A 72,089-nucleotide genomic window follows, 5' to 3' on the forward strand; every position below is an offset into this window, starting at 1 on the left:
TTTGTTGTTTCTGTTAAAACAATGTTACTGTAAGAAATGTGTTATAACTCTGTTTGGTCAAGTAATACAACTACAGTAACAATATTACTCTATTACCTTCAGCAGATCGTTCTTCAACTGCCTCACTAGTTGGGCTTTAATCACCATATTCCGATGCATCATCATCATCAACATCCTTGTTATCTGCATCACAAGTAATTGACTATTACTAAATTTTTATTAATGGAAAAAAAAGACAAAATTGTTTTAATGTGATGTTTTTGTTAAAAATTAGGTTATAGTAACACTAGTTTTGTAACAGTGTTATTCTATTACCTTCACCAGATGCATCTTCATCCCCCTTACTAGTCGTTTTCGCACCATGGCCTAATTCATTCTCTTCATCTGTATCATCCTATTCGTCTGCATCAGAAATTAAAAAGTTACTCATTATTTAAAAAAAAAATAAAGAACTTCTTAATAGTTTCATTCTGATATCTGTTTAAAATATGTTACCGTAACATCGGTCTCGTTAAACTGTTACTATAAGAAATAATTAGTTACAGTAACAGTGTTACTATATCACCTTCACCAGATTGCTCTTCATCATCTTCGTCAATTTCCTCTTTGTTCTGGTCTTCATCATCCTTAATATCCTCCTATTCATCCTCTTCACTGACCTCCTCTTCATCTGAATTTTCTTTATCGTCATCTTTTTCAATGGCACCCTCCTGATACCTCTCTTTTCCACTGCCACCCTCATCATCGTTGTCATCATCATCCCCGTCCTTATCATCGGTCTCCTTGTCATCACCCTCCTCATCACCGGTCTCCTTGTCACTCTCCTCCTCATCATGTTCATCATCCTCTTGATCATATTCCTCACTTAATTCCTTCAAAACATCTTTTACAACGTATTCTGATTTCTCCAGATCAGTTGTCCTCTGAGTTTTCTCTGTTGGGCATGGTTTCATTTTTTTACTCAGTTTTGAGCTCTTAAATGATGGGAAGTCATTTGCCCTTCTCTTCAGCGATTCAGCCTTTCGCACCACGTCTTCCGTATATCTACGGTAATTAGCTTTTAGGGGTGATTTTCCTTTCTGCTTCGATTTGAAAACTTTCAATCGGTGAAGAATTGAATGGTAAACTAGGTCTGAATCCCTCTTAAGCTGTAACAACATCAGGTGTGTTCCCTAAGTAAATAAACAACACAAAAAGAAATAAATTAGATATCAGATTCAACAGCTGTAACAATTGCAGAGAATTAAATTTATAAAAAAAACAACTCAGATCAACAGCTTTTTCCGTCAACTTGGCATCTGTTTTAATGCCAGTAAGCTTCTCCATCAATATGTACTCCCTCCCCTGACCTTCCTTATGACAAACAACCTCCTCATCCTCAGACCGATCAACTTCTGCATATATCATTTTACAAAAACATATAAAACGAAGTTAAAAACGTCACAGTAAAGCTGGTACAGTAACATTGTTACTCTAATATAGTTGAGTAACATTGTTACAGTAATATAGACTGTTTGACAGATGGAAAAAAAAAAGCTATTTTACCTTCAAAGGGCACTCGAATGCTTTGAAAAATAGGGTAGTCTGTTTCTGTCATCTCACCACCCCTAGATAACTTAGCTTTGCCTCATCCTTAACTCTCTTGGAAAGTTTATTATCTGATCAATATTTGATCAGAGGTAACTCAGAAGGTTGTACCTCCTTGTTGAATTCAAATCGGTGAATCTATGCCAAAATGAGCACTGCAATACACCCACAAAGACACCTCATGGCTCCCGTCTTCAACCTCTTGATACCTTTAACCATCTTTTCAAAGACATACTTTGACCAATTATAATGTTTGATTTTCTTCACATCGTCCACCGCCTTCAACATCTTGAAATCAACTGAATATTTTGCCATTGGTGCTAAAAACTTGGACAATGCATAGAGAACAAACACTTGCTTGAACCCATCTCCACATGCACCCTTATTATTCTTAAACCAATCTGACACCAGATTCAGCTTTATGTCCTGACTACCCAAGATGTTGAACTTCCTTCTCCATTTCTGTTTTAACATGGTATCTTCAGCCTGTGATGCACGACCAGTCGCGGTCGGTTCTACATCCTTACCATCCATTGGCAGTAAAAACATGTCATGCACATCAAAGTTTGACAACACAAACTCGTCTGTATCAGAAACTTTGACCTTGAAACTGTTATGATCAAATGGCTCGACAAGCAGGTCTGTTAGCCCAGAAGGAACTACTGTTATCTTCATGTTCAGTAGTTCTCCAAAGCCAATTTCTCTAATGGCACTCCTTTGTTGTGCAGAAAACTTACTCATAACATCGACCAATGACTGGGCCATGCATTTATTTGTGCATTTATCCGGCCTGTCATGAACAAGTCAGCATTAGCACCACTGCTTAAAGAGAGTGACAATGTTTATGTAAACAAACAGCAGTAAGAAATTTAAAGTAATAAAGTTACAGTAACAATGATACAGTAAACGAGTTACTGTAATACTGTTACATTAAATATTATTGTTTGCCAAATAGAAAAATAAATACTTTTTGTACATATCTTCTTCTTCAGACTTCACGACCATCTTTGCTTGTCTCTTCTCTGTTTTAGCCCGCTTAATTGACGTTTTGGATTTGTCGCTTGACTCATCCGACACCTCATAATCTCCATCACTTTTTTCGTCAGATGTTATTGGCTTATTTCTAGGTCTCTTTTTTGTTGCTGTCATTGGTTTATTTGTTTAAGCCACCTTCGTTTTTAAGACTGCCTTTTTGGGTAGCATTTTTCCAGGAACCTTCTTGTTCTCTTTCTTGTTAACTACCTTTTTTTATTTTTCCATCACTGGCTCTTTTGCCGCTGAAATCTCCTTCACTAGAACTTTCTTGGTTGGTAAAACCTTTTTAACAGGTGTGGTTTTTCCCTTCTTCTCTGCTGTCTTTTCACTTCCTTTGTCTGATGTCTTTTATGTTGCCACCTCTTTTGGCAACTTCGCAGATTTTGCCATTGCTGCCTTTAGGGGTTGCACATTTGTTACAGCAACATGTTTGGGCAACTTTTTTGTTGCCTCCTTTCCCACCGCCTTTGATGCCTGCATTGCTACCTTCACTGTTGGTACCTTCACTGCCTTTTCAGTTGGTGCAGTTGATGCCTTCTCCGTTGGTGCAGTTGCTGCCTTCTCCGTTGGCACCGTTGGCTTTTTTGTTGCCTTTTCTGTCGGCTTCTTCAGTGCCTTCTGCATTGTCACCTTCAATTCCTTTTTTGTTGCCGTTTGTGGTTCATTTTTAGTTTGCTGGATTAGCGGCTTTGTTGCCTGCTCTGTTGAAACTGTTGCTGGTTTAGATACCTTTTTTGTAGGCAGGGGCGGACTCATATACAGCCATGGTGTAGCAATTGCTACACCAAAGCTCAAGAAATTAATGAGAAAATGGGGATTTGCTACACCATAGTTATATCAATTACTCATTAAATGACATTGTTTATGGCGTAATCATTCTTGCTCTGTATAATCACATTTACTCGTAAATCTCAATTCACCATTAATGACGCTGTATTAATGTTTCATTTACTCATTTATTATCTTTGTTGTCTTATTTAGTTGGTTTGTTTTCCAAATTCTCAAGGAAATAATGTGTACAGATTATAATTGATTAAAGGGAAGATTGTCAATTAGACCGTCATTTTGCTCATTTAATTTATCGATTTGAGATTTGTAAGTGATTTTTAGGCTCTGTTTGGCAAAACTATCTGAAAAGTTAGCTGAAAACTGAAAAGTTAACTGAAACCTGAAAAGTTAACTGATAAGGTAACTGCAAATTATGAGCTGATAAGGTAACTGATTATATAAAAATGTGTTTGACAAACTAGCTGAAAAGATAGTTGATTTTGCTAAAATGACGTAAAAGGATATGAAAATTATTTAATATCATAGAATAAAAGGGTAAAAAATGGGAAATAAGTTACCTGATTTCTCAAATGCTACCTGAGGTAACATTTCATTTCAGGTACCTTATTTGACCAAATAAGCTATTTGCCAAACACTTGCAAAAAAATCAGGTAGCTGAAATATTGGTCAAATAAGCTACTTTGGTCAAATAAGCTAACTGAAGTGTCGTGCCAAACGGAGCCTTACTAGTTATTGTTTGTTTGTTTTTTTTTCATAAACTTAATTGTTGTGTATCTACAGGTTGAATTAGTTTTAATAAAAAGTACGGAGTATTATTTTATCAAGATATCATAAATCTACAAGTAAAATAATAATTACTCCGTACAAAGTTTCTACGTGAAGGAATAATAAAGAACCAAAATTTAAAAGGATAGTATATATAAAGCATACATAAAAGAGGAAAATTTTTTGTGTCCTCCGGAAGGACGGTACTCCTTACACTCAAAGGCAATCTACCAAATAGAATATTGTAATAGCTTAGGCGGTGTAAGGAGCACCGTCATCCGGAGGACACAAGAATTTTTCACACAAAAGTGTGTCGTATTAACTATTTTCGAGCATTATATTTTTTTTGCTACACCAAAGATTAACTCCTGTGTCCGCCCCTGTTTGTAGGAGTATTTGTTGCCTTACGTGCCTTTTTAGTCGGCGCCTTCTTTTCAACAGTCTTTTTTACCTGACCCACATTCTCATCAGTATCTTCCCCCGCCTTCTCTTTTGTTGGAATTGACAGCTTCTCTGTCTGCACCTTCTTGGTTGGTGCAATTTTACTCTTCTTTGTCACATTTGATTCCTTGGGCACCTCTTCTTTCCTGATATCGTTTTTTCAAAATTCAAAGATCAGAATAACAATAACAATACAAACTATTATAGTGAAAAGGAAATTATGCCGCTAAAGCCTGAGAAGGGATGACAAATGGAAAAAGAAGATAGCTCAAAAAAGAATGCAACTATGTTATAGTAACATATAATATTTTTTTAGATTTCAAATAATTATATTTAAACATAAAAACTACATTTATACTGTTACTGTAACAATGTGACAATAATATTAAGTACTAATTTTTCATAAACTATAAATCCTAGTAAGTTGTTGTCGAGCAAAGATATATTAACATCCCTCCGAGATTTACTCATGCTCATGAGAAGCTTTGACTTCCTTCTGTGGTGTCGGTTTTGACAGCTTCTATGTCTCAACCTTCTTGATTGGTGTCTTCTGTGATGCTGTCACTTTAGTCCTCTTTGTAATAGCTGGTTTCTCCGGCAACTCTGCTTTCCTGAGATTGTTTGTTCAAAAATCAAATTTAGAATAACAGTAACAATATAACAATTACAACTATTATACTAAAAAGAAATGATGGTGGTCAAGTCCGAGATGGAATGTCAAATAGAAAAAGATGAGTAGTTTTTCAGAAAAAAAAAAACATTGGAACATCGGTACAGTAACAATGTGACATTAATATTAAGTCCTAAGTTTCCATAAATCATAAACCCGAGTAACAAGTTATCGAGCAAAGACTTATAGGGACATCCCTCCGGGACTTACTTATCTTCATGAGAAGCTTTAACTTCTTTCTGTGCAATCGGCTTTGACAGCTTCTCTGTCTCCACCTTCTTTGTTGGTGTCTTCTCTGATACTGTTACCTTCTTCTTCTTTGTAATAGTTAATTTCTCAGGCAATTCAGCTTTCCTGACAATGTTTTTTTCAAAAATTAAAATCAGAATAACATTAACAATATAAGAATAACAACCATTACTGAAAATGATCATAGTAACAATGGAAAAAGAAGCATTGCTGTAAAAATGTTACACTAACGTCAAATATTTATTTAGAGTTAAAATAAAACTGTTTAAATATCATAAGACAGTGACACTGTTACTGTAACAGTGTCATAGTCACACAGGATTTGAATCGTTGCAGCTCTTTAATCATTGTTACAATAACATTGTTACTGTTTTTTTTTAAGCGATATTGTTACTCTATTGAAACAAACAATGTTCGTGTTTTAAAACTATAGTGTTAACACAGTTGCATAAAACAAAGAGTACTAACACAGTTGCAAAAAAAAAAAAAAAAAAAAAAAAGGAGGACAATACAAAAGTTTTGGGGAAAATTAGAACACGAAGAACAGGAAAAACACAGAAATCAATATCATGTATAATAAGAAGAAACATTAATTACTCATTTTCTACAAATCATAATCCCTAATTTTGAGGCAAAAAAAAACATGAATTTCCAAAGAGTTTAACTGCTGGGACAAACAAAACGAGAATTAATTTCTCGATTTCTAAGTTCGAAAACAACCGAACATACAAGCAATTGACGGGTTAATTATATAATTCATGATCAACAACAGCAAGATGAAAATTAAACCTATTTTTTGGCAAAAAAATCAATTAAGCAATTCCTGTAACACATTAACCAGATTTATTCACATAATCTAATATAATCAACAACAACATCAACGACAACAACAATAACAACAAGAACAAGTAAGATAAAATCACGAAAAACTTTAATTATATATTCATGATCAACAACTACTACATGAAAGAAAAACCTAATTTTTTAAAAAAAAAATCAATTACGCAGTTCCAACAACACATTAACCCTAGTTTCTTCATATATTCCAATATAATCAACAACAACATCAACGACAACAACAACATCAACAACATCAACAAAAACAACATGAAGTAACATAAAATCGCGAAAAACTTTAATTAAACAAAAACGATAATAGACAACGATTGATACCTCTTCATTATGTAGATTTTTTGAAGTTCTTCGCTTAATTTTTTGAAGTTCTTTGATTAATTTTAGTGAAAATTTGGTATGATTTGGAAGATTTTAGAGGAATTTGGAAAGAGAAGTGGTTATGGAAAGTTTTAAGTTTGTACAGAATATTATATGTTGCCTGAACAGCAGTTACCCTATATCAGTTATTAGGGAGAGAAAAAAGAGGCAGTTGGTAGAGAGAGAAAATTTAATGCAATTATGAGCTTTGCTGACAGACATCCCTTCTTTTTATATTCCCGCCTATTTTTTTTGGGACACGTGGGTCAATTTCTGCCGCTGATTCTTTTGATCCAATGGTTCTTATTCGCGGGACGGACTCACCTAAGATGTTGAACTCATGATACTCACTCATATATATATATATATATATATATATATATATATATATATATATATATATATATATATATATATATATATATATATATATATATATATATATATATATATATATATATATATATATATATATAGAGAGAGAGAGAGAGAGAGAGAGAGAGAGGAGTTCTAATGAGTCCACCATATGCCATTGAGTCCCTAAGTCCCTCTAAGGGCCATTGGATGGACTCAATGGATGGTTGAGATGAAATTGATTAAGGGCTATTAAAAAGAAAAGGAAAAAAATGTGGATGGTTGAGATTGAAAATAACCAAAAAAAATTATCACTAATCAAATTTCTATACACTAATTAATTTTTCTTTCTCTCTCTAGCCCCTAATTAATCAGTTTTGAGTTTCAGATTTCAGGAGTGTAAATGTAATGTTGTATGAGTTTTACAAGTGTAACTCTAACATTTACGAGTGTAAATGTAATATTTTAAGAGTGTAAATTTGATTTTTTGTGACGGAAATTTTGAATTTATATAATTTTAGCATTTTACAATTGTAAACTTGATGTTTTACGAGTGTAAATGTAATATTTTAAAAGTTTAAATTTTATTTTTTGTGACTTAAATTTTGAATTTATATAATTTTAACATTTTACAAGTGTAAATTTGATGTTTTACGAGTGTAAATGTAATATTTTAAGAGTGTAATTTTAAATTTTTTTGTGACGGAAATTTTGAATTTATATAATTTTAACATTTTACGAGTGTAAATTTGATGTTTTACGAGTGTAAATGTCATATTTTAAAAGTGTATATTTGATATTTTGTGACGGAAATTTTGAATTTTTATAATTTTAACATTTAACGAGTGTAAATTTGATGTTTTACGAGTGTAAATTTGATTTTTTTTGACGGAAATTTTGAATTTTTATAATTTTAACATTTAACGAGTGTGAATTTGATGCTTTACGAGTGTAAATGTAATACTTTTAGAGTGTAAATTTGATTTTTTTGGTGACGGAAATTTTGAATTTATATAATTTAACATTTTACGAGTGTAACTTTGATGTTTTACGAGTGTAAATGTAATATTTTAAGAGTGTAATTTTGATTTTTTTTTATGACGGAAATTTTGAATTTCTATAATTTGACATTTTACGAGTGTAACTTTGATGATTTACGAGTGTAAATGTAATACTTTAAGGGCGTAAATTTGATTTTTTAGGCAATTTTCTATATAAAAATTTGAATTTTTAAAGTCTTAACATGTTACAGAGTGTAAATGTGAAGTTTTACGAGTGTAAATGTAGTATTTTAAGTGTAAATTTAAAGGTCTACGCGTGTAAATTTGAAGGTTTAAGAGTGTAACTTTGGTCCTTTGAGTGTAACTTTGGTCCTTTGAGTGTAACTTTGGTCCTTACAAATGTAATTTTGGTCCTTTACGAGTAAAACTTTAGTCCGACTACCAACAAACACCACCGCCATCGTCCTCAACCACCAACTCATTTCCACAAAAAATATGAGTGCAAATTCATATAATTTTTACGAGTGTAAATGTAAAGAGATACGAGTGTAAAGGTAAAGAAATATGTAAAGAAATATGAGTGTAAATGTAAACAAATATGAGTGTAAATGTAAAGAAATATGAGTGTAAATCTGAAAAATGCGTGTAAATGTAAAGAAATATGAGTGTAAATGTAAAGAAGTACGATTGTAAATGTAAAAAAAATATGAGTATAATAAAAATATTTTTATTAGATTTGGGTTTGAATATGAATAAAACCGGCTAAATATAAATAAACACCCACAATCAACCAAACTTGGTTTAAAAAAAATAATAAAAAGAAAATACTACAATGACTCAAAAACAAACCAAACTTGGATCTGAAAAAACAAACCAACGAAACCAAACTTGAACACAAAAACAAACCAAAGAAAAAACAAAAACAATAAAGAAAAAACAAAACACAGTCAACGACAACCCAATAAACAAAAACAATAAAGAAAAAACAAAAACAACAACACAAACACCATCAACGACAACCGTGTTATTAACAGTAGATCTGAGTTTTTTTTTTTTAAAAAAAAAAATTAACGAGTTGATGTGGAGGGTGTGTCGGGTCGTGTGTCGTGGTAGTAGTGGAGGGCGGCAGCAGCACCGTCGATGACACCAACAAAACCATCGACAATGACCAGACCTAGCGTGCGTCGTTCTGGTGGTGTGCGTCGTGGTGGTGTGCGTCGTTCTGAGTTTTCCTTTTTTTGTGGTTGTAGATCTGGTGTTGGGGAGGGTGGTTGTGGTGGTTGGTTATTTTCGTGGTGGTTGTGGGAGACGGACATCGGAGAGGAAGAGAGGAAGTGTCGTTGGTGTATGGTGGTGAGCAAGGTGGCGGAAAGACGAGGGTTTGTGGCTGGTAGTGGTGGCCGGTTGTGGTGTGGTAGGTGGTGGTGATTTCGGGTGGTATTTTTGGTAGTGATTTATTTTTCTAGAAATTTTGAGTTTTTTGGATTTTAGAGAGATGAAGGGATGTGAATTGTGTGAGATGAGTGAGAAGTGAATGAAAAAATAAATTATATATAGTGGATTAATGTTTGATTAATTTGGATTAGTAAGGTAGTGAGAGAGTTGGTGTAATTAACCACTAATCCCTTGTTTTTTGTCTTCAATCTCAGCCCCTCATCTCATCTTTTCAATGGCCATAAAGAGAACTTAGGAACTCAAGTAATTTCGGTGGACCCATTTGATCTCTTCTATATATATATATATATATATATATATATATATATATATATATATGTATTTGAAATCCGATGAGAACCATGAGAACTCCACCTTGTTGATTTTTATATTTAAAATAATGACATATTTGGATTCGGTATAGAATTTTATGACTAGATAACATATTTCTTGGTCCAAAAAGTATAAATTATTGACAGAAATTGAGACGAGAAACATTTTATTAATTTTCATGCACCTACTACTAATTTTTTGTGTATCTAATGATCTTCATGCACCTAGAACTCGTTTTCGTGCACCTAGAGCCTGATATTCTCATGCACCTAGTAATCTGTTTCATGTATGTAACAATTTTAACGCACCTAGTATTCGTTTTCTTGCATCTATAGCCATTTTAGTATACCTAATTGTATTTTTGTACATTAAGTTTATATTTTGATAATAAAATCAATAAATTTTGTTTAGCTATACCAAAAATGTGTTTGAATAAACTAAACAAAGGGTAAATGATCCGTCAAAACTTTCGGAAAAATATTTGATGATGATTTAATAAAGGTTCTCAAGATTCTCATTATGTTAGTGGTTCTCACCGGATCCCGACCCTATATATATATATATATATATATATATATATATATATATATATATATATATATATATATATATATATATATATATATATGAGAGAGAGAGAGAGAGAGAGAGTTGGGATCCGGTGAGGACTCCTAAATATTTGAAGATTTAGGATTGCAATACAAAATCACGGGTTCTTCAATACAATATCACGAAAAAATCAGACTTTCCAAAAAAAAAAAAAAATGTGCGGCTGTTGTTTTTCGAGTGATATTGTTTCGACTAACCTGTAATATTGTATTGAACAACCTGTGATATTGTAATGAAATCCTCAATCCTAAAAAAGATAGTGTATCCTCACATGAACTCATTCCTATAATATATATACTAAACAATATCACTTCCAAAATAAGGTAACAAAAACAAACACGCACGCCAGTTCAAATTCATAAACGCGCAAAAGTTTTTTCGACTATTCACTTTCTCTCTCTAAAAACTGAAAAAAAAAACACAAAAACTCTCGATTATTAAAGCGAATCAACAACAATTTACGTAGAAATACTAATCATTGTTCAATTCAATTGCATTTTGACTAGAAAGCAGGTACAATTTCTGTCTTAATTCTCTCGAGTACTTGAATTTTAGTGAAAGCATTGTTAAAATCGAGTGTTTGTTAGTTTAAGTATCAAAATTATTGATAAAATTTGTTAATTTTCATAAAATTGTACAACTTCGTAGTTGTTAATTGCATGTTTTTCTGTTACTGTTGAAATTACATATTTTCCTCTTTAAATCTTCTAAATTAGGGTTGAATATTGTGCGATTGCGAAGATTAGGGTTCGACATTGTTCGAAGTGGCAAATTATTATTTCGTATTGTTTTAATCAATTAAAAATAGGTTTTAACCTATTCAATGACGAAATTTATATTTACACACTGTTCGATTTTGATATTCAAAGTTCAACATTGTTTATTTGTGAAGAATTAGGGTTAAAACTTGTTAAAAATTGTATCATATAGTAAACTGTTTAATTGTTCGTTTCAACACTATTCGATTGTGAAAATGAAAGCTCAAAATTGTGTATTTGTCAAAATTACTGTTTCAAATTGTTTGAATCGCGAAAATTAGGGTTAAACGTTTGGTTAAATGTGAACAATTACAGTTTCATATTACTGAATTGAATTTGTTTGACAGTGAGGTCCATGAATTGATAGTTTCATGGATCGTAAAATGAGTAATGTTGATATATGTGTTGGCTATGAGAAAGAAAAACTTGTAATACTTTTATTTGTATAGTCTGATATTGAATCTGAATATTAGTGGCACTCAATCTTCATGAATTTTGTGTAGTTGTATTATTGATGTGTTTGCAGAAATACAAAACTGTATACTCCTTTAAAAATACTTCTTACCAGTGACATACAATAGTGATGTTGTTTTGAATAAGGTGTGAAATTATTTCTAATGGAGTTTGATATTGATTCAGCAGAATGGACTTGACAGCTTCCAAACAACCTGAGAAAACATACAGGAGAAAGAGGCCATCAACAAATGATGAGGTTGAACAACAACCAACCAAGAGGTCAAAGGCTGATAATAAAAATAAAAGTAAAGCTCACGAAATGGTGTTACATGATGAAGTTGAAGAGCACCCTGCCGTCAACAAAAAAAGGGGCAACCATCAACAAAAAAATCAAAGACTGATAAAAACAAAGATGACGAATTGGTGATATAGGATGCAGTGGTAGAGCAGCCTGAGATCAAAAAGAAGAAGGCGCAACCATTTCAGACTAAATGTAGGCCACTAAAATTGGTTGAGTTGATTTCCAACTTAAATGAAGAACAAAAGAAGGCCGTTTCTGATATTGGGTTTGGTGGATTGTTAGAGTTGAAACTAACAAAAATTCCACATGGAATTCTAAAGTTGCTGCTGAAGGCATTTGATCACACATGCAACATGTTCAAAACAAAAAAGTTTGATTTTTTGTTGACGAAAGACGATGTGCATGACATATTTCAACTTCCTCGACAAGGTCGTAAAGTGGACGTTGCTCACATGGGAAACACCACTGCTGTGACAGACACAAAGCTGAAAAATGCATGGAGGGCGAAGTTTGGATTGGAGAGTACTTCGGCTCCAATTATGGTCAAGGATGTTTATGAAAGACTGATGGAATGTAATGATGCTGGAGATGAATTTAAAAGAATGTTTGTAATTTACAGCATTTCTATTTTCCTAGCACCGTCTTCAAATAAATCTCAGGACTTAAAACTGGTAAAGGCTGTTGAGCATATGACAAGGATAAGCCAATTTGATTGGTGTGAATACGTATTTGAGGAAATGATTAGAAGTGTTAGGGTGTTCAAAGAAGGGGCAAAGTCAACTGTCAGTGGATGCATAATAGTTCTTATGCTAGCATATATGCATAGGTTCGATTTCAAGGGCGATGTTTTGGAACACACTTTACCACTCATCCAACATTGGGACGATAAAAAATTGTCAAAAAGAGTGGATGATGAGAAAAAAACAGGATCTTTGGGGAATGCTCCAATATCAAAGATTCAGTACCCCATCTGCCAGCAACAAGAAGTCCCTAAAAAAACACCATATTCTTCAGCATCTTCAGAGATATTACTGACTCAGGCATCTAATCATGAAGCTGACACTGAAGCTGAAGTGGAAACAAAAGAGGGGTATATGATGGTGAAGTTGCCTAGTGGTGTTGAAACTGATGAACAAATCAGAGCAAGGGCAATGGATGTAAGCACTAATAAAATCATTTGCTATCTGATAATTATTTTAGCTATGATATTATTTAATATATTGTGTGATATTTTTAATTGGTAAATGTTATATAGTTTCTAAAAACAAATGATATTGAATAAAAGATTGTTGTGATATTGATTAAAAGATTGTTGTGATATTGTTTTTGAGGTAGTGTGATATTGTTTTGAGTATGCTGTGATATTATTATGATATTGATATTGAATAAAATCATTTGCTAACTGATAATTATTTTAGATATGATATTGTTTGATATATTGTATGATATTGTGATATTGTTAATTGATAATTGTGATATAGTTTATAAAAGCAAATGATATTGAATAACAGATTGTTGTGATATTGATTTAAAAATTGTTATGATATTATCTTTGAACTATTGTGATATTATTTTTAGTATGCTGTGATATTGTTATGATATTGATATTGAATAACCTTATTATTGTTTCATATCTTCTTATTTTCAAATATCAAATAGTCTATCTTAGTGTTTAATATATTTATTTTGTAATTTGGCAGCGTACTCATGAAATTTATCTACGTATGAAGAGGTACAATGAATTGTTCATAGGTAGGTATGTACATAACATGAGAAAACTCATCACCATGAAAGCAAAAAGTTCAATGGGTGAAGCAACTACATCTACACAATCTGGTGCGAAGGTAGATGGTGCTGAAGATGTTGATCCTAAAGAACATGATGTTGCTGAAGAAAAGGTTGAGAATCCTGAAAACAGTAGAACAGAGACTCAAACGCTGCCTTTCATAAAAGATGTTGGATATCATAACTTGATGGACATGTTGATAGCGAGGTCATATGAATTGAAGAAAGCAAAACAAGGGCTACCATCATTTGATGTTTGGACTGAAATGTTGAAAGTGCAATACAAGGAATTGAACAAAAAATATGGTGGATGTACAGATAAAGATCTTCATAACAGTGATGATGACTCGGCATGCGATGACAAACAACAAGATGATGATATTAATGATGTTACTAACTTGGACAGTGGTGATGATAAAGACCAAGATGATGGGCTGGATAATGACATGAATTCAAAATTGAATGATGTAATATCCAATATTGGTGTAGGAGTAGGAAGTGCCGTTGCAGAGGAATTAAATGAAGAGTTGAATCGTGATACACTTAATGAAGAAGCCGTTGAAAAAGAGTGTGAAAAAATAAATGAGGAGACAGATGTGTTGACACAACCTGATGAAGGTGTAATCAATGTTGGTTTAGGAGGGACCATCAATGTTGAGGAGGTTAACACAGATAAACCAAATGAGGGCATTGAAAAAGAGGTTCAGGAAATAAATGAGGAGGCTGGAGAAAGGGATGAGGATACAGCAAATGTTGAGAACGTAACACATGTTGAGGAGGGAATTGGAAAAGATGTTGAGAAAACTGTTAACAATGTACCAAATGTTGAGGACCTGAATACTAAGATCCCATGCAAAGAAGGCAGTGGAAAAGAGGCTGGGGAGAAGAATGATGATAAAAGTGTGGGGACTCATATGAAGGAGGTTGTTCCAAATGTTCAGTTGGAAACAGCGGGAACGAGGAGCATTAATGACTATTTGTTGCACGCAGACAACATGAACAAAATACCTGAATCAGCAGATATGGTACCTCATAATTTGGGGTGTACTATGGACTGTGGTTTGCCAGACAAGGATGCTCAACTTGTCTCAGATTCCATGTTCAGACAAGACCATTTATTTGAGACTGTCTTGAAGCGTCGGAAGGAAGTCATGGATTATTGCTTCCTTACAGATCATGCGATTAAGAAAACGTAAGTTTATTTTTTCAATGTAAGACATTAATTAATCTACTCCATAATAATAATTAAAAACTAATATGCTAATTTTTTTGGAAAATGGTACAGAGAGATTGTCTGTGACTTTGGTATTTACCATTCAATACCAAAGAGCGATATTGAGTGTTTGTTGCCTGACACTAAAATAGAAGCAGTGGTTATTGAGTCATGGGCAATATTGCTCAATCGATTCCAAATGGCGCGAAAAAACAAAGAATGACCGACAAGGATTTTCTACGGCATTGCCCACTCGGTATGGAAAACATAAAGTTCATGTGTTCCTTGTGTTTTAAATTACGTTTTGTAAAAATGTGTCAATACGACTAATCAATTCTCTTATAAACAAACAGGGTGCTATAGAGAAAACATTACTTGTAGATGAAGAAGATGTTGATGAACTGACAAGACTTAAGGAAGACGTATGGAAGACACGGGATACGTGGTCAAATCAGTATAAACAACCACTGAATTTGAATTCAGATATGGTAAGAATTTAAAAGTACTTTTAGTTCTGGTACTGTTAAGTAAATTATGTGATATTGTCAGAAGTAAGTATTGATATTGTTTCTTAAATTAGGTAACTATTTTAGTTGTGGTAATGTATTATATATTCTGTGATATTGTTACTCATTACTTGTGATATTGTATGTTATATTCTGTTAATGACAGTTATTAATTTCTATATAATATTTCTATAGGTGTTCATGTAATACTACGGTTTTATGAGTCTCTGGGTACTCTATCGAGTAGGCCTTACTCTGTCGAGTAAGGGTGTGTTGCGTTTTAAATTAGTTTCTGACCTGTTGGGTACTCGATCTAGTAACCTTGATACTCGATCGAGTAAGGGGGCACTCGATCGAGTAGCTCGGTTAGCGGGTGATAATTCGACGGGTTTTGTTAATAACACGGATTAATATATAAATCTTTCCGTCACTTTCATAATACACCTTTACAAACCCAATAACATTAAAAGGGAGATTCAAGTTACGTTCTTCGCATTCATCCGTGTTGTTGACAAATCCCGGAGCGCGAGAGGTCGGATTCCATCGTTCTTTATACCTTTGTAATCCTTGCGTCGAGGGTAAGATCTACATACCAATTTTATAGTATTTCGTTAAGTTTCGTTAAACTCTAATTTTGGGATTGGGGGTTTTTGTTATGTTTCTTGATTGGTAGCAATTGCATGATTATATGTTAGGAGGAGGATTCGTAGGAGAAGAATTTTGATACAGCTGTTGAGACCGTCTGATTGTGTTCTTTGTTCCGGTAGGGTTTCCCTACTCGAGATTACTTACATAATGTGTGGTGATTGTCTTTGTGATTAGTGAATTGGTTGATTCAGACGGTTGTTGATGTTGTGATTGTGATTGTTTGTCTGTGGTTCTCGAGATGCGTTCTCGGCTGAGTGGAGTCACTTGCGGGAGTGGCTTCACGCCCTAGTTTTGCCCTTCATGGAACCCGCCACGGAAGGGGATGTGCACATTAATGGGATAGGGTTATCGCTCGGTATGATGAGCGGGGCTTAGGTGGGAACGACTGCGGTCCCCCACGGCAGGGCTGGTCCAGTGGACAGTCGGTGACGGAGATGGAGTGGAGTGCCTGATTGTGTATGATTGCTTGAGCTGTGTTGGTTCTTTATCTTTGTTGATATATAACTTGTGTAAATAGTACACGACCCCGTTTAAATGTTTTAAAAACGTGGTGATCCATTCGGGGTGGTGAGCGATTATTGAGCGGTATGATATGACGCGTATGGGATAGCTGGGATGAGTCATCACGTTGCAGTTAGAAGTCTTCCGCTGTGTCAGACGATGTCTAGTAGCTTGATAGTTTTATCAGTAGACGGATTGAGTACTTTGTAATTCCTTTGACAGTTTTGGTTTGAGATATATAATCACTTAAATTATAGTTACTATTTAAATATGTTTCTTTATTGTCTTATGATTAACATTGCCTCGGGTAACCGAGATGGTAACATCCTTATACCTGGGTGGTCCTGGTAAGGCACTTGGAGTATGGGGGTGTTACAAATGGTATCAGAGCGATGATCCTGAAACTTGTAACCAATGAACCCAATAAAGATAGGGAGTCAAATAAAATGAACCCGGAGTAAAAGTTGTAGGAGCTAATGCAAAGACTTGGGAGACGTCCTAAAGTCGCGAACTCGCCCTACAATTTTGAACCGGTCACTATGGGATATGAGTCGGGATCGCTACGTGTTTACCTTGTGTAGTGTGTACCTGTGTAGTGAAGTGTGACATGAATCAGTGGATGTATGTATGTTGAGAATGGGGAATGTGTAGAAAAGATGGTGATGATGTGATTTCGTAAGTTATTGATTGAAAGCATGATAGTTGTTTTACGATATGGCATTATAGAAATACGGAAAGAAAATTTGTTTGATTGGAGTTATACATAGAGTTATGTATACATATATGTTGTTGGTAGTGTTGTACGAGTTTATATAGCTGAAAGTTTGAGTAAGAGCATGAATAATTGGTGGAAAAAGACGATAATTGTTGCATGATAATATGATTTTTTTTTATAACGCATGTTGTATGATGGAAGAGATTTTATAAGGTTGTTATGCTAGTAACATGTGAATATGATACTTGATGTCATATAATTGTGATTTTGTTTACGTAAAGTTATATAATAAAAACATGTGGGTAATATGTGATTGGTAAGTTGAATGATATATGTGCATCGAGTTATTTGTTGCTTGGCTTTTGAAGTTAGTAACATGTGGTTAGGGATACTGGTTTTATGAGCATCGAGTTGTTTTTGTTTACCATGATGTCGTTTAAGTTGTTGGGAAGTAAAATCAAGTAGTTGTGTTTTCGATTATAGGGAGGTTGTCTTTAAACTGTTATAACTTGAGATGCATAAATGATTTTAATGTGATTCCAATTGGAGGTGATAGCTTGTCCTTTTACGATTCTAACGATAGGTCACACGCCCAAAACGACCAAGAAATGAGTGAGTTATGACTGTTTTACTGGCTGGACAGTCTTTGAGAAATGCATAGGTACTCGATCGAGTAGCCTTCGTACTCGATCGAGTAGGGGGGGACTCGATCGAGTACTTTAGTTACTCGATCGAGTAGCCCTGGTAATTTGTTTTACGTGCTTCTGATCTTCACCTACTCGATCGAGTAAGTCACTTACTCGATCGAGTGTCCTGTACTCGATCTAGTGACCTCTGTTTTGGGTCATATGCTTATCTTTTGAATTCGTTGCATATTATGTTTAATTCAAAGTTTTTATTTTACTTCTTTATGCATTGTTTTACATGTATGTTGGTCTTGACGCGTAAGCTACCCAATCTTGTGGTGTAGTGAGTGGCACCTGTGGTGAGTATGAGTTCGGTGGGAGGACATGAGTTATACGTGGTTGTAATAGATAGTGGAAAAAAGAAAAGGAAGATTGTTATGGCTTAATTGAGACATAGAGCATGTTTTCTGAGATGAAATGAGATGAGTGATATGAGTGTGTGTTAAGTAACGTAAAAGTAAGTGAATGTGGGCAATGGATGATGTGAGTCTAAGGAACGTGAGAATGAAAGGATTGAGAGTAAGGATATGGATAGTGACAACTTGAGATGTGTAGAGAATTATGGAGGGAGATAGTTAAGAGCCGTGTGGGTTAAGAATATACATAATGAAAGTTCGTTTTAAAGGGGTTGAGAAGAGTGGTATATAGTGAACTTTGTGGAGACATGTCGCGGGGTGGAGATTTGGCTTATTAAGAGATGAAACTATTGTGGGTTTTCCTTGGGCAATTAGCGGTATGAAAGGAATTTTGATTTCTAGAGATGTAAGAAGGGAGATGCAATTATTGAACAGTAAACGTTGATTCTATGGATGGATTAGTGGCAAGGGTGATTGATGACATAATAAGAGAATATTTGTGGTAAGAAAGAGTGAGATGATATCGATATAAAATAATTAGATGTGAGTTTTGGAGCAGTGAGAAAGTAACCGGAACACTAAAGAGTTAGGTAGAAGTGATGAGGAGTTGAATGGTTAATTGATTTTGTAGAGTGTAAAAGAAAAGAATGAGGGGAATAAAATTAGGAAAATTTTGACCGGAGTTATGTGACATAAAAGTAAGGAATCGTCGAGATGTATGATTCTATCAAGAGTAAGTAAGTTAATGATTATACAGAAATTTCAGGACAACATGATTAATCATGAGTTTCGAGGAATTAAGGGAGTAAGAAGTTGGTGGAGAATTTGCACGATAATAGATAATTGGTGGAGAGTTAGATGAAAATACGAGTAAGATAGTATTGGGAATGATGTTGATGTAATTTTGTTGGTGAATTTGATGATAGTTATCTGGAATGTTAACCGAAGATAGGAAATAAATCGTGATGTTTAGAGATGAGTGAAAGAGGTTTGATGTCCGAACAGTGGTGGTGTTATGGTTTGTGACTAATGGTTAAGAGTGATGGTATATTACAAAGGTAGCAATTCAAAAGAGGTTGATTTGGTAGGGACCTGATTGTTGCGTATGATTGTGAGAAGGTATAAGATGTGGTTAGATGAGGCGGATGCTAATAGTCGAATAGTAATGGTATGGTTATACTTGGCAGGAAGTGATGGTTTTGCGAATAGGGGAAAATGTGGTGAGGGGCATATGAGTTAAGCTCGGGCGGTAGGTAACCTATGTTGAGTGGTAACTTACGTGATCAAGACTGACCAGTTGGATGTGATTACGGGTCTATGATGTGTATAAATGTTTGTGTGAGGTTTTGACCTCACAAGAAGTGGTATAGTGTGATTATTATAAAGTCATATTTAAATGTTCTGTAATGCATGTTGAGTACGCTAATCTAATTGAATGGTATTCAAAAGGGTAATAATTTGAGTGATCTGGCGTGACTGGTTATGCTTGTATGTATTCATGATACATGTTAATCTGTGATATGGTAAGGGGATGATATTCATGAGGTCATCTGTTTAATTCATACAATATGTTGTGATGTGATTTAGTAAAGTGGATTTGAATAAGGTTTTCTTGTCTGAGAAGTTATTTTGAGTCAGTGTTTGTGGGAATTGTATGTAGCTGTGATGTCTATCGATGTGGTTGTGGTGCCTCGGGTGGTGAGCCGGGCACGGTATTTAATATTGTGATGCGGGTATTTTCGCACTGTGGTGTGGCTGTTGGTGGCGGTGTTGCGATGCCGTCACCGGTTGTGGTGGAGTAGGCGGGATGATTATGATTCGAGTTTCGAAAGTACATACCAGTTATACATAGATTGTTGTTTTGTTTGATGTTGCTCCCTGCGAGTTTCAGTTTGTGCAGATAGACAGTTGTTTTGTTTATTGATGTTTCTTACCGATTAAGTCTTGGTATGAGGTAGAGTATGATATGAAAGAGAGTTGTACATGTTTTCGTTGTTGTCATGGTATAGTGACATTCTTGATGGGACACATTGTCGAAGTCGTTCTGATTTTTGATCTTGTTTTAAGATGAGGCTTTAGGCTTTGTTTATTGGTCCGACACCGCAGGTGGTTCATAATCGTTTTTGGGACAGTGAGTGTCGGATGTTGGGAATTAGTGTCATGTTAAGTTTTGTATGAGTTTTGCGGTAATAAAGAAAAGAACTTGAGGATCTAGTGTGAATGTACGTAACGAGTGTAGATCGTGAGTTATCCTTTTGGGAGATAGGTGCCTTACATAGAGAGGTATGTTGTTTTGCAGTAAGAATGGAGAGTTAGTATGGTGATTTTGCCACGAGTTTTATGGTATAGATTAGGTGGTGTGCCGTATGAGTTGAGGTATGAAAAATGTTTAAGTAAGAAAGCCTTGGATATGTGCATGGCGAGTGTTTAGGTTATAGGTGATTATCTTTGACATGCGGTGGTGATGAGAAAATGAAAAGATATATCTAGGATTTAGTATTAGTGAGTTACGAGGACGTAACATTTATCTTAAGAGGTGTAGGATGCGATAAAAGAGATTTTGATGGTTGTACATATGGTAGTATATTTGGAAGTAGAGTGTTGGTGTAGCATAAGGTATGGATTTGTATATGTTGTGATTAATAGTGTTAAAAGGTCATGGACGTGCTTATAGTAGTTCGATGTTAGGAATGCGAGAATACTTCGATAGTGTTGACAGTTGGATGATGAGGTTATGAGTGTGAGTAAACTTCGAGGACGAAGTTCCTTTTAAGGGTGGTAGAATGTAACATTCCGTCTGATGTTTATGTAGTTGGTTATGTATGGAGTTAGTGTCGGGAGAGTTTATGATGTAGTTGATACGACATCGTGAGCGAGGTTTGGAGGTAGGAATAGTTGGTAGAGTTGGTGTTAAGAGATCATGGTTTCATATTTTGTAAGTTGGGGTTTTGTTTTGAAGTTCTTAGTAGCTTTGTTGCGTCTTGACCGAGTTAGTATGTTTGTTTTTATGTATGGGTTGAACTTCGGGGACGAAGTTCTTTTTAAGGAGGGAAGACTGTAATACTACGGTTTTATGAGTCTCTGGGTACTCTATCGAGTAGGCCTTACTCTGTCGAGTAAGGGTGTGTTGCGTTTTAAATTAGTTTCTGACCTGTTGGGTACTCGATCGAGTAACCTTGATACTCGATCGAGTAAGGGGGAACTCGATCGAGTACCTCAGCTACTCGATCGAGTAGCTCGGTTAGCGGGTAATAATTCGACGGGTTTTGTTAATAACACGGATTAATATATAAATCTTTCCGTCACTTTCATAATACACCTTTACAAACCCAATAACATTAAAAGGGAGATTCAAGTTACGTTCTTCGCATTCATCCGTGTTGTTGACAAATCCCGGAGCGCGAGAGGTCGGATTCCATCGTTCTTTATACCTTTGTAATCCTTGCGTCGAGGGTAAGATCTACATACCAATTTTATAGTATTTCGTTAAGTTTCGTTAAACCCTAATTTTGGGATTGGGGGTTTTTGTTATGTTTCTTGATTGGTAGCAATTGCATGATTATATGTTAGGAGGAGGATTCGTAGGAGAGGAATTTTGATACAAATTGTTGAGACCGTCCCGATTGTGTTCTTTGTTCCGGTAGGGTTTCCCTACTCAAAGATTACTTACATAATGTGTGGTGATTGTGCTGTGATTAGTGTAATTGGTTGATTCAGACGGTTGTTGATGTTGTGATTGTGATTGTTTGTCTGTGGTTCTCGAGATGCGTTCTCGGCTGAGTGGAGTCACTTGCGGGAGTGGCTTCACGCCCTGGTTTCGCCCTTCGTGGAACCCGCCACGGAAGGGGATGTGCACATTAATGAGACAGGGTTATCGCTCGGTATGATGAGCGGGGCTTAGGTGGGAACGGCTGCGGTCCCCCACTGGCGGGGCTGTCCAAAGGACGTCGGTGACGGAGATGGAGTGGAGTGCCGATTGTGTATGATTGCTTGAGTGTGTTGGTTGTTGTCTTGTTGATATATAACTTGTGTAAATAGTAATCGACCCGTTTAAATGTTTTAAAAATCGTGGTGATCCATTCGGGGTGGTGAGCAGTTATTGAGCAGGTATGATATGATGCGTACGAGATAGCTGGGATGAGTCATCACGTTGCAGTTAGAAGTCTTCCGCTGTGTCAGACGATGTCTAGTAGCTTGATAGTTTTATCAGTAGACGGATTGAGTACTTTGTAATTCCTTTGACAGTTTTGGTTTGAGATATGTAATCACTTAAATTATAGTTACTATTTAAATATGTTTCTTTATTGTCTTATGATTATCATTGCCTCGGGTAACCGAGATGGTAACATCCTTATACCTGGGTGGTCCTGGTAAGGCACTTGGAGTATGGGGGTGTTACAGTTCATACCTTTGCTATATCAAGACCACTACATTTACGTCTGTATTGACTCTAAGAGGGAAAAAATGTTCTACTTGGACAACCGAGAATATGATGATTTCGAGGACGAAGAACATGTACACCTGGCTCATTTAACTGTAAGTACTATATTTAAAAATAAGAACTAAGGATATAATGCTTTTGTTAGCTAAGATTGAAATTTGATAGTTATTTATTATAAACATAAACAGGGGGCTGTTTACGGGCACTACCTCAACACTAAAGGCTATGAAAGTGGGGCGAAAGTACAGGAGTACGTGCTGACAAATGTGGCCTTTGATTGGCAAACAAAAGAGTTGAACCTGGATTGTGGATTATTCATGATGTTTCACATGATGTTTTTTGTGGGTGAGGAATTTAAAAGTGAACTGAATAATGAAAACAAGAGGCAGTTGTATAGGGGGGATTGCAGCAACCCTTGTGTTGAGTGATTTAAATAAATGTAGGAGTGAGGTCCTGAGGAAGGTTACAAACCATAATGCAATCAAAGGGACACTGTTACCTAAATTACTAGCAAAAAGGAAAGCAGCAAGCAAAAAAAAAAAAAGAGGGAAAGGTGGGAAAAAGAATGTTCACACTCCTGTATAAAAACAAAACAGGTTATTTTCTTCAACACTGACTTATTTTCATTATATATACTCATTATGTATTCAAATAACAAAAATATATATTTTTGTAGTTGTGGTAGAAGATGGTTCTGCCAGTGTGGTGGGAAGCAGTAGGAGGGGGAAATCAGATGGCCTTGGGAGCACGTACAACTGTGGTGTGGCAAATTCTAAGGTGGAGGTCGTCTTAAGGTTTATGAAAGCTAACAAATCACTGTGTGCAAAGATGTTGACCATGAGCAAATAAGTGCTTGACTACTGCTTATTGAACGACCACAGTTTTCCATTAGAGTATGTTTTTTTAAAAATCTATGAATATATCAGAACTGCTATTTTTTGTGATACTGTTTCTAAAAGGGTGTGATATTGTTTTTAGAGAAGTGTGATATTGTTTGCACTATTTTAATTTGGTTTGTGTTAATGTTTGGAGCAGTGAGGTGGTTGCCAAATTCAGTAATTATCAATATCTTGTCAGAAACGATATATTGTCGTTGCTTCCAAATGTGCACGTCAGTAGCAATGTGATTGAATGTTGGTCCCTAATTCTGAACCAGACTGAGCACACAGAAAAATATGAAACAAGTTTAATGTTTTTTGGGTTTCGACACATGGTAAGTTGTCCATTTAGTTTGATTAAATGTAATAACTCTTTAAAACAAATATAGTACTTTTAACATATATATACAAAACAGGAAATAAAAACCGAAGGAACTGGAGACAGGGAATTGATTAAAGAAAAGATGTTCGAAGAATGGGACGAATTCATTAGAAGAAACACAGTTCCCTGTAACCTGAAAGCAGATCTGGTTTTTATTCTAATGGTATGGAAAGAACATTATTTCTGTATTTGTATAAATTTCAAAAGCGAAACAGTGGAAGTGCTGGACAACACAGGGTACACCGACTAGGAGCAAACACAAATACACAAAGTTGCAGATTTGGTGGTATGATTAATTGATAGTTCTTTAAATTATTTTTTTCTATCAACATTGAAATAATGGATTTCAATGTTTGTAAAATTATCACTAATGGTTAAGCTTAATATTGTAGGCGGAGCACATGAGTGACTACTTAGCAAAGAAGAATGTGGAAAGAGCAGATGATATAATAACGTTTGATGTTGTCAACATCAACTTCCCTTGGCAAAAGACAGAGATGAACAATACTGAGTTTGGAAACTTCTTAATGATGCACATGATTCGATATGAGGGTGAAATGTTTGAAGCCGACTTGAACCAAAAAGTGTATATGCGATACTACTGGCAGCAGCATTGCTTTTAGCTGACATAAATGAAAACAGGACACCTTTGATCGAAAAAGTAAAAGAATTTTCAGATGGGAAGGAGGAACTCTGGAAGACATTGAAGCAAAAGAGGAAGAACAACGAAAAGGTGAAAGTGAACCAGAAAGAAGAAGTACCGATGGCAGAAGTTCAGACAAAAGAGAACGTTGATGTTGTTGTGGAAGAGGCAAATAAAGAAGATGTTCCGGAAACAGCAAAGAAGGATTGTACTAAGAAACCGATTATTAACACAGAATTGACAATTCTTAGGCAATCTCCTAGGAAAAGGTAAAAACCAAAGCATTTACAATTTTCTATACAAAAAGATAGAAAGTAATTAGTACAAAAAAAAAGGTGTCCAGAAATAATAACTGACTGTTATTATGGATTTGCTTTACAGAGGAGCTGATTCCGGAAAAGATGGTGAAGATGGTAGGAAAGAGCCCGCAATAACATACAAACGTGGTAGGGTTATGACCGTTGCAAATCCTAAGAACCGCGGTAGAGGTAGAGGAAGGAATTAGGACTACTATATTTGTTAGAACAAAGTTGTAATTAAACTAAATGGTATGTAATGTTAGTACAAGAAGGAATTTAATGGTAACTTTTTATAATGGTAAAGTAGTCTTCATTATTTTGGATCTGATATAACTCTTGCTAAAGTGTGATATTATTTCACGTTTGGTGTGATATTGTGTCATAATTGCTGTGATATTGCTTCTTAATATCACACAGTTTGCTAAACAATATCACACAGTTTACTAAAAAATATCACTATGGATATGGATTTTTAAATCTTACGTTGATATTGTTTTTAGAATGTTATGATATTGTTGTGTACACAGGTTGATATTGCTGTTGGAATATGTGTCCTCCGACAATAATGCGATCACGACTGTTGATCATGATGATCACATGTTTAAATCTCATTATAAAGAATACAATTGGGAAGTAATATTGTTACTATCAACTGGTCAACATATATCGGTAATGATTGGCTGACTAGAGTTTGACATTACTGTCGTGCGACGGTGGTGATTAGTTGACCCCCTAGGTCATACCTATAGGGCAACACTCTTAATTGATTATTTAATTAATCGTATAACGTTACGAGTTAATTAAATTATTTGAAAATTGACGGACGATTTTGGAAGTAAAATTTACGTATCATATTGAAATGTGATTAAATGAGATACGGTCTGAGTAATTGAATTGTATCATTACTCGGATGAAATTATTGTTTAAAGAAACAATCGAAAATTGAATGAATTATTATAAATACAATCAGTTTTGATTTATAAATGGAAAAATATTTTGGTACAAGTAATTATGAAATTACTAAGTCAATTTTGTATGTGACGTATTTTAATAGTACGTTGATTTTTAATATGTTAAAAATACACAACAAATTTATGCTACATGTGACATGTTACATATTGACAAATTGACAAAAATAATATGGATCCCATATTATCAAGTGTACCGAAATTAAGGGGGTGATTAAGCTAATATTGTGTTTGATTAAGATAATGGAAAACACAATGATTACCTACATTCCTAGCCATGCAACCCTAATGCTCATTGTAAAGACAATTCTTGCATGTATTGGCTCCCTCCACCCCCCTACTCCACCCGGTTTTTAGAGGAGGAAAAACAATTGTTTTTCCTCTCCTTTTTGCCATATACTCAATATTATTATTGAGGGATTCATTCATTCAAACACATCATCCAAAATTAGAATTCTAGAGAGAAAAATAATCCTCTTCTTCTTCTCTCTATAAACAGGGCCCGCCGGCCTGCCATGGGTCCCTCGGCCGAGGGTAGATCAGTCTTTCCACCTGCTAGCCACTTGGCCACTTGGCCACTACGTGACTAAAGGTGAAAGTCTATAAATACTCCTCAACTCTCATTGAGGAGGGGATCCACAATTTAACCTAAGAATCACTATTCATCTGGTAATATCTTCCTTATCTCTCTACAATATATACTTCGCCAAGTAACAACAACTTATCCCTTTAAGTTTACTGACTGGAGCGTCGGAGTGAGTTCGCTCGGTCCAAAGCCGAGCCCTCAGTTTGTTCATCGTTTCAGGAGACCGCGAGGAGGATTCAATCAAAGACGTCATTCTACAAGCACGGGTGGTAACAAATAACTGCTCTGGAATTACACCCGGAACAAAAACAGAGGGAGTAAATCAACATATGAGTAATAAGACAATTGAGTTTGATTTTCTTTTTAACTGATTTTTTTTATTATTATTCGTATATTTATTTTTTAAATTACAAAAATCAATAGAAATTGGGTCTTTGTTGTATTAATGGAATCGTCTTGCGAATTGCGTTTATCAAAGTCCAATTTTATTATAGGAAAAACTTATAACATTATATAATTTAAGAATGGAAAACATTAGATGCTCTGCTTCTTGCGAATTGCTTCAGTGTAGTGTTGGAGTGTTTATAAATACTCATGCTTTGAGTGTTCAAAAATTTCATAACCAAACAACCTATAACTTAACATATATACATCTTGATAATTATAATCTAAACCGGGACTTTTGTATCTTGAAATTGAACTGGATAATGTTAAATACTAATTTGAGCAACAATAACTCAATCGTTACCATCAAAATTCAGCATTATCAATTTACCAGACTTACCTTACATTACTTCCCGACTAGACCAAAGTATTCCATAGACGGGGCGAAAATCTAAGAACATTACTCAAGAGTCAAGACTCTTTATAGGCACCACATATAGAACCTCCGATTTATGATAACACACCGTGAGCCCTTAGCTTTAAAAGCTGACACCAAATGCATGTTGTGTTTTCAGGGGTTGTTTGGGTAGAAAGTAATATTTGGTTAAGTGGAGTGGCCAATGGCAACGGGTCAATATCGGAGCAGATGAATTTATACAGATATGCATATGCAAAATACGGTATAAATGAAATCCTCTTATTCTTTGACAGATATAACAATCGTACGGACTCAAATTTTTAGTCACACATTTCCCGCAAAACATCATATTTGTATTAGCCACTCTCCCCATTCCACTTTTTTTTATCCAATTTCTAAAATTTGTATGGTGAATGGGCGAACAATCACTTTGCAATATATATTCATTTGACTTTCGTAGTACTCCATAATTTACCGTAAAACTCATTGACATTTCTAAATAATCATGTTAAACATGTGGGATAGAAAAATAAACAAATTAAATAATCAACAGTTCAACACCTATGTACACCCACATAGCCGTTACGAAACTAATTATCCTTATGGTTAAAAAATTCAATGTTGGTCCTTTCCGAGTCCTCAACTGTCAAAACTCCAAAAATTGAATACGGTACTTTAGTCTTCATATATATTTCCTGCGATAAAGACAAAGATTAATCAGTAAACGGATTAAAGAGTATTATCAAATAAATATAAGAATATGTTTTATGCGTAAAAAACTACGAAGTAATATACTATGGTGATGGGAAATACGTAAAAAGAAGTTCGTCTTAGGGGTACCAATATCTCCTATTTATCAACACCTTATTAAAAGCAGTGATGATCCTCTGTCCCACTTTTGTGTCCCATTTCGTGTCCCACTCCAAACACATCTTGACACATCACTTGGTGCAAATAAAAAATACACAATAAATATGGTGGTGTGTTGATGTGTTAAAATGTGTATGGAGTGGGACACGAAATGGGACACAAAAGTGAGACAGAGGATCCTCACTGAAAAAAAAGTCTCTAAGACCTTCTACTATTCACAAAGTGAATAGTATGAATAGTGTTTGGTTTTTTTTTCGTTTTTTTTTGTTTTGTTTAGGGGGATGTATGTAGGTGTTGTTTGGGCTTATTGTTTAGCAAGTTACATTTTCAATTGGCTTTTTTCCTATTAAAATTTGGGCCTTAATTCCTCAACTTAGTCTTGGCCATTTGTTTCCCTTTTCTTATTTCATCATCACATGTTAATGTTTGTTGCCCATTACATAAACAAAACAAGTACCAAATTTCGCAACTGACATTTTCTCAGTATTATAGTATCACCAAATTTCGCAACTCACGTTTTCTCAGCATTAGAGCATCCGCATGCGCATTAGTTAATTCTCACCAATTTTCACTCCACTTTCCTTCTCTCTCATACTTTATTATACCTCACACTATCCATATCTACATTTTACTATTTCACACTTATATTAGTTTGACTTCATTATCATTACTTGCAGTTATATAAATTTTTGGGTTTTATAATTTGTTATTTTTACCGTTATTGTTAGAAAGTCGAATCTTCTTTAATTTTTTTTTTTACGGTTTTTTGAATATAAATTAATGATATTCTTAGATATCTTTTTTTTTTAATCTTGTTTTTTTCTTTTTACAAAGTCATATACTTTTTTAATTTAAACATATTGATATTAGACTCATTTGATAAAGGATGAAAAAAATGCGGAAAAGGGGAGTAGGACAAATATTAGAAGGAGAAGGGAAGTCAGAGAATACAAATGGGGAAAAAGGGAAATGGATGGAGGTCGATGAAGAGAACAAAGAGAAGTAATAGGAGGCAAGGAGAGGGAAATGGAAGAATGAGAACGATAAGAGGAAGGGAGGGGGAGGAGTAGTACGAGGAAAAATTGGAGTAATAATATGCGAGCAAATGGAGAAGGGGGGAAAATGGAAGGTAAAAGGGAGGGTGTAGGGGAAATGGATGAAGGTCGAGAAAGAGAGTAAGGGTAAAGAAGAGGAGGTAGAGAGGAGAAAATGAAAGGATGCGGACGATAAGAGAAAAGGAAAAGAGGGAGGAGGAAAAAGTGAAAGATATGGAGGAGGAGAAGTCTTTGGAAAAATGGGAGAAGTAATATGAGAGAAAGTGGAGAAGGAGAAATAAAGAATACATAAGAGGAGGATAGGAAAACATAGAAGGTATACAGAAGGAGAAAGGGAAAAAGAAAGGAGGACTACGAGATTGACGAATAGAAGGTGGTTTAGGATGCGATGACGTTGAAGAGAAAATAGGGAGATAAAGAGGAGGACGAAGTAGAGGGGTGAGGAAGGTTGGGGAAAGGGAGAATGAAGAAGAGGAGTAAGGATGGCTAAGGGGAGAAGAGCGATTAGTATTAGGAGGAAGGGGAGGAGGAGGTGTGATGTTTATGTTGCTTCGCAAAGTATAATATAATACTAATATCTTATGTATTCCATGTAATTGTTTTCTTTAACAGTTAACCATCTAAGCAAAAAGTGTAGTTATATTCGGATATTCATGCTCAACAAAGTTAAATAAAAATTATTTACGAATTGTTATAATTTTGTTTGCAATCGATTCAACCAACAAAATAATATATAACAACAAGAGTTTCATTGTGATCGATACTCAACATGTACAGACAACCGAACCATATCGTATATTTATTCTCCCAACAAAGTTAGATACGAAATATTTACAAATGTGATCTTGTTTGCAATCGATTCAAATTTCCAAAGAATTATAACGACAAGAATTTCATTGTGATCGTCAATCAAAATGTATAGAAAACCAAACCAAATCAAGATTCGCTCTATGCATTTGAAACGTAAACGATTAAAATAACTTGGGAGACGGCGCGCGATGCGTGCCGTGCAACCAACTAGTATATGTAAAAAGTGGGAGTAAGTCTCCAATACATAACGAAATTGATAGTCTTTATGTAAATTAGAACTTATAATCAATTACATCTATAGAATGTATGATAGAAGTTTGTTAGATCAGTATTATCTCCAAATATAATTTTATTTATAATTATTTTAAGTACTTTCAATACTTTTAATTCTAATCAATTACGTTTAAAATAATTATGATAGAATTTTATTAGATTAGTATTATCTTCAAATATATTTTTATTTATAATTATTTTAGGTAGTTAAATTATGATAGAATTTTATTAGATTAGTATTATCTTCAAATATATTTTTTACTTATATTTATTTTAGGTAGTTTCAAAAGGTTGGAGTCTCTAACGTCACTCGAAAAAAGCTTCCTTTAATAATATAGATAGATATTGATGTATAATATGTTTTAACATCGTTTACTAATCTGGTTTAATTTATGTAATATAACAGTGTCCTTATTATTATTATTATTATTATTATTATTATTATTATTATTATTATTATTATTATTTGTAATAGTAGTATTAGATTGGTAATGTGATTATAATAACGTATGTGAAACTGTTTATATAAAACCCGAAACCCGAACTTAGAGTACTGTTATTAAGTAGGACCATTAATCGTAAATTTCACCACCCCAAAACTTTTAAAATAAAAATTTATTTGGTTTTTCGTCTTAAATTTCATACTATTTAAAATTCTTTGTCTCATATTTGTTCCGTCTCAAAACCCTTATACCCAAACACGTTTAGTAAAAACCAAGTCAAAAATAAACCCGACAAAGATTTTTAAAACTGACCCAAAAGTTGGACCATCTCACTTCATCTTGAGAACTGTCTTTTTGCATGTCTATTTGTAATAAAAGAAAAAGAAAAAGAGGGTAGCCAATTAATACACATGAATTTATAATCTCCATCATTACTCCACTTACACACAATTTTATCAAAAAAATCTCCATTCTTCTTCTCTTTTCCGTGAAAATCACCCCCATACAAAAAAAAATGCTCTTCAATGTCCATTAATAGATGAAGTAATTACACATTTAACTTCAACAAACTCATTTATACATATTAACTAGGTAGTATCCCGCGCTTCGCGCGGCCTGTTTTAATATTTTATGATTATAATTGAAAAAAATATATTTAATTCATACCTTCAATATTTTCTCTTATAAATAATTTTTTCTCAAATTTAATATTTTTAGGTTTAACTTCAATGTTTTAAAATAAAATACATAAGAGTTTTAATTAAAACTAATAAGTGATAATTAATTATGCATGATCAATGTTTTGTAAATAAATTTGTGACTGGTGAAATATCATATTAATCCAAATAAAATTTATTCGAATAATACAACAATCAACAACAATTTCTCAAATTATCATTTCACGATACTTTATGTCTCAAATCAATTAATATTTATTCAAAATGATGTGAACATAATTTTATGTAATTTTTAATTTTGTATGTATAACATGTGACATTTATCTATTAAACATATAGAGTTCAACCTCAACTTATTCAAATGTTTTGAGTGTGTCTTGTATGTGATATGTGTCAAACATATCTATGAGAAATTTGCACCTTTTGTTTTTTTAAATAATTATATATAATGATGTTTAAGAGTTTATTACCTGTAAATATAATAGATTAAAGTTTCTCAAATATTATCTTTTGATGTTTAGCTTCAAAATATTTAAAAGATAACATATAAAATATTTAACTAAAAGTAATACGGAGTATTTTGTTAGTCATAATCAATATTTTATATTTGACTTATACATATTTAATTAAAGATATTTAAAAAAATGTAACTTGTTTTCTACTTTTTCATGTCGTTTGTAATACTATATTACTTAATAATCATTACTTTTGTTTTGATTATTCAAATGCACTCGCGATCACTATGTACATACACACTCGTACACATACTCGTTATCACACTATTGAAACCTATCAAAATCTCATATGTATTCAATTTGTCCAATATAAATTTTTTCATTCGCAGACTATAAAAACTTATCTCTTAGTAGTTTTTTTAAAGTTGTGTTTTTAATATAGATACAATGACTCTTCCAAATATATTTTTCTTAATGGATTTAATAGTCTAAGTTTTTATAACTTTCTCAAAATATTTTTTTACGTAAATGTAAAACATTGTGAGACACTCACCTTAATCATCTCTACATATCAAAATAAATATTTCAATAAATATAATAAAAATTATACTCAATTGAAAGAATTTTTCACAATGAACGTAATTATTTATATTTTAGAATTTTTATCAAAATAAATTTTTAGTAAATTTAGAATGAAATCACCCTAATTATTTAGTATAATTTTATAATAAAATTTATTAAACTATAATTAATATTTTGCTGAGATTTATACAGCATTTATTATGATTGTATTTAATTTCAGCTGTAATTAATACGTGTATTTAAGACTGGGTTGACACGTGGCGCATCCACAACGTTTCAACCTATATTATATATATATATATATATATATATATATATATATATATATATATATATATATATATATATATATATATATATATATATATATATATATATATATATATATATATATATATATATATATATATATATATATATATATATATATATATATATAAGATAAAGGTAATTTTTATTCATCTTTTCCTCTTAAACTAAGTTTAAATCTTATTACTTTGAATTTGATTATAAATTTTACTACTCACAAATAAATATATTTTACCACTTTAAAACTAATTTCATTAAGGAAATCTTAAATACATTTCTAAAGGTGTAAAATCTATATTTCCTTCATTTTGATCCTTTGGGCGAAAGAGTGGAAGTGAAAGGACAAGGCGGTGACATCGTTTTGGACACTCAAGAATGGGAATATGGAGATTTTCGTTAGCTAATATAACTGAATGATGAGTAACCCTTGAATATTTTATTTGTAAAAATAAGATTTTCATTGTATTGTTTGAAATTATTGCATGCGTGATATGTTGGGTTAATATTTGACTTTATTATAAAGAAAAATTATTTCTAGCAAGATTTTTGGGATAAGAATGTGAATATTATGATGCATGTTAGTTTGAATTTAAAGATCTTTATTTTTTGGTATATGGTTATGAATTATAAGACTAGTACTTAAAAATAGTTAATTATACACTAAATGCAGTTTATTTAGAGTATTAGTTATAAATCCTTGCATGCATGTCAAAATAATTATAAGTCTAAAATTTGAGATTATAAATATGATATTGGTATACTGGAAAATTGATTATGGGTTGGAATTTTGGTAAAGTTGTGGTCTAAGCCAATATTAAAACACTAAAATCGATTTTCGGGACATAAACGATTCACTAAAAATTTAATTTCTGGAGTTTTAAAGTACGACTAATTATGAAATTTTACACACTATTTAAAATTAATATTATAAGCCTTTATTTTAAAAATTAGATTTATTAGAATTGTAGAACTTTCACAATGTATTTATTATTGAAAAACGAACCAGAAAATTGAAAACCGACTTAGAAAATTTAGTTTAGGATGAAACCTGTTTTGGGGATTCATTAAACAGTAAGAAAATCGCACAAAAAGTTTCATGAAAAGTTGGTAAAATTTGGTGGTCATTTGGGGATTATTTCTCAAAATAGTAAATAAAACCATCTTAAACGAAGTTAAAAATGAAAACAGTAAAATACTTACTAAAATATGCACACATTATGTTCTAGGACTTTAAATAATATATTTAGTTTACACCTTAAGTGGCGTCCAAAAGTTCTAAGTCTAGCTATAATTATTAATTAATAAAATAAAAACCGTATTGATTATTATTTATTTAAAACCGACCCTTGGTCAAAACGGTCAAGTTTAGCTAACTAAGGTCAAACAGGCCTATGACCCACCAGATCTAATGATTAAGTTGAGTGGCCAAATCCCGGCTAATAAATAGGGACAAAATCGATTTTAGAAAATCGTAAAAATTAATTTATTTGTTATGTGTTGGAACAAAAACTTTTCCCAAGGAAGCAAAATTTATTTTACCAAGTAGAACTTGGTTATGAGAAAAAAGAAAATGGAAAATTATTTTTGAAAATAAAACGATATTCTTTTGTGCATTTTAATGGGAAATTTTATGAGGTAGTTTAGAATCTATACGAGGGGGAAAGCATGTTTATATTATTGTAAATGTATAGACATGGAAGAATAGCATTTAACATAACCATATAAAACCGTCCGTTGCGAGGGAAGGGTCTTCGGATGTATTAATATTGACTCAGAGTAGGCAGGAGTAACACCCCCTTCTTACCCGGCCAAGATATTCGGGAGATGTTACCGTCTCGGTTTCCCGAGGTAGTGAATTCAAAATTACAATTAAGAAACATTTATACAAAATACATGTTTCGTGACTTGACTCCAAGTGCCTGTAGCTCGTCTCGTCTCTCGCAAGGTGTCATAACCAACCTGCACACAACTGCTCCCCATATGATCGCTAATATCATATGGATCAACAAAGGCCACCCAGAAAATAGGTGACAATTACACAGATAACACACACGTCAGTTTCACAATATGTATAATTATGACTGTAAACATACTATGACCACCAACAATACACTCGGGCCTCATAACTCGTATCAATATCATAATGTCACACCTGTCAATATCATAACCAATGTTTTCTCATCATGACCACGATGATAACATCGCAACATCGCCACCAACCCCTGCCTGACCGCAGCCCGAGGTACCTCTAGCACAACACGAAGTACCTGAGTTCGCATCGTAACACGAACTCGGTAACCTAAACCATTAATGTGCACATCCTCCTTGAAGGTGAAGGGCCCTTCAAGGTGCGATTTGATATGTGCATTTTATATAGCCTTTTTAGTCTTATTTTGCACGTATTTCTATGCCTTTTATACCGGTTTTGTATTGCAAAATGCCCCGAGTGGGCTACTTTGGTTTGTTTTGTCTGAATTGCAGAAATGAACCTGAAAGTGTTGAAACCGTACTCTTTTCTTCCTATTTTGCACGCATTTTGAGGAGACGGGAATGTTAGAGCGAGATTATGCCTTGATTTGCGTTAAAAGGTGGTCAACGGAGCAGTTAAAGACGATTTAGAAGCTGACTTGGAGGAAGAACACTCGATCGATGGGTTTATTTGTTGAATCGAGTGGTTTGGGAAGCTGAAGAGTTCGATCGAGTGGTTTGCTGTGCTCGATCGAAATGTTGTTTAGTGGGTTTCCTCGATCGAGAGATATTTTGGTTCGATCGAGAGGATTATCTCCTGAAGACCTCGATCGAGTGGTTTTATATCACTCGATCGAGAGGTTTTGGATTTTAGACGGGCTTAATTAACCCGTGTTATGTTATTTCGTGATGGACATAGTTTTTCTATTTAAGCATTGAATAATTAGGTTATTAAGTACGCTGTTTTACGCTACTTTCGCTTGATTCATCTCTATGAACTCTCTTAATGTTTCTCTTAAACTTTCGACTGTAACTTTCTTCCCTTAATCTTTTGCTTAGTGGATTTGATCTTTACGCCGGAATCGTTTGACATTGTAATCTCTCTTCTCCTTTTAATCTTAATCTTGTTATTTATTGCTTTAATTCCTTGTTTTTCTCTTGATTAATTTCTGCCCTAATCTTGTTTATGCAATATTATTGTTTTCTTACCATGCCTTCAATTAGTTCATTCACTATTATTATTATTATTATTATTGACAATATTAGTAATATGAGTAGCTAAATCCTTTCATGTTGGGATTAGGGAATCCATGGTAGGATTGTGACGATGTAGCGAATAAGCTAAATGATTTATTTGTGAGAATCTGTACCCTTGGCAATTTAATTATAATACCGACTTAGTTGAGTGCACGTTTCTAAGTTATTTTAATCTGGTTAAATTTACTCCTGGATCGAAATATTAGACTAAATAGACCTGCTGTGAACAGTAGACTACCCTGACGAGGACGGAAGTTAAGTTAGTGGAAATCTAGGATAGAAAGTGGACCAGAAGGACCTTTCCTGTATCCGTCTCACAGTAGATTATCTAGGCTATTTGCAGTTGAGTCGCTGGACTACCATGGTGAACCGAAATCCTGACATGTTCTCTCTCATTTGATTATCTCTATTATATTTTCTATCTTTTATTGCTCTTTCCTTACCTTTAAGCCTTTATTAGTTTATAAACCAAAATTCAAACCCCCATTTGTGACCAAATAGAGGGACCTTAACAGATATCTTGCCTCCCCGTGGAGATCGACCCGACTTCCCTAGCTATATTTGTTAGTGCCAGTTGGTTATTTTTGGTAAGTACACGACTAGCCTGTCAAATTTTGGGGCCGTTGTCGGGGAGGTAATAGCCCTATCTGTTTTTGTTTTCGTTTATTTTTATCCGTCTCAGGGAATTTTTATTCCTTGAGCCAGTTCTCATTTATCTCTTTCAGTGTTGTGTATGCCCATGTCAAATAGGCCGGAGTTAGTTCCTGCTAATTCTGAGCCAGAAAGACTATTTCGGTATAGACTCCGTCTGCAAAGAGAACGTCAAAAGGAAGACTTTAGTACCTTCGAGCCCGAGCTACAACACTTTTTATTTGCAGAAGACAAATCTTTTGAAGAAGACAATCTCATTTCTGTCAACAAGCCAGTAAAGATGCCTAACATTACAAGTCACTCGGAGCCTAAAGCATTCTCGATTCCTAAGGGTATTAACCTCCAAACGGAGGACGGTAACACTCTCGATATCCGTCCGTATTACATAAATCTGGTGGAAAGAAATCTGTACCGAGGTGTGGCGGGTGAAGATCCGCGAAAGCATATAGAAGTCTTTACGACTATTGCTCTACTATTCCCGCTACAAAGGGAGTAACACAAGACAAGATAAAGGAAGTGCTTTTTCCTTTTTCTCTAACTGACTCAGCCCGTGAGTGGCTGACTGATCTTGACCGGACTGATGCTGGTATCACCAACTGGGAGACTCTCGCACTTGCCTTCTACAAAAGATACTTTCCTCCACAATGCACTACTCAGCTGAGGGGTAAGATTACTAGTTTCAAGCAAGCACCAGATGAGACTTTCTATGAAGCTTAGTGTCGGTTCAAGAAGTTGGTGAGGTCTCTTCCTCACCATGGTTTTGATCAGTGGTTCTTGTGCAAACAGTTCTATAATGGGTTGTACGATGACCACAGAGCTATACTGGACGCCTCATCCAACAGAAGATTTCAAAAGAATATTGATGATAATAAGGGATGGGGCATTATTGAGGAGATGGCGACCCATTGTGCTGAATATGGGAACCCACGGGACGGTATTCGAACGGTCCATTCGGTTGATAAGACAGTCGTGGCTCAGCTGGAAGCCATGAATGCTCAGTTTGATAGATTAGAGCTGCAATCTGCTGGAGATCAATAGACGGTTCATCTGTTGACTAGACAAGAAACTGTCATTTGTGAGAGGTGTGGAAGCGATGAAGGTCAAATTGCTATTGACTGTCTAACTGAGAATGAACAAGTCCTTGCTTTTCAGCAATATAGGCAAGGAGGAGTTTCTTATTACAACAATCAAGGGGCAGTCCATCCTAATTTGAGGTGGACAAGTCAAAATGTTCTTAATCCCACTCCTCCACCGCAGCAGCAACAACCATATGTCCCTCCTCACAAGGCTCAACAAGGCTTGTAAAAGCCTCCTTCTTTTCCTCCACCGAATCATGGAGCATCATCTTCTACTAGGGTAAGTGAGCTAGCTGAGTTAAAGACAATGCTTCAGTCGTTGACAAAGCAATGGCAACTAAGTGACCAACAGAAAGAAGCATCCATCAAGTCACTTGAAACTAAAGTTGCTCAACTCGCCGCCAATCAGTCCACGAGGAAACCGGGTCATTTGCCGTCCCAATCTGAGAAGAATCAACACGAGACGGTAAACTTGATTAATTTGAGAAGTGGTCGTTCTTATGAAGGATCAAAATTGTCAACTTTAGAGGACATTTCAGACCTGAAAGACGCTATTATCGAGGACGAACAGTCAGTTGTCCTTGAAAATATGCTTTCCACGAAGAATATACTCGATCGACTAGTTTCAGTGGGTCGATCGAGTAGAAAAGAAGCTGAAATCACTCGATTAAAGCGAAATTCTACTCGATCGAGTGAACTGGATAATCATGGGATCGATCGAGAGGTGCAAATCACTCGTTCGAGTGAAAAATTTTAAGAAACTGTTCGATCGAGTGGAAATTTTCCTCGATCGAATACTGTTGCTATTGAGGAACTCGATCGAGTGAAATTTCACCCAGAAAGACTCGATCGAGAGGCAAAAAGACTCGATCGTGTGAAAAAGATCTTGAACCTTCTGAGACGTTTGAAGAGAGAAACAAAGGGCTCGAGATTCCTATTACTGTGCCCTTCCCGAGGCGATTACAAAGCACAAAAGCCAATCAACAGTTCGGTAAATTTGTCGAGCTCTTGAAAAGTTTACAGGTTACTGTTCCATTCGCCGAGTTGCTGACACAGATACCCTCGTATTTAAATTTTATGAAAGAAGTTTTATCACGTAAGAGGCACATCAATGATCATGAGATGGTAGCTTTAACTCAGGTAGGGACTGCCCTAGTTCAAAATAAGTTGCCACCTAAACAGTCAGACCCGTGTAGTTTCTCGATTCCATGTCACATAGGTACCCATTTGGTTGATAACGCGCTATGCGATCTTGGCGCTAGCGTGAGCGTCTTACCTTTGTCTCTTGCTAAGAGACTTGGTTTGACTAAATTTGATTGCACAAACATGACCGTACAGATGGCCGACCGTAGTATATCACGGCCGTTAGGAGTAATAGAGGACATACCTGTCAAAATCGGGAGATTCTTTATTCCCGTTGACTTCGTAGTGCTTGACATACCCGAGGACACTCATACCCCTATTATTTTAGGGAGACCATTTTTATTCACTGCTCGCGCAGTGATAGATGTTGGAGGTAAGACACTCACGTTTCGGGTAGGAGATGAGGAATTGATTTTCCATCAATCTAAGTCTCGTAAGGATCCCATGCAAGCTCATCCTTACAATGCCCTTTCCCCTACTGACTCCCATATTGACACTCCAGCTGAAAATGTGGAATTTTGTGCTGCAATTATGACCCCTCCGCCTCTGAGAGCAAAAAGGAGGAACGTTCGTCTATTTTCCTTACTGCAGGTACAGATGGAATAGATGCAGGAGCTGTCAAAAGGTCGTTGTGCTATTAAAGTCAATCAAAAAGGGGATCCTAACGTCAAAGCTGAAGGGAAAGATAAAGGACGAGAAAAGTTCGTGGATACGTGAACGTTAACTATTCCCCCCCCCCCACAGGTTCAAATTCATGCTCATGGATAACGAAGAGGACGGTCAAGGATGCTGAAGGGACATCCTCAAGTCAGAAGCCCTCCGTTGGGCTACTAAATTGTTTTGGGAATTGATCGGGGAATGCCCCGTGTAACAAATTGTAAAAATTAATTTTAAATTTCCGTTGAATTTCATTATTGTATTATAGGACTGTTAAAATTTAGACTATTTTTAGCTTAGTTAGAAAGACTATAGACTGTTATTTTTGTGATTTGGTATGTTCGGGATATGTTTGTGAGTGTTTTAATGCAGGTTTGGGGAGATAATGACGCACTTGGATGAATTATACGAAGAAAATAACTCGATCGAGTAATTTTCGTACTCGATCGAGAGGAATGCACATGAAAGGGTTCGATCGAGTAGTTTCCAGTTACTCGATCAAAATGGCTAAAATGGGAAGTTCTCGATCGAGTAGATTTTCACTCGATCGAGCGAAATGGAGGTTAGACTTCTCGATCGAGTTATTTAAAATCACTCGATCGAGTGAAACTGCATATCATACGCAGGAAGTAACCTTTAAACTTCTTATTTTTCATTATTTTAAATTCTTATTCATTTGTTCATCTCCTTTGCGATAAAACACCCCAAAAATCCTCCATTTTTATTGCCCAAACACCAAATCCATTACCCACAATTTTTTCCTTGCCATTAATTCGACATTTATTCCATATTTTCCCCTTGATTTTCGTCTTTTTTGTGGTTGATTTTGGGAATTAGGGTTTTGCGGTTTTCGTTCAAATTCCGCCATTTTTGATCGTTTTCTTGTCGTTTTTCGTGCTTATTCTAGTGGGTCTCTTTATCAAGTAAGTTTACCTTCATTTTCTTGTTGTTTAATTCCTTTATTATGACAAAATGAAGTATTAGGGTTTAGGGTTGATGCTTGAAGTCGAAAATTTCGACTGTTTTTGGGAGTTTTCTGTTTTATTGGTTAATTGATTATCGTTTTCCCTTGCTTACTTGATTAGGATGGAAAGTAGTTCAATGCCTTCGTCTAGTTCGACTGTAGTTCCGTCCTCTGATGGCTGAGACGGTGGTCCCTGCTGCCACCACCGTCACCACGACTGTTAGTACCGATGTTACCCCCGTGTTACTTGTTATACTGCTGGTACTGTTGTTACTGTTGCTAGTTCTGCTGCTAGCTTCGCTCCCACTTCCACTTCCGTTTCAGCCTCTGTTTTAGCTAGTTCTGCTGCTAGCTCGACTTCTGTCTCGGCTGCCTTTACTGTTGCGGCCACAACTAGCACCTCTAGTACGGTGACCACCCCTGCTGCGTGGTCACCAACTGTCACACCTGCCTATCGGGCGGCCCTAGTACCTCGTTCTGTCAGAGTATTGGTTTCTACTTCAGGTACTAGAGGTCGGGGTCGCGCACGAGCTACACCTACTGTTGGCCGCTCTGCTGGCCATGTCACCATCCGAGTGGACGACTCACTTGACTCGTACCCCGGCTATCCCGCGGTAATTTTTGTTAATGCTATGCATCGCACTCGATTCTTTGCTTTAGCTAGCTGTGATTTTCTGTCTACCAAGTTTTCGTGCCGTCAGTCACTTGATAGGCTTGGTATTTACGAGCCAGTTTGTGAGATTTTGCGGGGTACAGGGATGTCTGGCCTAGTCACCATGAGTGCCTTGACCTTCAAGGAGCTGACCCTTGAGTTTTTCAGCTCCTTTACCTTCTCTTCAGGTGCTCACGACACTGACCCCACTTGTGCTTCCGTGTCTTTCCGGTTATTTAACCGGACTTTTTCCTGGACTTTAGAGGAGTTTGGTACTAGGTTAGGATTTTCTTTTATGGGTCCTACTGCTGCCTCTAGGAAGGTCATCCGCACGTTGTGGAGGACCTTGGTACAGACTACTTACGAGGAGCGCAAGCTCGCTCAAGTCCACCTTCCCCCTGCCCGATCCTTCCTGTGTCTGATGGGTAGTACTATTTTTGGCCGTAAAGAACCAAAAAATGTGAACAACATTGAGCTTTCTATTCTGGGCGGGTACCTGAACATTGACAGTGAGGGACCCTTCGTCCTTAACATTGCCTACCTGACCGCCCAGTACTTTCACTCTGTGGGGGAGAAGACCACGGGCACCATCGTCTGCGGTGGCATTTTTCCCCGGTCTCTCTTCCCCGTCTTTCCTCGTGACTTACCTTACCTAGACATTGATAGGTACCTCGACATTCTTGCTATGCTGTCCTTGTTTTGGCTTACTTCCGACCACTAGACTTGGAAGATTTCTGGTTCCTTGTCTGAGACCCTTCCTTGCACCACTCTACCCCGTCTCGTTCCCCTGCCCACTGTTAGGGGCAGGTTACCTCTACCTCTACCCATGTATCACCTCCCACTTCAACCACCTCCTACTATGTCCGCTTCTAGGAAGCGGAGGAGACCTGAGACCGGAGAGGGATCCACACCTTCTGTGGGTGGCCAGACTTCCATGGCCATTCCTACCCCTACCCCGATCCCTACTCCTACTCCTACTCCAGCACCCGACCAGAGACAGTAAGTTTACCCGGCTAATTTTGTACCTCCTCCACCCTTCGAGGCATCCGCGGTCCTTGACCAAGGGCGCCGTGAAAGTTTGTTGCTTGAGCTTCTTAGTAGGCAGGCTCGTATAGAGCGGGACATAGCTCTTACTTTGTTCAATCTATACGAGTATCACATGAGGCGACGACGTCCAGTTCCTGAGGGTTGGCAACACCCGTCTTTTTACCGGTACCCAGCTGAGGGGTACCCAGAGCCAGCCAGTGACGAGGAGTAGGCCACAGCTGAGGCGGAGGCGTGTACTCAGGCTGAGGAGGCGAGGAGGAGAGAGACCCGGACTACACGGGGGAGGACATGACGAACGAGGCTGACGAGTAGCTACTGGTCTAATCACTTCCCCAGTTTTCAGGCTGGTTTGGGGAAGTTCGTGTTTTGTATGTATATTCTTGCCCTTTTATTTCTTTTGTCTCCTTTTTATTTATTGTTTCTCATACATTTATTGGTTGTATTTTTCCCGTTCCCCCGTATATATCTACTGGTGTATGCTGGAGGACAACGAGGGCATTGTCCGTTTTGGTTTGGGGAGGGTAATGCATTATTTGAGACTGCATTTGCATTTGTTTTGCATTCACGTTTCTATTTTTCTGCTTGCATTGTTTTAATTTATTTCAAAAATCATAAAAAATCCAAAAAATTTGAAAATTTAAAAAAAATAAAAAATATTCACGTTTACTTTTGCATATAGGTTGAGTCGGAAATTCGTGATGATATTGCACTGTAACTTGTCATTTTTACTTGAGCCTTGCACTTTTATTGCCAGTTATTAGCTCAGTCTTACGCATAATCTACGAGTTTTTGTTCAAATTAAGCTGACTGTGTTGACTTGACCTGATAAATTGGCAACCCACTCTATAAATTCTGAGTTTTAGAGCCATATAACTGGTGACATCCATGACCGGTTTACATAGGAATTGAGAGTAGTACTCCTTGCATAGTCAATTGCATACATTCGGGTTTGTGGTCGCTGTCACATGTAGGAAGGTGCTTGCAAATTTCCCTTTCTTACATTTTTTACCCATTTAGCTCCACTTAAGCCAAATTTAGCCTTTTTGACCCATTAGCTACATCCAAACTAAGCCTGCCCAGTCAAGCTAGTTTAGTGTGTCATTTATGGTATGTTGATCCATTTGCGAGTTTGGCCTGTGTGTATTGTTGGAGCTGGTAGAGGAATGAGAAAGGAAGAAACATGAAAAGGAAAAAAAAAAGAAAAACGTGAATGAAAGGAAAAAAAAGAAAAAGAAAAAAATGAAAAAAGTTGGAATTCAAGTGAGAAAGAAGAAGAAAAAGAAAGAAAAGTTTGAAAAAAATTGATTTGTGTTGTTTGATTAATTGAGACCGTTTTAAAAAGGGGAATTTTGTGACCGTCTCGCTCCTCTGTTCTTATTCATATATTTTTGAGGAGATAGTGTATATGGTTAGTGAGCTGTGTGCCAAATGAAGGGCACTTGTGCTTTATTTTTAGTTAGTTGAGATTCGGATGGTTTCATATGGTCATGTTTAGGAACTAGCTTGGCGCTTTTACCTCCACATTTCCATAATTTGTTTTGCCTTTTCTCACCTGAACCTCACTATTCCTATACTATTTGTAAGCCCTCGGCTGTGACGGACATTGTTGGTTGGAATGTGTGCATAGTACTTGAATCGTCTATCATCTTTGTTGCATGCATGTTATGTAGGTCGCAGTTTAGGTCAGTGACTGTTTCTCTTTCTCTCTTATACATATATAATTCACCCTTTGCTTCATGAGAGAAGAGTGACCACGTGAGAGTCCGATTTTGTTGGTCTTGCAAGGTCGATAGGTCAGCTTTATTTATGGACATCGTATAATTCGTTTGCGTATTGACTACTGTAGCTATAGCTGTTGATTTCTGTTGTATTAAATTGGTTAAAGTAGACAAGTTATAGCTAGCTCTGAGTTTTCATTTCCATTCCATTAGTTTGCATTTAGTTTACTCGAGGACGAGTAAAGGTTTGGTTTGGGGAGATTTGATACGTGCATTTTATATAGCCTTTTCAGTCTTATTTTGCACGTATTTCTATGCATTTTTATACCGTTATGTATTGTAAAATGCCCCGAATTGGCTACTTTGGTTTGTTTTATCAGAATTGCAGAAATGAACCTGAAAGTGGGGAAACCGTACTCTTTTCGTCCTATTTTGCAAGCATTTTGAGGAGACGGGAATGTTAGAGCGAGATTATGCCTTGATTTGCGTGAAAGGGTGGTCAACGGAGCAGCCAAAGACGATTTAGAAGCTGACTTGGAGGAAGAACACTGGATCGATGGGTTTATTTTTTCGATCGAGTGGTTTGGGAAGCTGAAGAGTTCGATCGAGTGGTTTGTTGTGCTCGATCGAAATGCTGTTTAGTGGGTTTCCTCGATCGAGATATATTTTGGTTCGATCGAGAGGATTATCTCCTGAGGACCTGGATCAAGTGGTTTTATATCACTCGATCGAGAGGTTTTGGATTTTAGACGGGCTTAATTTATAACACCCCCTCATACCAAGGTGCCTTACCAGGACCACCCTACCATGAAAGTGTGTTACCATCTCGGTTGCCCGAGGTTAGTACATATCAAAAGCGTCTTAAATGAGCACATTTATTAAGGTACCATAAAGTATAAAAGTTTACATCAACCAAATCCCAAACTGTTACAATAAAATAAACCAAATGTCTGACAACTAAGAAATCCAAAACTACGACTCGGATAGTGATGCTACGACTGGTGATAACAACTCTCCCATGACTGCCCCAAGCTCACCAAGCAAAACCTGTCAACTCTGCTCACCATCCCCGAATGGATCACCACAGATTCCACAAACAACAACGGGGTCAGTATTACTCAATCAGTATAAGACAAACAACAAGGTAACTAGCTGATCATCCTCCAACCCCAGTCTCCCGATCTCACACAAGAATCGACTACACACCGGAGTGTGTAGCCCTGCTAGATTACCCATCGCAACAGTAATCCTCGCCGCCATGGGTGACCGCAGGTGATCCCACCTAGTCCAAATCATCAACGAGCGACTAACAATCCCTGTCCCTTAATGTGCACATCCCCTCCCGTGGCGGGTTCCACGGAGGGCGAACTAGGGTGTGAAGCCACTCCCGCAAGTGACTCCACCACAATCACACCCACACAGTAACACAACTGTCACCACCTCTTCACATCAACACCGCCACAACAACGCCCATACTCCGATGATCAGCAGATAACAAATAACACAACAAGTATGTCTTTACAATGAACAGTAAACTGAGTAGGGAGAACCCTACCTTAGCAATCAACAGTAGCACGAAACTCGAACAATCAGAAAGGCTCCTCTACGAAGTCTTCTCCTATACAATGATCACATAACACAATTACACATTGCACAATCCCCCATATTCCCAATTCCATATATGTTGATACGGTCGTTATGTACCAAAAATAAAATACCTAAATATAACTAACAGAAGCTAGCGATAAGTAGGGTCGATCTCCACAGGTTGGCGGTTTACTATCTACTTGTCTATTCGGTCTGTCTAATGTCACAAGTTGGGTTTTGAAATGTTTTGACTAAACTAATAGAATTAAGGCAAGAGGAAATAATGAAGAAATACAGGGGTAAATCAGATAAAAGAAAGAAATATGCTAGGAATCGGTCTACCGTGGCAGCTACACTATTGGGTCAACTGAGTCGATTAAATTATTGACAAGACGCGCGAGGTCGTCACCTTTCATTCCCTAAACCTACGATTATACCCTTTCGGTCTCTAATCACCCTAAGGTCTCCCTAACTTAGCTTCCGTCCTAATTAGGTATCACCTATTGTAATTAAGCAAGCCTTCCCTTCCAATCTTTCGATCCAGGTCGGGGGTAACTAATTAATTGGTCTCCTGCATGCATTCATTCAACCTAATCACAATTATATTGCTTAATACAATTCTTGTCGCAAAACTAATCTAATCATGTCGATCCTAACATATTGCTACCACGGTTTCCCTAGTCCTAACATATTTAAGGAATCAGCCAGACATAATTAAATAAAGAACATAAAAAATAAAGAGAGAAAGAGAAATCAACAGTAAATTAAAGAGGAAAAAGGGAGAGAAATATTGCTGAAATAATCCGGAATTAAGGAAGAACAAAGTAGCAGGAACAATGTATTAGAGCAAAGGTAACATCCGACAGTGTCAGATGATAAGGACAGAGTTTACAAAAGTCGTCCTCCCTTCCTATTTATAAGAAAATAGGAATTATTTAACCTAATGACGTAAATAAACTAGAAAGCCCAAGCCTGTAGACGAATCCACTCGATCGAGTGGATTTAAACTACTCGATCGAGCAAACTCAGGCTCAAACCGCTCGATCGACCAAAAGAAGTGCTCGATCGACTAAACACTAATATGAAACTGGTCGATCGACCAACTAAAGTACTCGATCGACTTATTACTTGACCTAAAACCACTCGATCGACCAGTTAAGTACTCGATCGAGTGGATCTTGACTTCAACAGCTACAAAATCTCGTTAGTGAAGCTTTGACTTGTCCTTTTAGCTCCCGAAATGGCTTCACACATCCCAAGATTGCTATATTTCTGCACCAAATTTACTCTTCCTCCAAATGCATGCAAATCGGATGGAAAAAGGCTTGATTTCACTACTTTCTGGTCCATTCCTGCAATTAAGACAAAATAAACCAAAGTAGCATATTCGGGGCATTTCGTAGCATAAAACTACGATAATGGCATGGAAATACGTGCATAAATAGACCAAAAAGACTATATAAAATGCATGTATCATTTGTATACAGTAACCCCACAGAACACAAACAACATAGAAATAGAACTTACCAGCAGTAGAATGAGGAATGATACACAAGAACCACGAAGATTGCACACATCACGATGCTAGGGAATGATTAGGAAGTGATTAGGGAGTGATTAGGGTAAACGTAGAATGATGAAGTTTGAAATAAGGTTTTGGATACTGACGCGGGATATAAAAATAACCCCAAACATTCCCTAATCAAACCATCAAAATACGCTTCGCCAGACCGAATACTCGGTTGAGTAAAGGGTATACTCGGCCGAGTATCCTCTACTCGGTGGAGTATTCACTATACTCGGCCGAGTATTCCTCGGCAAACCAAAACAGACAACAACAACAACACTACTCGGCCGAGTAAGCTCTACTCAGTCGAGTAGTCACCGAAGAAAATCCGTAGTATTACAATCTTCCCCCCTTAAAAAGAACTTCGTCCCGAAGTTCACACACCACCCTTAAACAAGACACTACATAACACAAAAAGACGACACTGACAAACATTTATCAACGCCAAATAACCACACAAGACACCACAATACTCACTAACCCGACTCAAACTAAGACAAAACACAACCGCGACCATCTCCTACCCCCCTAAAAAGACAACGGTTACGTCCCCGTAACCAAACATACTTGATCAAAAAGGTTAGGAAAACTTTCTCGCATAGCTTCCTCGGATTCCCATGTGGCTTCCTCCACATTATGATTAGACCAAAGGATCTTGAGTAAGACTGTCTCACCATTCCTTGTCTTACGCACCTTGCGATCAAGAATCTCTTTAGGAATCTCGGCATAGGAAAAGGATTCATCAAGCTCGAAGTTCTCCATCTCAAGGATATGAGATGGATCACTCACATACTTCTGAAGCTGAGAAACATGGAAAACATTGTGGACTCTATCCAAAGCTGGTGGCAAGGCTAATCTATAGGCTACCTTGCCTATACGGTCCAAAATCTCATAAGGACCTATAAACTTTTGACTTAGCTTACCCCGCTTCCCAAATCTCATCACACCTCGCATAGGTGACACATTCAAAAGGACCTTGTCACCTACTGCGAACTCAATATCCCTGCGGTGTAAATCGGCATAGCTCTTCTGACGATCTTGAGCTGCTCTCATATTTTGCCGAATTAACTGGACTTGCTCCACCATATCCTGTACTAGATGTGGCCCTAAAACCACTGTCTCAGAACTATCATCCCAACCAACTGGACTTCGGCACTTCTGGCCATACAAAGCCTCAAAAGGTGCCATCCCGATGCTCGTATGATAACTGTTGTTGTATGAAACCTCGATCAGATCAAGCCTGTCTTCCTAGCTGCCCCCAAACTCCATGACACATGCCCTCAACATGTCCTCTAAGGTCTTGATGGTTCGTTCTGTCTGACCATCAGTTGCTGGATTAAAGGCTGTACTCATCTTCAAGGTTGTACCCATCAACTCCTGCAGTTCTTGCCAAAACTTGGATATGAACCTCGCATCACGATTAGAAACGATATCTTTAGGTATACCATGTAACCGAACCACATGCCTCCTGTATCCCAGTGCCAGCTGCATTTTAGACCAAGTATCTTTTATAGGAACAAAGTGAGCTGACTTGGTTAACCGATCAACAATCACCCAGATCATGTTGTTACCTTGCTGTGACCTATGCAACCCCACAATGAAGTCCATAGAGATTGACTTCCACTTCTACTCAGGTACTTCCAAAGATTGTATCTTACCTTGTGGTCTCCTTTGTTCACCCTTGACCCTTTGACATGTCAAACATCTGGCCACAAACTCAGCTACATCTTTCTTCATGTTTGGCCACCAGAAATTCTTCTTAAGATCTTTGTAAAGCTTGTCACCACCCGGGTGAACTGAATAAGGAGTACAATGAGCCTCCGTCAAGATCACTCTCCTCAACTCTACATCCTCAGGAACACACCATCTCCCATCAAAACGGACACTCCCATCTGTATGGATAGAAAACCTGGAAACCGTCCCACTCTCTACTCTGGACTTCCACTCCTTAATCTTAGGATCAAGCTCCTGCTTACTCTTGATGTTCTCGTACAACTCTGGCTCGATCGTCAAATCCCTGATGGAATCCCCCTTCCTTAACATAACGATTCCCATCCTAGACACCTCATCCCTTAGCTTTAGCAAGGACATGGTTGTACATAGCGAATGAACGCTCTTCCTACTCAGTGCATCTGCAACAACATTAGCCTTACCCTCGTGATAGATGATCTCCATATTATAATCTCCGATAAGCTCCATCCACCGTCTCTACCGCATGTTAAGTTCCTTCTGAGTGTAGATATATTTTAAGCTCTTATGATCGGAAAACACCTTAAAGGTCGCTCCATAAAGGTAGTGCCTCCAAATCTTAAGAGCGAAAACACCTGCACCCAGCTCCAGATCATGAGTAGGGTAGTTCTCCTCATATGGCTTCAGCTGCCTCGAAGCATAAGCGATGACTTTCCCTGCCTGCATCAAAACACAACCAAGACAATTCTTTGAAGCATCGGTATAAACCTCAAAGTTCTCACATCTCTCTGGCAAAGCTAGGATAGGAGCTGTGGTCAATCGTTCCTTTAAGGTATGAAACGCCGTCTCACAACTCTCATCCCAAACAAATCTGGTCTTTTTCCTCATCAAAGATGTCATAGGCCGTGCTATGGTAGAGAAATCTTTCACAAATCTCTTGTAGTAGCCAGCAAGGCCTAAGAAACTCCCAATCTCAGCAACATTCTTCGGTGATTCCCACTTGGTTACGACCTCACTCTTACTAGGATCCACAGATACCCCCTTCTTGGATATCACATGACCCAGAAAAGCCACCTCCTCCAACCAGAACTCGCACTTAGATAGCGTGGCATAAAGTTGATTCTCTCTTAAAGTCTGTAAGACTATCCTCAATTGCTCCTCATGTTCTTCCTTAGTCTTAGAATAGACTAAGATGTCATCGATGAAAACAACCACAAACCTATCCAAGAACGGTGTAAAGATCCGGTTCATCAAATCCATGAAAGCTGCTGGTGCATTGGTCAACCCAAAAGGCATCACCACGTACTCGTAATTACCATATCGAGATCGGAACGCCGTCTTAGGAATATCCTCATCTGCTATCCTCAGCTGGTGATAGCCCGACCTCAGATCAATCTTGGAAAACACACCTGCTCCACTTAGCTGATCAAACAGGTCATCGATCCTAGGCAAAGGATATTTGTTCTTCACTGTGACACGATTCAGCTCTCGGTAATCAATGCACAGTCTCATACTCCCATCTTTCTTCTTTACAAAAAGAACTGGGGCTCCCCACGGTGACACACCAGGCCTGATATAACCCTTGTTTAGCAACTCATGTATCTGCTTTTTCAACTCCGCTAACTCTTTAGGTGCCATACGGTAAGGTGCTTTGGATATCGAACCTGTTCCCGGTTTAAGCTCCACGCTGAAATCAATATCCCTCTTGGGAGGCAAACTCGGTATCTCCTCAGGAAAGACTTCTTCGAACTCTCTCACCACAGATATCTCAGAAGATGTCGGTGGTTCTGCTCGGTGATCTCTCACATGGCAGAGAATCAAGGGGCACTTCTTCCTCAAACATGACTTTAAAGTCATCACAGCTATGAACTTACACTTAGGTTTTACCACAAACCCTCTATAAGACACCCTAACACCCATAGGACCCATTAAGGACACTCTCTTTTGCCGACAATCTATCCTGGCATCATACTTACCCAGCCAATCCATCCCGACAATCACCTCAAACTCATCTATAGGAAACTCTAACAGATCTATCGGTAAATCTACCCCTCCAACCACCATGGACACACCCTTATACAACTTGATACACGACACAGATTCCCCTGAAGGTATGAACACATCATCTTTTACAACCTCAAACTTACCCAAACCCATAGACATGGCATGACTCTTAGACACAAAAAAGTGTGTAGCCCCTGAATCAAACAATACAAAGGATGGTACATTATGAACAGGAAAGGTACCAGTAACTACATGAGCATCATCATGTGCTTCTTGTTTGTCCATCATGAAAAGCTTCCCACTGTTTTTCTGTCCTCCACCTTGAACTGAAGCATTGGAGGTACTTGGCTTGGCTGCTGAATCCTGCGTGGTGCTGTTGTTCTGACGTTGATATGACCCACCACCACTGCGGTTATAACTGCCCTAGTAGCCCTGTCCACTTCTGTTGCCCCATGAACCTCCCAGTCGGTTACTAGCCAAGCTCTGAGTTGGCCCCTGAGAGAAATTCCCTTGCCGAGCTCCTGAGCCAGTGCCGGGCCTGTAACTCGTGCATTCCCGTCTCCTGTGGCCTACACCACAGTTGAATCATGTAAGGTTAGAGTTGTCACTCACACTCCGACCTCCATTCTTTCCCCAGCCACGGGATCCCCCCGAGAAACCAGCTCCACCAGAAAAAGCCTTTGCATGTTTGAAGTTCCCTTTCTTGTTGGCCGACTGACTGTTGCTTCCACTGTCAGCCTTCCTCTTTTCAGGAGCAGTCCTCTCATCAATCTCTCTTGAGAGATCTACCATTCTCTCTGCTTGGCCCGCTCTCAGGTACACTTCCTTGAGGTCAGTAGCAACCCCAGCTGGCATACGACTCACGATCTTGGCAGATAAACCCCTCTCAAAACGGAGAGCTAAACCCCTCGGTCCTAGCGCATGTCGTCAACATAACGAGATAGCTCCGAAACCGATGATAGTAGTCAGTGACTGTCATCTCCTCAGTCATGGTGAAGGAATCAAACTCGGATCTCATCTTGTGTCGGATATGCTCCAGCACAAACTGCTCTCTCATTGCGCTCTTCAACCCAGACCAAGGAATAGCTCCCAGACCCTCGGCCTGGTAATAAGCTCTAGCATCCTCCTTGACATTTTGCCACCAAACGGCAGCTTCACCTCTCAGGTAGTATACTACCTGTTCACCGATCATGTCCTTGGGGCACTTAACCATTTCTATGAGAGCTTCAATCTCACGGTGCCACTTCTCGAGCAGCTTTGGTTCACCGACCCCTTCATATGTGGGAGGGTTAAAGCGAGCAATGATGATGCTGAGCTGAGTAGCATCCATCGACTTCTCATTCGCCTTTCCCACATTTTGAGAGCTTCAAGGAGAGCCTCTTGTTGCTCAATCATGCGAGCAACCTCATCAATAGTCATCTCAGAAGCTTGGATCTGTGCGGGGGTCCTTTTGGGCGGCATTTTGAGCTGGTAAGAAACAAGAAAACGTAAGCACAAAAGCCTACGGCTCAAAATGTAACAATCTTCCGCCAAAGGGACACTCGGCCGAGTATACGACGACACTCGGTCGAGTAACGACTACTCGGTCGTGTATCCTAGATACTCGGTCGAGTATCCCAGATACTCGGTCGAGTATCCCAGATACTCGGTCGAGTAATCGACTCCAGTAGCTAACATCAAAAACCCAGAAAGAATACTCGATCGAGTAAAAACAATACTGAGCCGAGTGGTCACTACTCGGTCGAGTACACCCATTTACTCAGTCGAGTAAACACGTACAGTAGCCATTGTTACTCACTGCTAAACAACACTCGGTCGAGTGCTTGGTTACTCGGCCGAGTACTCCCTACTCGATCGAGTACCTGCCCTGCTCGGCCGAGCTATACTAAAGACGGGTTAATACAGTAAAAGTCCCTTATCATGCTTTCTATTCCCTCATCGAACATACATCAACATGAACTTAAATGCCACATTATAAACATACAACCATACTACTCATTCACAGGCTAACAATTAACTCAAAATTTTGCACACCCGTCCTTCTACTACTTTTCCAATCATCAACTTACGAATTTCCACATATACATTTTCAACAATCCATTATTTCCAACATTAATCCTCACGTACATGCACATGCAAGACACATCTCTCGACACACTTCCCCATGTGACCGGCTCGAGTTAATGAGGGCCAAGTTGCGACTCCGAGACGTCTCCCGAGTCTTTGCGGTAGCTCCAAACAACTCTCCCAGGGTTCATTTTATTTAGGTGCCGGAATATTCGGCTCTGATACCACTTTGTATCACCCCCTCATACCAAGGGGCCTTAACAGGACCACCCTACCATGAAAGTGTGACAACTAAGAAATCCAAAACTACGACTCGGACAGTGATGCTACGACTGGTGATGACAACTCTCCCATGACTGCCCTAAGCTCACCAAGCAAAACCTGTGAAGTCTGCTCACCTTCCCCAAATGGATCACCGCAGATTCCACAAACAACAACGGGGTCCGTATTACTCAATCAATATAAGACAAACAACAAGGTAACCAGCTGATCATCCTCCAACCCCAGTTTCCCGATCTCACACAGTAACCGACTACACACCGGAGTGTGTAGCCCTACCAGATTACCCATCGCAACAGGTAATCCTCGCCGCTAGTGGGTGACCGCAGCCGATCCCACCTAGTCCACCTCATCAACGAGCGACTAACAATCCCTGTCCCTTAATGTGCACATCTCCTCCCGTGGCGGGTTCCACGGAGGGCGAACTAGGGTGTGAAGCCACTCCCGCAAGTGACTCCACCACAATCACAACCACACAGTAACACAAATGTCACCACCTCTCCACATCAACATCGCCACAACAACGCCCATACTCCGATGATCAGCAGATAACAAATAACACAACAAGTTTGTCTTAACAACACTACTACAAAAAAAGGCTTAGAGAACTGTTGAAATGAGCTTTAGAGAACGCCTTAGAGGCGTTCTCCAACTCACCGTTCTCTAAAGCTTAGAGAACTGTTAGAAGAGGCGTTTTCTATTCATAATCATAGAGAACGGTTAAAATGAGCTTTAGAGAACACCTGATAAGCGTTCTATTTTCCTAGGAAAAGAGAACGGTTGGGTAAGCAACAGTTCTCTATCCCTCTTGGTTTTTAAAAAAAAAAAAATATTATTGATATTTGGATAAAATCAATATATTTACTTATTCTCATTAAAATCAAGTAACGATACCAATACACTTGTTTCACAACTAGAGCTCAAACAGCCAGCAAATTTGACTAAGTCCATTTACATAACTTCAAAACATAGCACTACATGCACACAAAATCTCATCTTTAATTCATGTTGTAACTTCAACCGCAGATCTTGCAGCACGTCAATTGATCCACTTGGAAGAAAGGAATAAAAAGATGAAATGTGTCAAGTGATAACCTGTCACTAATAACAAGAACAACCATACATAAGATATGAGTAGTAGAAAGGAGAATTAAAAGAGGTGGTGAGTACGATAAAGATGCAAGTATAAAAAGTTCTAAAAGGTAAAAACTGGAGAATAGAATAGTAGGTCTAACTCATCAATACTCATATGAAGCCAAACACGGGGAAACAAATTCTAGCAAAGCTCTCGACATTTATAATTAGTCTTAATAGATCAACACCAAGTACAAATACTAGCACTGAATTAGTGGAGTATAGAAACGACATAATGTAAAAATAGACCTTGAGAGAACATCGCTGTGTATCCAATTCCTCTCCAGAAGGGTATAACGAAATATTGACTCAGGAAATGTAAATAAAATAAGGCGGAAATTACAACTCCTAGAAAGTAGTCAACTTGAATTCTTGAACAACAGTATAAGAAAATACCAAGCAGCTGCTCTTTGCTCAAATAACCGATATAACTTCACTTTTAGGGTAGCACCCATATGACCTCTTCCCAAGTGATACTGCTAATCAAGAAAAACCTTGTTAGGTTCCAATCACAACATGAACTCGAGGCAAGGAAGGAATTTGAATGTCAGTAGGATTGAAGAAAGTAGAAAAATAGAACTATAAACGAATATGCCTATTATAAAGCCCCACACACACAAGGAATAATTGTTATAACTTGGTTCAGAGTCAGGCATGTCTTAAGAATAGGCAACATAGTGACGTACAAATTTTTACTTCTTTAATCTCGGTGATATCAAAGATGAAAGATGTTACCGCACAGAAGAGTTGAATAAAGAGAATGACCAAAATCAAAAGCATTCACCCAGATGAGTGATTGAGAACAGTATAAAACAACCTTGGGGTAAGCTACATGCCTCAATTATACCAATGTAGAAATCCCGATAAGATCGCAGTCAATCTGAAAAAAAAAAAAGGCAATCAATAATCACAAGGAGAAGGTTGAGTACATTGGATCTCATCGCCTCATGAAGACTAGGCTACCAAACAGATGCTAGAGAAATCGAACATTCAAGGAAACATTAATTTAAAAATCAAAGTGGAACAACAATGAGCACATTGCAGGCTCGAATCACCTACGGGCTACCCCTTGTATTCTACGGAGCTTACGATTCAATTTACAAACACAAAAAAAAGAAAAAAAAAAACAACAGAGAAAGAAACAAAAAAGGAGAAATTTAAACTCCTCACATATCTCTTCGAACACAAACATACACCAACGTCCAGGTGAGATTCAAATAATAAAACAATTAGATCACTAAATTCATTCTTAAACACACAGTTAACAAGAGAGAAATACTAATAAAAAGAGAAAAGTTTGAATTTAGGAGACATACATCATCTCAAGCAGAAGTAAGTTCTCCAGGGGACTTGGTCATAGCCCTCTGAAAATCCATGATCGAGTTACAGCCAAGTGACTATTTGGCCGCCTATAGCCAAGTGATTAAAGTACACTAACAACAAACCTGAACCAATAATAAATTCATAATAGTAAACACCTTGTTAGTTAGTTTAGTGCACTAATAAGTCATATGCAAATTATAATAAAACATTACTATACAAACCAATTACTTTAGAAATAATAAACGAGAAGCTGGCAAAGTTGTTTGGGACAATTGATCTGGACATGATAAAGATGTCAAAATAAATTAAACGAACAACATGTACACTGATATAGTGATACATACCATAAAACATCACGACAAAGTATAAAACAAGGGGATTAAATTGAGGGAGTATAAGCAAATTACCATAACAATCATAAGCGTCTTTTTCTGTAGCAATCACACAAGCAATTAGAACTCATTTGCTCTAGTCACCTCCCTTCATTTCCACCTAATAAAGACAACAAAGACACTGAACCACCTTCAATAATACAACAATTTGGTAACGACTTAGAGCCTTTACTAATCTAATTCTTAGCAAGGCATACTTTGAAACAATGCAGCAAAAATTATATATACAAGACCACCTGCATGTAATGATGCAACCATGTAAAGTAAGTTCAAAGAAGCTTATGAAGCTGGTATGTGGGAAGGGGATGAGGATTACAGTATAGCTAAAGGTTATCACTAGCTTACTAGGAGTACTGAGTAGAGAGTCCATTGGTATGGCATGGTGTGGAATAGATACAACTTACCTAAGCATAGCTTCATCATATGGTTGATTCATCAAGGTAGACTGCTAACCATGGATAGGCTGGTCGAATGGGTATTTGTTTGACGAATTTATCTTTGGGATCTATTATCAGAGGTATGTGAATACTAATGTAATCAGTGTTAAATTCCTAGTCATCTTTCCTGTCACGTCATTTTTTCCCATGAGCAAATCACTCCAATATATTCAACAGAGCTTAATTTCACATAAAATATAATTAGTGGGGTTTATTTGCACTAAAAGAAAGGCATGAGGCTAATGCGCACATAGTTTCAAATGTATGAGGCTTATTTGCCACTTCCCCGAGGGACGATAATGACAAGTGATTTGAATTGCTAAAGTCAAATAACCAAAGTCTGAAAACTACAAGATATTGTAACCGCATTCCGCAATTCAATGATACGCAAAGAAACCCTTAAAGATAAATTCAATAGTATCAATGATAACAGCTATAAAATAAGAAGAAACCTTGTCGAAATACTTGACATGAACTGATGATCCACATAACATATATTCGATTGCTGCTCGATGTGCATAAACACTTTGCAAATCGGTAGTCCTGAATTACAATAAAAAACCACTTCAAAAATCAAATAAATCAATAAACCGTAGAAAATCAATCAAGAAGAATTAAACAATCGATCGCTGATTCTAGTTTTTTTTTTGTACTTACAAGGGTGCGTAGCACAACCACGCTTAGCAAACTATATAATGAACTCAAAATGAGCAATAATAACCTGCAATTTTTCAAACAAATAAATAAATTAATTTCTCGATTTATAATCGCAATTCAGACTGTAAGAAGATAAATCCCAAAAATTTGGATAAGGTGTGCAAAACCTAGAAATTTTGATCAAAATATAGAGGCGGAAGGTGGTGAAGCGACCGACAATGAAAGGCGGTAAAAGGCAGTTGTTGATGGAAGAAGATGAAAGGAAGTAAAAGGGGGAGTGGTCGACTGGTGAATTTAAGTTTTATTTTTATTTTTTTCAATTTATTTATGTTAGACGAGATTTTGCCAGTTACTTGTTAGGATAGATGTGGTATTTAAGTTTCCAATTATTATATTTTTACTTTTTTTTTTTTTTTAAAAAAAGATAGAGAACTGTTAGTGTAAAAAGCGTTTTCTATTCTTATTTTTACACAACGCTTATATAAGGTAAACGTTCTCTTTATTCCTGGAGAACGGTTATATAACTTGATCGTTCTCTATTATGCGTTACTTATTCCATTTTTTGTAGTAGTGCAATGAACAGTAAACTGAGTAGGGAGAACCCTACCTTAGCAATCAACAGTAGCACGAAACTCGGACAATCAGAAAGGCTCCTCTACGAAGTCTTCTCCTATACAATGATCACATAACACATTTACACATTGCACAATCCCCCATATTCCCAATTCCATATATGTATACAGTAACCCCAAAGAACACAAACAACATAGAAATAGAACTTACCAACAGTAGAATGAGGAATTATACACAAGAACCACGAAGATTGCACACACCACGATGCTAGGGAATGATTAGGAAGTGATTAGGGAGTGATTAGGGTAAACGTAAAATGATGAAGTTTGAAATAAGGTTTAGAAACTGACGCGGGATATAAAAATAATCCCAAACATTCCCTAATCAAACCGTCAAAATACGCTTCGCCAGACCGGATACACGGTCGAGTAAAGTGTATACTCGGCCGAGTATCCTCTACTCGGTCGAGTATTCACTATACTCGGCCGAGTATTCCTCGGCAGAACCAAAACAGACTACAACAACAGCACTACTCGGCGGAGTAGTCACCAAAGAAAATCCGTAGTATTACATAATTAACCCGTGTTATGTTATTTCGTGATGGACTTAGTTTTCCTATTTAAGCATTGAATAATTAGGTTATTAAGTACGCTGTTTTACACTACTTACGCTTGATTCATCTCTAAGAACTCTCTTAATCTTTCCCTTAAACTTTCGACTGTAACTTTCTTCCTTTAATCTTTTGCTTAGTGGATTTCATCTTTACGCCGGAATCGATTGAGATTGTAATCTCTCTTCTCCTTTTAATCTTAATCTTGTTATTTATTGCTTTAATTCCTTGTTTCTCTCTTGATTAATTTCTTCCGTAATCTTGTTTATGCAATTATTGTTTTCTTATCATGCCTTCAATTAGTTCATTCACTATTATTATTATTGACAACATTAGTAATATGAGTAGCTAAATCCTTTCATGTTGGGATTAAGGAAACCATGGTAGGATTGTGACGATGTAGCGAATAGGCTAGATGATTTATTTGTGAGAATCTGTACCCATGGCAATTTAATTATAATACCGACTTAGTTGAGTGCACGCTTCTATGTTACTTTTAATCTGGTTAAATTTACTCCTGGATCGGAAGATTGGACTAAATAAACCTGCTATGAACAGTAGACTACCCTGACGAGGACGGAAGTTAAGTTAGTGGAAATCTAGGATAGAAAGTGGACCGGAAGGACCTTTCCTGTATCTGTCTCACAGTAGATTATCTAGGCTATTTGCAGTTGAGTAGCTGGACTACCATGGTCAACCGAAATCCTGACATGTTCTCTCTCATTTGATTATCTCTATTATATTTTCTATCTTTTATTGCTCTTTCCTTACCTTTAAGCCTTTATTAGTTTATAAACCAAAATTCAAACCCCCATTTGTGACCAAATAGACGGACCTTAACATATATCTTGCCTCCCTGTGGAGATCGAACCGACTTCCCTAGCTATATTAGTTAATGCCAGTTGGTTATTTTTGGTAGGTACACGACTAGCATGTCACGATCTCAGGCATGGGATCGGCTCCCACACCTTCTCAATAATTCATTACACACCACATCTTAAGAGTACTATGGCGCAACCAACCATACACACACCACCAATCGACTACCACTACAGTCCACAACACATACCAAAACCATGTGACACCATAATTTCAATGACACTACGACATAACAATTACATGTATAATGAAAAGAGAGTAGGGTACCTTTTAGCATACTCCATAAGCAACCAAAACAAGCAAGATTCCATCTCATAAAACCGTCTCATCCTACATTAATCACATAATAATCATCACAATACATCCTATATAATTTTATTATGTAAAACCCCTTCTTATTGCCCAATAATTACCCATAATACACACAATAATTGCTAATTAATTACTTCCAATAAAAACCCCGAAATTCTAGGGTTAGAATAAAAGAAACAGAAAAGGTAGTCTTACTCATAAGGTGAAGGGAACAGGGAGAAGGGTAGAAAATCTTCGAATCCAAGGTTGAATCCCAAGGAAGAGTGTTTAAGAGGGTTTTAGAGAGAAGGGAGAGGATATGGAGTGATAGAGAGAAAGGGAGAAATGAATTTGGTTTAAGCGGAATAGATCCCGTCATAGGTTTTATCGCCCACTGAGGAGCTTCACTCGGTCGAGTGCTGAGTCCACTCGGTCGAGTGCCGCCCACACGATCTAGTACCGTTTGTAATCGGCTGAGTGGCACGTGCTCGGTTCACTATGGCTTCCACCCGGTTCACTATATGCTCACTATGTCTAGTCTAGGTTCTGCTTACTCTAGGGTGAAGCCATCCCCTACTCCCGAGTAACCTCTTGTCCAGCCTAAGGGTCCGCTCACAAATCCTAAGGTTCTTTGCGGGTCTCAAAATATTCGGGCATTACAATATTCCTTCCTTAAAATGAACTTCGTCCCCGAAGTTCGCCTCACTCTCCTTTTTCCAAACGCTCAACTTCTCTTGCCATCTTTTTTCTTTCGACTCTCTTACAAGGTTCACTCACTTATACTCATCATACACATCCCGAAGCTCTCTTGTTCCGCTTTCATGCTCTTATTATTCCGTACTCTCTTTCCTTAACTTTTCCGGGTTATCACATTCACTCCCACTAAAAGAGAACTTCGTCTCGAAATTCGCAACTAACTATGCGCCACACTTTTCCGTGTTTATCACTCTTTCTTACTAAATTTAATTTCGTAACTAACATTATAAAATTAATAATACGGTCTATGATGTGACTCGTATTTATGCATATTTAGTCTCCTAACTAGCCACATTCCTATACTTTGAAGCATGCATTACGGTCGTTTCTTATCTTTAGTTTCCTATTATGTGTATTCTATGAGGTTTTGTGTCCTTGGAAGGAGAGGAGTGCTAGTCTTGCTAAAACGGAGCAAAACGGAGCTAAATTGATCGCATCTAACGACCAAGCAACAAGGAGGATGCCAATATTAAAGGCCTAAGTCCATAAAAAAAAGTAAATGGGCAATGATGAAGGACCCCCACGACCTCTAAAGGATCCCCACGAGTTAAGGGGCGGCCAAATGAAAGAAGAAGCAAAACTGCCCTTCAAGACGAACGTCCCCAAGCTCAGCCTAAGCGTTCCCAAGGCAGGACGAGCGTCCCTGAGTGCAGGATGAGCGTCCATCAGAAGGAGGTCGTGCGTCCCAAGCTAGGACTTGCAAGGCGTTGGACTTCATTTAAGGGCTTAATCGTCATTTAAGCCCTTAGTTAACCTAATACTTGTACTTAGTATAAATACTCCCTTGTAAATAGGATATTAGTAACAAGTCAATTAGAGATTAGACATCAATTAGCTTAATTACACTTTAATCCTTCCTTAATTATTATTCAAGAATTCTTAGATTTAGTTGGGTAATTGAAGATTATTTGGGTTTTTATTGGAGAATTGACAACACTTCATCGTCAATCAAAGTTTTCTTGTATTATTCTTTCCTTTCCATTTTCTCATCTTAAGATTGGTATAATTTCTTTACTCCTTACTTAATTATTGCTTATTGCTTTACTCTTCCATCATGTTTATACTTGTTAAGATGATTGACACCATTGTTAACATGTTTTCCATGATAATGAGTGAGTAGTTCCCTAACTATGGTTAGTGGGGGATTAGGGGAGCTAATCATGGGATAGATCTATACTTAATAAGTTCATATGAATGCTTTCTTGCTGTAATTTCAACCTATGCACATGTTATGCTTGATGAAAGGCTTGATTGACAACCTAGCATGATTCTCTTATCCTTTCAACAAGACTTGTAAGACATAAACTAACTCAAGGCTTGTTAGACCATGATTCTCTTATCCTTTCAACGTTTCGATGCGACGGACACACTGCGACTGAATATTAATCCGTAGCAAATTTAAACCTGCGACGGACACTGCGACGGACCTCATGCTGTGCGACGGACTTGCGACGGACTTTCCGTTGCAGCCTATTTTCCCAGACCGCCAAATTTTCTGACAGGGCGGGAAGGTCTGCGACGGAAATTCCATCGCGATAATAAAAAATAATAAGTTCTGCGACGGAAATTCCGTCGCTATATTAAAATAATATTTTCTGTGCGACGGAATTTCCGTCGCAGAAATCTTAAAGTGTCCAGCTGTACACCTCTTACCACGCTGGAAAAAAAATATTATTTTAAGTCTGCGACGGAAATTCCGTCGCAGGATTTATTATTATTTTATTTTTGCGACGGAATTTCCGTCGCATGATTTATTTATACGGGCTGCAGCGTCTTCCTCCCCCTTCATTATCACTCTTCAATCATTTACCCCAAATCACCCAAAACTCCGTCTCCCTCAATCTCACTACCACCACTCCCACCACCACCACTCCCACCACCACCCTACTCCCCAAATAACTCCTCCTATTTCTCCTTTCCCTTTTCCCCTTTCTTCTCCTTTCCCCTTTCCCTTTTTTCCTTTCCCCTTTCCCTTTTTTTTTCTGCCGCCTTGCTGCCTCGCCGCCGCCATTTGCTCCCGCCGCCGCCGCTCTTCTCCCTTGTCTCCATCTCTTAATTAATTTAAGGTTTGTTTAATTTATTTTACTATTTTGATTAATAGGGTTTATGGTTATTGTTTAAATTAATTATGATTAGTTTAGGATGCTTAGTATTATTAGGATTGTTTAGTTTAGTTGAAAGCCAATTTAGGATGTTTAGTATTATTAGGATTGTTTAGTTTAGTTGAAAGCCAATTTAGGATGTTTAGTATTATTAGGATAGTGACATTTAGTTAAAAGCCAATTTAGGATGTTTAAATCAATTTTATAATACTTAGTTTAATTAAGTTTAGGAATGGTAAAATAAATTAGTTTAATTAATATCTAATTTAGAATGTTTAGGATTATTAGGGTAGTTTAATTTAGTTAAAAGCCAATTTAGGATGTTTAAATCAATTTTATAATGCTTAATTTAATTAAGTTTAGGATTATTAAAATGATTTAGTTTAATTAAAATACAATTTATGATGTTTAAACCAATTTAAGGATGCTTACTCTACTTTTGCTTAGTTTTATAAGATTTATTAGTAATTATTAAGTTTGTTTTGATAAGTTGTGTACATTTGTGTCATGTATATTTTTTGTACAAATATTAATTCATCTTATGCTTGTGTTGTGATTTTTAATATATTTTTGACCTAGTACCCGTTCAGGGATTACACATTAGGTGTAATTCTTGAATAGTCCCCATTTTGGGACTGTCTTTGAATCTTTTATGCCATTTAGATGGTAAATACTCAATTTTTTTCTTGATTGTTATGAGAAAAAATTTGGTTGTCATTTCCTTTAATGTTCTCCGAATACATATGTAGAGTGAGAATTCATTCTAAATAATGTATTTGGAGAACTGTAAGGAAGTGCTGCCGAATTTTTGTCTCATTACAATCAAAAAAAAAAATTGGGTATTTACTAATGGTATGAAAGATTCAAAGATGGGTTTAGGTTGGAGAGATAAGGACCCCATTACTGAAAGTATTTTTTTGCAGGTTGTGGTTGTGGTGGTTGTTGTTGTTGTTGTTGTTGTTGTTGTATGAAAAATTCAAAGATAAGTTTATGAATGCTCATACCATTTTTATTAATAATTTTTATATACTAATATATATGTAGATTTGCAATGAAGAGATTAGAACGAAACTGGATGTATGAAAGGTTGGATTCCAATAAAAAAATTAAGGAAGGAATACGTAATAGGGGTTAATAAATTTATTGATTATGTTAAGCAACAAGACGAATTCATTAGAAATAAAGAAATTAGTGTCCATGTAGTAAGTGCAAAAATAAAAAGTTTTTAGTTGAACAAGAAGTACGAAAACACCTTGGTCTAAAGGGTTTTTGTGACAACTATTATGATTGGGTGTGTCACGGAGAGAAATTCCCCGTTGAGGAAGAGGAAATGGCAATGACCTCTGACAATCCTTATAGGGATATGGTAGAGGATGCGTTGCGCGATAGCATTGATCAAATTAGGGAAGAAGCTCTTACTGCCAAGGTGGTTGATGAATCTCCAAATCCCAATGTATTAGCCTTTTTTCAAATGTTAAAACGTGCCGAGCAACAACTTGTCTCTACGAGGGATGTCGACTCTCATTGCTACGATCAGTGCAAGGCTTGTCGCTCTGAAATGTGAACACAACTTAGCCCATAAATGTGTAGATGGTTTCACGTCACTCATGGGAGACCTTCTTCCTCAAGATCATATTTTGATGCGTAACTTCTATGAAACCAAAAATGTTCTCAAAGCTCTTCAACTTCCTCATGAAAAGATAGATGCTTGTTTTAATGGATGTATGCTTTTTTGGATGGACGACGCTCTTCTCGACAAGTGTAGAAAATGTGGTAGAGCTAGGTACAAAAGTGCAAAGAATGCAAATGGCAAAAGGGTCCCCGAAAATTTCTTAAATTATTTCCCAATAGGGCCACGTTTGCAACGAATTTATGCCACAAAAAACCACGCGGAACAAATGCGTTGGCATTATGAAAACCCCCGAGTTAGTGGGACAATTTCTCATCCAAGTGACAGTCAGGCGTGGAAACATTTTGATCATCTTCATCCTTCTTTTGCATCTGAGCCTCGGAATGTTAGACTTGGACTTTGCACCGATGGTTTCTCGGCTTTTGGGCCATTCGGGAACACATATTCATGCTGGCCGGTGCTGCTTACACCTTACAATTTACCACCCTGGCTATGCATGAAAAGACAATTTATGTTCTTAACATTAATTATTCCTGGACCAAAGAGTCCCAAACAAAACCTTGATGTTTATTTACAGCCTCTAATTCACGAGTTGAAGCAATTGTGGGGCACGGGATTGTTTACATATGATGTGTCTAGGAAACAAAACTTCGACTTAAGAGCCGCACTCCTATGGACGATCAACAACTTTCCTGCTTATGGCTTGTTATCTGGTTGGTCAACTGCTGGTGAGAATGCATGTCCATGTTGTACGAAAAAAGAGACTAAATCGACTTGGCTTCAGCATAGCAGAAAATGGAGTTGGTTTGATTGTCATAGACAATATTTAGACACTGATCATACTTTTCGTAAGGATAAAGTCCACTTTCGAAAAGGAAGAATAGAGAACGATGTTGCTGGAACGAGGTTATCGGGCGAACAAGTGTGGGAATGTGTGAAAGATTTACCAAAAATCGTGGATGCATCTGACCATGAATTGAAGACGGTTAAAGCGAAACGAATTGGGTGGTGGAAGCAAAGTATTTTTTGGGAGCTTCCATATTGGAGCACACTACTAATTCGACATAACCTTGATGTCTTGCATATTGAGAAAAAATTTTTGGAACAACTAATTCACACGGTGATGGATCGAAAAGACAAGACAACCTTGAACCCAAATGCACAAAAAGACATCTTACAACTTTGTTCAAGGTCGCGAAAGGTGGATTCAGTCATTTTGACAAAAGAGCAGAACAAAGTGTTGTGTGATTGGATATGAAATTTAAAGTTTCCAGACGGCTATGCTTCAGATTTGAGAAGATGTGTCGATATGAATGAGTTGAAGCTACATGGCTTGAAAAGCCATGATTGTCATGTGTTTATGGAGCGTTTACTGCCGGTTGCTTTATGGCACCTTCTCCCTAAAAATGAGTGGAATGCCATAACTGAGATTAGCCAATTTTTCGAGAGACTTGTGCACTTCATCGACAAATTGAAAAAATAACAAGTCTCGAGAAAAATATTGTCGAGATAATCTGCAAATTGGAAAAAATACTTTCACCTTCATTTTTTAACTCAATGGAACATCTGCCAATTCATTTGCCATATGAAGTGAAAGTGGGTGGTCCTGTGCAATATAGGTGGATGTATCCTTTTGAGAGGTAATATCAATATCTTTTACGAAGCCTTTTAATGTTATTACTTAATTTCATTCATTCTTAACCAATTTTTTTGTAGGTTCTTGAATCATTTGAAAAAAAAAAATTGGAAATAAAGCTCGTGTTCAAGGGTCATTATGCAACGCATATTTGCTTGAAGAAATAGTTCTTTTTACTTTGAAGATCATATCGACACAAAAGCAAAAGACCTTGACATAGGTCAGAAAAAAGCGAAGTATTCTACCTTGCCCGAGCTATTTCAAGATCATGAGGGCACTACTTCTCGAAAATGTCGTGAAAGATTTTTGGAAGATAACGAATATGAACGTGCACACCTCTATGTTTTATCTAATTGTGATTCTGATGAGTTGAAACGTATGGAAAGGTAGGTGAACCAAATTTTAATTATAAACGTTGTTTCAAGTAAAACATGCAAAAATTAATTCAAAACTTAATTCGGCATTTTTGAATAGGTTGTTTGAGGATTACATCAAAAGAGAATATCCTGAGGTTTCTATGGCCGAGGATATTTGGAACAAATTTGAAACAAAATTCCCTAACTGGCTTAGAGGTCAAGTAAGTAAATGATATATATTCTATAATGCTTATTTAAATTATATTATTATTTGGTAAATAATTGGTTCATTATCATTAATTCTAGGTAAATGATTTAAAAGATCCAGTTGTAGTTGCCTTAGCAAATGGACCTTCAAAAAAAGTAAGAACATGGAAGCGTTATTCCATCAATGGATACAAATTTCGAGCTTTCATAGATGGGAAAGATTTGGAAAAGTCAACAATTAACAATGGAGTGTGTGTGAGTTCGACTGAAGGAGTTGGCTACTATGGAACCCTAAATGAAGTTGTTGAGTTGTCTTATACTGGCGAGAAAAACCCTTACAACGTTATTTTATTCAAATGTAATTGGATAGATAACTCAGAAAGAGGAATGCAAGTACATAAGGAATATAAACTTGTGGATGTTAATCGGAGCAAAAAATTTCCAAAATATGACCCATTTGTATTAGCATATCAAGTGGAACAAGTTTGCTATGCTCCTTATCCAAACATCAAAAGAGATAAAGATCAGTAGTCAGCAATATTTAAAATAAAGGCAAGATCACAAGTGGATGCTCCTAATGATGAATCTATCTTTCAAGAAGATGTTAATAAAGGTGATACAACATTGACAATAATTGAAATAGAGGTTGAGAATGAAAATGTGGATGAGGAACAAGAAGAAACGCAAGGAGATGAAATGCAAGTACAGAATGATGATATGCAAGACGAGGAAGATGATGAAGAGTTAGGAGAGGAGGCTTTGAAGAAGTATTTAGAAGAAGATGATGATGAGGATTTTTTAGAATCGCTTTTTGAAAGCAACGAAAACACTAATTTAAGTGATGATGATGATGATGATGATGATGATGATGATGATGATGATGTCTAGGATTTATATTAGTTGTAGATGTTTTGTACCCTTTCTTTCAATCTTATTACTTTGTTGGTACTATTAGTTGTAGATGCTGTATGGCTTAATTTAAAGAAATCTAGTTTGTTTTCATTCAATCTAACTTTGCCAATTTCTTATTTTGTAGCTATTATTTGATTATTTGATTTCTTACTTTGCCAATTTCTTATTTTGTTGCTATTATTTGAAGCTTTGATTTCTTACTTTGTCAATTTCTTTTTTTGTTGCTATTATTTGATTATTTGATTTCTTACTTTGCCAATTTCTTACTTTGCTAATTTATTATTTGGTTGCTATTATTTGATTTCTAACAATGTTGAAGAATTTAGTTGGTTTCTATGGCGTCGAGGAGACGAAGACATGGTAGTAATAGTAATGCAGGAAACCAAGGACAGGGAAACGAGAATGAAGAAATACCAAATAGATTGATAAAATTCCTCTCGATTCTCTTGAGCAAGAAGGCGTTTGGTAAGTATGTTATTTTTTCGTAATTAATTATTTTTATAACGATTTATATATATATATATATATATATATATATATATATATAAATATTTATTATATTCTCATTCTTTTTTTTCAGGTTCAGTGATGAAAAAGTTGTGAACTTGATATCGGATACTATTGGATGCAACTACAAAGAACATGCTCCTAATTGGAAATCGGCGTCATCTACTCTAAAGAAGGATTGGTGGAATTGGTTTGAGGTATTAGTAATTGTCATTTAATTTAATACTAGGTATTTTATTCATTTATTTTATATTTATTTACAATAAAGTTTATTTTCTAACTTTATTGTTTATTGAACAGTGGCGTGTTAGTTACGATCCCCGTGACAAGGCAAGGGTTACGAAGGCTTGGGAAGATGCCATGAAGACCCATTTACGGCAAATGATTTATCGAGCTTATCATAAGGAAGAGCATGAAAAGCCGGATTGGATTAGTGTTGAGTTGCACCGTCAATTGAAGAATAGACCACTTGAAGATCCTAGTTTCACTGGAAGATCGGAGCAGAATTCAGCCAACCGTAGGTCGGGAAGTGACGAGAAAGGGAAGGCGTTGGATACTCACGTAATGGGTCGAAAAAGCACTTTGCAATATATGGACTCAATGGTAATTTCTTCACTTTTTTTTTAACTTAGTACCTTTTTTTTCTTTAACTTTATTTAAAGTTACTAATTATATTTAACAAGTATCAAAATTGCAGATTGATAAAGATGAAAAAGGAGATATTCCGTCCGCTTTGCAAGTGTTGGAAGAAGACAAGGAAGCATGGCACAAAAGGATGGTTATCCAAAAAAACTGGTCAACTCTTCGTAAGTTACTAAAATTATTTAATTTTTAACTCATTTTTTCAATCATGATTATTTAGTAGATGGTATCTAATCTTTCGTTTTTTATTGATATAGGGTAAAATCATCTCAAAGAAAACTCAAATTTGTCAAGGGGTCGAGAACATCGATGATAATGAGATTTATATTGAAGAACATGGAGGATTTGATAAGAAAGGTAGAGTACTTGGCGCGGGAAATGCAGCACCACAAATTTGGGAGCACCACCGCCGCTCGACTGGTAACCTCTTTTCTACTCCTCATACTCCGGGTTTTGTTGGTAGAGTCGCAAAAGAGAATGCCCGACTTAAGCAAGTCGAGGCCGAACAATCTGAAAGGCTTGCGGCAATAGAGGAGTTCTTGAGCCAACAAGGTTTTACCACTCAAACTTGTAACCCCGGACGTCCATCTCAAGCTAGAAATGACTTTGATGATGATGGTGGCGACAATGCTAGGCCTACTCCTACTCCCACTCCCGTGTATTGATGTAGTTGTTTGTTGATTAGTAGTTATCATTCCTACCCCGTAGTTTATGGACTTATTTGGCTTTCTTTGTTGAACAATTATTGTACTAAACGGTTGTAAACCTTTTATTTTAAGTTAATGCGAAGACGTTGTTTGGAAATCTCGTCTTGAACGAGTTGTGAATTTGTCAATTGCTGGACTTTCTGTATGTTTGTAGGAAACCGAGAGTATATGTAATTGCTTTCAAAGCAATTTGGGCGCTGGAAAAGCGCTGTAAACCCACTGGGTATTTCATCCCTGCGACGGAATTAGCGACGGAAAATCCGTCGCAAGGTTTGACTTTCATGTTGACTTTGGGGACACGTGTCCCATATGAACAGTGATCTGCGACGGATTTTCCATCGCAGATTTTGACTTTCGGGTTGACTTAAGTGCCTACGTGGCCTGTTTGAACATTGATCTGCGACGGATTTTCCGTCGCAGATGTTGACTTTCTGTTTGACCAACGTGCCTACGTGGCCTCCAATGAACAGTGCACCGCGACGGAATTTCCGTCGCAAGTCTCTCTTTTGTGACGGGTTCATGCGACGCTTTGATCCGTCGCAGATATTTAGTTGCAACGGAATTACCGTCGCAAAACCAAATTTTGCGACGAAATAGAGCGACGGGTTAATTTCGCCGCAAGATCGATTTTTGCGACGGGATTGACATATTTGCGACGGAGTTTTCCGTCGCTATGGAACCTTCTCTTTACCACCGGTGTTGTAAAGTTTTGATCAACTCGGCTCCGAGACCTAAATCTCCCTAGGAATTGTAAGATATAAACTAACTAATGGGTTCATTGGGGAATCATGATGAGATCACATAAATATGTTACATAGATGCAAGCAATTATTGTTGTATTTACAAACTCTATTTGTTTACTTTGCTTTGCTTTCATTTATTTAGTTTTCCTTTCTTAAGTAGTTTAAATTGCAAATCTCAACTTGTGACACTAAGACATAGCTATTTCCAACCGATAAGTCAATACAATACTCGTCCCTTGGGATCCTCTACTTGCCACTCTACTAAGAGTAGTTTGTTGAGATTATAAATATTATTTAAGGGCATAGAATAGACGACAATTCTAGAGCTACATCAAAAATGGCGCCGCGGCCGGGGACGGTGTTCAATTGAGTTGTTATCATTTGTTGTTTTTAGTTGTGTCTTTCTTAACCTTGGGGAAGTCAATCTCCTCAAGGTAGTTTAAATTGTTTTCTAGTTAGAAGAACCTACCAAATTGTACTTATGGACATGGGCCACCTGCGACACCCAGCCGATCTGTGGACGTAGTAGCAGTCTGAAAGTCACGCTCGGTTTCGTAAAAATGCTTTCGACCGGATCGTTTTAGATTGGTCGGTTTCGTCTCGGCAAGGGTCTCGAAACGATGCAAGAGATGTTCGGAGTCGCCACCAAGCATTTTTGGGATGCTTGGAACTTGTTCGAATCTACTTTATACCTAGGTCAACCAAGGCAAAAAGCGGTGTTTGACATAGGTACTAAAGATAAGGAGTCGTCCCTCTTTAGCATTATATCTCTAGAATGACTCTCGTACGCCCTGGATAAGGTCGTCCACTATCCAAAGTTTCTGAGTAAGAGGTGAAGGTACCTATTGGGAAGCCCTTTAAATTGACACCCAATCCCGCCTGCGGTAGCGGCCTCTACTAATAGATCATGGTTGGTTAAATGCAAAAGTTGATAAAACGGGTAAATGCATGAATACGCATCCACAAGTTTGAACCTAAGATGTGAGCTTTCTATGTCGATGTTTATCCAAATATCAAGTAATTGATGTCAAGTTGGATTTAATGTTTATTTTTATGAAAGATGGAAATTAAACATCCATTTACCGAGTTAGGTTCATGGTGCATAACGTGATCCATTTGTCTTAGAAAGGCGTTTTGCAAATACAATATAAAAGAGGCAGATTTGTCATCTGATCTGTCCTGTATTCGGGTTAACTGAAGTCGGGAATTTTTTAGACAAGTGCTGGAAAGGAAGCATGGTCTGCATCAGGTCGCCTATTGATGTGCGAGCCGTCAGGCAATGGAAGCAGGCATGTCCTGGTTTGAAAACTGGAAAATAGTGGGTCTGTTTAGGCGCGAGTTAGCAGACTGTCCAAGGGACATCTTCTGACTGTTGAAATGTTTGTAAACTGGTTTGAAAAGAGGGTGTTTGAACCCATCTTGGTTTGAAAAGCTCGTTTAGACCGCTTTTGTGTTAATGTGAGGAACGGGACTTGAATAATCACCATTGTATTGATGATATTCGATGTCGGGTTTGGTTTTGCAAGCTTGACATGAATAGTTTTGAAAATTGATTATGGACGAATTGTTTTAAGTTCATTTGTTCGTAATTAGACAAGGTTTATCATCGTACTCGAGTTTAAAACCGACATGGTATATGGAACCAAGGATGACGTTGTATTTCTGACTAATATGTTTGTTTAGAAATGTAAAGAAATGAAATAAAAGGTTTTAAAATACCTTTTAAAATGTGATTAACTAAGTATTATCACCGAAACATGGATTTAAACCGTCATGGTATGAGGAACCAAGGGTGAAAATGTTTTATGGTTAAAAGTTTATCATGAAAGTGATTTGCAATATTTAAAATAGTAAAACCCGATTACAAATAAGAAATGAAATAAAAAGGAAAGATGAGATCAAACACGGCTGGATTAAGGTCTGAGAGGGGATTGAGGCGCGAGCCCTCCTTCTATGCAAGCAGCCCCTTGTCTCCGGCCAAAATCCGGTTTTAGCTCATCTAACTTAAATTTAAATCATGTTATGCATGTTTTAGCATGTTATAGTCATAAGACTGATGAAAGACATGACAGAAGAGGATTTTTACACCCTCATACTTACATGCTAGGCTTGAGCTGAGAAATCGACGAAAGTGTATCAACTTGTTTGGTCGGAAAACTCGATTAAAAACCGTTTTATCGATGTAAAAAAGTGTTTTGTTTATTTTAGTGATGGTGTAGTTGGTCGAAGTGGTTGGTAAAGTGATTTAATGCACGATGACGGCACCAAACAATGTGTAAGGCTTGTATTTTCGATCGGTTGGTCGAAAACACGCGTCGGTTTGTGACTTAAGAAGTTGAGTCTAGAATTTTAAGGGAGAAATGAGAGGGCGGACACTCGCGTGAATATTATG

General features: G+C 36.9%; 1 non-coding gene across 1 annotated transcript; it reads right to left on the minus strand.

Moving 5' to 3' along the window:
• Nucleotides 1-37,408: 37,408 nt before the first annotated feature.
• On the minus strand, nucleotides 37,409-37,514 carry LOC141636505 (small nucleolar RNA R71). Its single transcript, XR_012541111.1, has one exon. It is a non-coding gene; the product is annotated as a small nucleolar RNA R71 (small nucleolar RNA).
• Between the last annotated feature and the right edge of the window lie 34,575 nt (nucleotides 37,515-72,089).

Source organism: Silene latifolia, chromosome Y (assembly GCF_048544455.1).
Source record: "Silene latifolia isolate original U9 population chromosome Y, ASM4854445v1, whole genome shotgun sequence".
Taxonomy (NCBI): domain Eukaryota; kingdom Viridiplantae; phylum Streptophyta; class Magnoliopsida; order Caryophyllales; family Caryophyllaceae; genus Silene; species Silene latifolia.